We start from the raw sequence: 72,089 nt of genomic DNA, 5'->3' as shown, positions 1-72,089 counted from the left end.
TGTTGGAGGTACATGAGCCAACGGGAAGAGAGACTCTCTGAACATAGCTCCCTACCGTATATAAGGTAGTGGAAATTACCACAAAACTACCACATATAGCTCTCTGTCGTAAATAAGTCAGTGAGTTTGCCCATGGTGGCGCACCAACACTATCACTGGAAAATGTGGTTTCCCTAGAATGCAGGTCTGAGGTCTCTCTAGTGATCACACGAAAAATCTAAGCGAAGATAAGGGATTCTGGACATTGGGGCCACAAATAAAACAAGGGAATTATGCTCACCAAAATACCACCAACCACGTATACCAAATAAGCAGGTCTGGGTGCTGAAATAATGCATGTCCATTGTATTATTGTTGCACATGGCCAAATCTGAATACAAAGAGTGATTATTGCTAAGTTATTTTTCGGCGGTAATAAAATACCGTCAGGCCCCAAATCTCCACAAAATACCCTACATATTTATGGTGCGTTGCAGGCCGGGAAAGTGATCACAGAGTACCTACTGGGCATGGCAAGTGTGTCTCACACTGCCATTTGCACATTAAAGGGAACCCATTTTATAATAGCAGTGTGCCACTAAAAACGAATTTCAGAATGTCACAAAGGGAAACCACATTCTCAGATCTAGTGCAATATTTAGAGGCAAAGTTATTTGCACATGGGAATTGGTCTTCGAACAGTACCTTAGAATGGAGTAACCGCATTCAGGGTGAGGTGCAGAAAGAAAAACTAGACAATATTTTTGCAGAAGGCAGCATAATTCAGGTCTGCCTTACAAGATTATTGAATGCAGCCGATAAAAGTGCAGAGAAAGACTGTTTAATACGGCTATGCGGCAAAATATGGTTTATTTTAAACAAGTCCCTGCGAATGCAAGAGAATGATACTCAGCTAATTAACAGGTTAAAGACTGAATTAGATGGGGCAAGTAAAAATCAGGAAATGTTGAGAGCAGAATTGGATGTATGCCAAAAAGACATGCAATTAAAATGCAGAGACTTTGATACTCAGTTATCCAAAAGCAAGAAACAATTTGAAGATAGTGAGCAAGAATTGACACACTTAAAAGCCTTAGTGGATCACATTAGGCAGGATAAAGATGAGGTTGTTTCAGAAATGCAGATTTTACAAAAAGAACATTGCGAAAAAGAAGGTGATCTCCAGAGTGCAGAACAAGAAATGATTAAAATGATCCAAGAAAGAGACAAGAGAAATAAAGAGTTCAATGAATGCCAAATGCAAATGTGCGATATGCAGGAGGCAATTAATAAAATGAGTGATGAAAATAATTATTTGCATGATGAAGCCAACAGACTCCTTAAAAAGTGTAAGGACTTAGAACAGCAAATGTGCATTCCCAGGTCCCAGGAGAGGCGGCAGGGTACCACATTCAATGGAGTGGAGGTGAATTCTAGCTCTGCCCAAAGAGCTAGTGCCCCAGTGACAGGACCGGTGACTGAACTTGGTTGCAGTGCCCTTGGGGGATTTGATACTCCCATTGGGGGCAGCCACCAATCTCATACACCTGAAAACAGGATTGAATCACAAAATAGTGCAATTCCATGCATTTCAACAAGTAGCCCCATAAAAATAATGAAATCCATTAAAGCCCTGATCAAACCATTTAAAAAAGGAGGTGAATGCTGCATTGAGGATCACTTAGAAGCGGTGCATGACATTTTTAAAGCACTCCAGATACCTAAGGAACAATACAGACAATATTTTCATTTAACTTTAGATGCCCCGACGGCCAGCATCATAAGGGGATTAAATGAACAGCAGAATATGACATGGCTGGAGTTTGAAAAAGAAATTAGGCGTCATTTTTCTCCTTTTCAGTCATTGCAGGAGGCAAAGAAAGTCGCGTACACTATTACTGCTGGACCTAATACATCACCTCGCCAATTTTTACAAGACTTAAAAAGAGCATTCTCTCGCTTTGATGTATCTTTTGACTCAAATTCCAATGAGTTTAAAACCGCATACTTCTATGGGCTACAGAAAGACATCATATCCCAATTGGTCCGTGAATTTGACCGTGACAAGTCCCTTGAATGGATTGTACATCAAAGCACCAAGCTATATGAGGTACTCTATTGTCAGGGTAGAGAAAGTGATAAAATGAAAGATACTAGGCCTAAATCTAAAGAACCCTCAGCCACAGTAATGGAAATCAGGTCAGCCAAAATGTCCCTTGAGTCTGCTCAAAGCCAAGGTAAAAATAATGTGACACCTGAACAAAGGGGTAATCAACAAAGATCGCCATTTCCTATACCAATGTTCCAATCACATGATCCTAGTAATAGAGAGAGCTACATCAGCCCTAGATATTTAGGGGATAGACCCCGGGTAAGATACCGGTCTGATATGGCAGGTATGAACAATAACCAGAGACAAAATCAAGATCAAAGAAATGATGGTCCCTACCAGTCATTGGGGACACAGAGTAGGTTTGATCCCAACACCATGATATATGGTAATCAGGATAGGCCCCGATATGTGGATCGATTTACTGATAACGGAAATCAACATAGGGGCCAGTACCCACAATCTGAGAGACAGGACATGAGGCAAAACGTGAACTACAGTCCACGCCAGTACAATGATTCCCCACCAGGGGACTATAATCAAAGGATGGGTGCAACCCGCTCCCCTCCACAAATGAATCAAGAGTTCAGAAACCATCCCAACCGGTATCAATCACCTGAGAGGTATCAGAATAGATCCAATCAGGGGGAAAACAACCAATATCGACCTAGGCCACAGAAAGAGGATCCTAGAGAGGTGGAAAGGTTCCAATGCCTTGAGGCCCAAGTGAAAATGTTAGCTGAGCAAATAGGAAAGCTCTATACAGCGCAAAAACAACCTTCCAAAGAGGGGGCTGATGGCCATAGCAATGACCGGGGGGCTTCCGAAAAGTGACTAAGTACTCATGATAACTGCAGTGCCAAAATGACAGATTGCTCTGATATAATTTTGCATAACGACCCTGAGATGACTAATGGATTAAAAATGAAAGTACCAGTAAATGAAATTGTGATGGAAAGTGTAAATACTTCTAAAAAAGAGGTACGGTTTAACTTAGAGCTAAATAAAACAGTAAAGATTTGCACAAATGAAAAAGAAACATTAGGAATTCCAAAAGAACAAAGGGACAGATTTAAGAAAAATGACTCATGCATGGGGAATACCAGTGAACAGGGAGTAAGTGGGGATGCCATAGCTCCTTCCCTGGGCAAGCAAAACAATGACCAAACACAGACAGAAAAAGGAAATACTCACAAGGAGGGTACAAGTCAATCACCTGAAAAATTCTTTGAGCCACATATTTTTGAAGAGGCTGAAAGGGCTGGTATTACACTAAATGATCACAAATGCACATAATTAAGAAATGACAAATTGCTGAATGATGTTGTTACACATGTTCAGTTGGAAGGTTGTAATGTGGTCTCTGATGTTACCCAGATGGATGGGCGAACGGTGGCCACACTCCAAAAAACCTCTGAACATGGAGAAATGAATAAAATATCTCGCACAGAAATGGGTAAAAAGGAGGGAAAAATGTCTTTTCATTTACCAATGTGCTTAGCCAAAAGTGAAAAAGACCTGAGAAAGGGGAGCCCTGAAATCAGTAAGAATTCACATTTCTTATGTGTATTAGAGGAAGTTGAGGATAGATATTATGCACCCATCACTGTAGAAGAAAAATGCCACACCTTTGCTATGATTGACACTGGCGCACAGGCCACAATTATGTCCAAGGAGCTGGTAAAGAGTATCAATGAAGGGAGGCCTCCACAGAGTCAGATCACAGTGAAGGCAAATCAAGGCCCAGTGCATAACTTTAATGGGGAGGAGGTGCCCATCATAGGTGTAACTGAGGTTGACATAAAAATAGGAAAGCACAGAATGAAACAAGAGGTATTGATCACATCTATTTGTGAAATTCCATTTCTGATGGGGACAGATTGCCTGAAAAGATTGTCTCCTCTCATAGATGGGGTGAATGGAGTGCTGTGGTCCTTAACCAAAAAACCATTGAGGCCTAAGAAACTAAAATCACAAAACAGCAATATAAAAGAATGTCACACCGTTGCCAAAACAAATGATGCTGTGGAGGTATATCTCCAGAATAGCTGCATACCTAGTGTCACTGTTATATTAATGTGTCAAGACAAAGATCAGAGCGACAATGAAAAACTACCTGTACAAATATACTTGGACCCAAGGAAAGATTGGCAGACTGCTATAGATGAGCACACATTACGTTTTTACTTAAAAGAGAATACATGCAAACACAATATTGTTCCTAAAACAGATTCAGAAAAACACATTACCACTCTGGCAGAGATACACATAGAAGATGAGCAACCATGGGTTCACGTTGGTATAAATGATTATCTTAAAACAATAAAAGCCACTTTAGCGCTTGAACATGAAAGGAGTTTCATTAATGAGAAATTGTTGCAAAAAATTATGGAGAGGGAAGAAATCCCGAAATTTAGGATTAAAAATCAATATGTTTCTGGGTTGGACAGTCCAGACTTTGAAAACCGAATTACAGGCAGATGCATGCTTAAAATTAGCATTGGGCAGAAAACAATTTACCATAATGTATGGATAGTGAGTGGAGCACAAAATGAATTTTACATGGGCAATGACATCATGCACAGAATGTGTATGGTGTTAGATTTCCTTAATCAAAAAATATGGTCACGCCTAGGTGGGCCGGCGCCTGAATTTGAAGACAAAAGAAGGGCTTATCATTGTGCACAACTAGTTCCTTATGCAGTCGAATTACAGATGAGGAAAAATACTATTGTTCCTGCATTTACAAAACAGTTTGCAATAACACTGAAATGCAAAAATGGACAGCAGATGAAAGGCTCTGATGCATTTGTATGCCTGAATGAATCCATAAAACAGCAAGGCCTGGATTATGAATACATTCCATTGGTAGATATTGGTGAAGGATCTGTAAAAATCATGGTAAATAATAAAGGTTGTCAGGACATTCATTTAGAGGAAAACTCCCCATTAGGAATGGCCATACAAAAATCACATTATACGGCAGATTTAAATAACATGGTGATTGGGAAAATTCCTGAAAAATATGTAGATGCCAAGGGCGAGTTGCCAGAACACCTGGACTCTCAGCCCAAAGGAATATTTAAAATTCATTCTGTGTATCCTTATGATTCAAATGAGACAGTGTGCTGCCATCAAGAGGATTGCATAATATTTAATTTAAATGAAAATGAAACAGGAAATCAGCCCATTGAAGTGGAAGCTGATATGCCAAAATATTTGAAAGTGGCAACTCTACAAAAAGACACAGCCACACAGTTAGAGGAAAGCGCTGAGATTCCTTTACCAGAAGAGTTTCCAGAATTTTCCAGAATGGTAGAAGAGCAGATCTCCTTAGCGGATGCATGTGACAGCGATGAGGATCGACGCAATCTGAGGGAAATATTTATGGAGTTTAAGGATGTATTTGCAAAAGATGCTTATGATTGTGGTTTAACTGATTTACATGTGGCCACACTACCAGAAGGTTGTAGCAGAAATCCAGTGTTTGTACGCCAGTATAGACTACCGCTGGCATGTTTAGAATCATTGGCAGAGATTATTAAAAATTTGGAATCACGGGGAATAATTAGGCCCATTCATAGCACATCCAATACGCCTATTTTAGGTGTGTTAAAGCCAAATGGTCAATGGCGGCTGTGTGCAGACTTAAGAGAGTTAAATAAAAGAGTACCAGTATCTAGATGGCCACTACCATTCATTGATCAGGGCCTAGCTCAGATACATGGTTCAAATGTATTTACCACGTTAGATCTCACATCTGGATATTGGTGTGTGCCATTGGCAGAGGAGATACAACACCTATTTTCCTTTACATTTGACAGGACTCAATATGCCTGGCTTAGAGCTCCGTTCGGGTACATCAATAGTGGGAGTGAATTTGGCATATTTTTGAGAAAGGCCATGCCAGATGCAGCGGAAAGAGGAACAATAGTTTATGTGGATGATGTCTTGATAAAAAATGAAAACCTTAAAAGCCATTTTGATGAAATAAGACATGTGCTTGGCCAATTGCAGAAAGCAGGCGCCAAAGTATCTTTGCAAAAAGCACAATGGTGCAAGAAAAAAGTGAACTTTCTAGGGCATGAAGTGACTGAACATGGGCTAAATCCACAAAGGAAGAAAATAGAGGCCATACAAAGATTAAAAGATCCTAAAAATGTGAAAGGAGTAAAAAGTTTATTAGGGATGACAGGCTATAACAGAAAGTTCATTGAGAATTATGCAGAAATCACTCAACCATTGACTAAACTGCTTAAACTAAATACTCACTGGAGATGGGAAAGAGAGCAGTCTGATGCAGTGGCTAGATTGAAGGAATGTCTTGTAAAGGCACCATGTTTAGCATACCCCATAAAGGATAGGGATTTCTTTATAGAAATAGGCTTTTCTGAACATTGTATGTCAGCAGTGTTATCACAAAAACACGATTTGAATCACAAAACCATTGCATATGCAAGTAAGGCATTTTCCCAAGTTGAAATGAAATTTAATGAATGCGAAAAGGCCCTATTAACCACTGTGTGGGCGCTACAACATTTCCGCCCCATTGTTCAGGGAGAAAAGGTGATTATTGAAACAAATCATCAACCTTTGCAATTTTTAGAGAGTAAAAGAATTAGATCAGGCAATCTAGCGCAATCCAGAATCACTTCATGGACGCTGGCATTACAAGGTTTTCCCGTAGAAGTAAGATATGGACAAAATAAAAAGAGCCCAATTGCTCAAGGGTTAGCTGACTTACATGACTGTGCAGCTGAACAAATAACAAATGAAATGGATGTGGAAGCTAGTTTACACGGATTTGAACAATCACCACACAAAGCTTTTGATGAAAAAACATGCAAGGATTTGCCAACTGTATATGTGGATGGTTGTGCTTTTCACATTGAAAATGACAGTAATAAACAATTAGTGGCAGGAATAGGAAATGTCTGGTTGAAATGTGAAGGCGTTCCTAGTATAGGGATGAGGATTGGAGATAGGAGCAGTCAGGTGGCGGAATTGGCAGCCATCTATAAAGCAATTGCTACTGCAGTTGATAAAAAGTTCAGTGAAATTGTCCTGGTGACTGATTCTGACTATGCACGGAATAGCTTTGTGGAGTATTTGCCTGGTTGGAAAGCAAGAGGCATGGTTACATACAACAAAAAGCCACTTAAACATGGAAAAATGATACAAGCCATAGACAAATTGGTGTCAGAAAATAATTTAACAATATACTGGAGAAAAAATCGTGGGCATTTAAAAACACCAGGAGAGGATAAGGAGGGAAATGATAAGGCAGACCATCTGGCTAAGATTGGGGCTGTGATGGGAGAATTGCTACCTATTGATTATTTAATGGGTGAAATACAAATTGATGCAGTCACACGTTCTAAAGCACCAAAGGAGGTAGATCAACCGGTGGTGCAGTGGAGTCATGACACGCCAGACCAAGATTTGATTGAGGCACAAAAGAATGATCAAATTTTGGGAATCTATTATAATCATTTGATAGATCCTGAACAAAATCCTTTAACAGAAAATGATTGCATGGGAAAAGAAGAATTGAGGGTGTTATTAAAGAACAAAACACGAATTAGATTACAGGATGGGCTCATGATTAGAGAGTCCATAACAGGGCAAATACAGTGGGTAGTACCCCTTTCATTCAGAGGACTAATGCTACACCATGCACACGATGCCATAACTGCAGGCCATAGAGGTTCACAAAAGACATTAGAAATACTAAAAGATTATGCTTACTGGCCACATATGTCCCAAGATGTGGAATTATATACTAGAGGATGTCTAGTATGCGCCCAATTTAAACCTGCTTCACCAATGCATAGAGCACCATTGATGAAAAGAGGCCTAACTCTCCCATGGTCAGATTTGCAAATAGACTATGTAGGTCCTTTAAAAAGGTCGAGCAGGGGACACCGCTATATTTTGAGTGTGGTATGTTTGATGTCAAAGTGGATTGAGTGCATTCCCGCACCAGATTGTAGTGCGCAAACAGCAGCCACATTGCTGGTGAACCATGTGTTCTCAAGGTTTGGGTTGCCACAAAGAATTGAGTCAGACAGAGGAAGTCATTTCACAAGTACTCTAATGAGTAAGGTATGGCAAATACTAGGTGTGAAAAGGAAACTACATATCGCATATCGGGCGGCGTCTTCAGGTACAGTTGAAAGAAGCAATAGGTCTGTTGTGGATATTTTAAAGAAATTTGTGGCAGAAGCAGGTTCCAGCTGGGATTTGCGTTTACCATTGGTTTTGATGGCAATCAGGTCGACTCCTGCCAAAGCAACAGGTGTTAGCCCCCATGAGGTCTTAACAGGTAGGAAAATGGTGTTACCACAACACCTACTATACAGAACACATGAGCAAACTCTAGTGAGTGCATCCACAGTTCATGAATATATTGATGAACTGAGGAGGCATTTGCAACATGCATTTGCTTTTGTGCAGAGAAATCTGGAAAGAGCTGCTGACAGTGCTAAGTCATATTATGACAAAAAGACATCAGTAAAGGAATACAATGTAGGGGATCAGGTGTACAAGTTTCATTTTGGAAAAAGTAAACAGAAAAATTCTAAATTTCTGGCAGCCTGGCAGGGGCCATTTCGAATTATAGATAAAGTCTCTCCTGTAGTGTATAAAATTTTGAAAAATGAAGGTGAAACAGCAATAGAGCAGTTTGTCCATGTAAATCAAATCAAACCATGCCATCCCAGACATGAGATCAGGCAGCTTGAGCATGTGGAAACGGATAGAGTCCCTTGAGAAAATAAATGGGTGTAATCAGGAGGCAGTGACAAAGAAGTTAAAAAAAAAAAAGTTGATTGTTATGATGGCACATAAACACTGTAATATATGTAAAAATATATAATATAAATAAATAAATAAATAAATAAATGCACATATAACGGAAGCTCGTGGTTGGTGTGCAGAGAGAAAGTGTATTAAATATTGAATGCTGTTTTATATGTGTTTGTTTTCTTTTAACTTGTGTTTAATTTCAGAAAAAAGAAAAAAAAAACAAAGTATTTTTACCAAGCATGTTTTTATTTTTGGCAAAAGGATGAAGTTAGTATTGTGCTATGTACTTAATCTGTTTATTTTCTATTTTGATTTAGACAATTAACATTATTTGGTCGGAGGTTCCGGGATCAGAGGCCACGGGAGACGATGGAGTCCTGGAGTCCCCTGGATGAAGACCAAAAGATGCCTGCCTCCAGGTGGAGGTGAAGACAAAATAACCGGAATGCCAAAAGAGATGACTACTGTGGATTCAAGATTGCCAAGATGAAAGAGTACTCGAATGAACCGAATAACATCGCTGGTCGGGACATACCAAAAGAGACAAAGCAAAAGTTCCGGCATATGAAGTTCCACGTATTTATTATTTTATTTATTTATTTTAACTTGTTATATTACTTATTTGTTTTAGTTAGTTGTTTTATTTCATTGTTTTTAATTGACTTGGAAAATTTAAACTTAAAGTAATGCCACTTCCACTGAGAAGGCAAATGTGGAACATTTTATGAACTGATGGACTCAGATGAAATGTTGATTGCAAATTTTCATTGATGCACATGAATATTCATTTTGTTGGATTGCTATATTGTAAAAAAAAAATAGAACAAGTTGTTTTTAGGAATTGGCTTGGATTATAGCCAAGTTCTAAAAACAAAAGGAGGGTATATGTAAGGATATTTAGCAAACAGCACAGAGTACAGCGCTACTGCACAAGTAGCAACATTTTTTTGCAGCACCACCACCACAAGGGTGCGGTGCATTGCTATATGGGTTAGCAGATTAACAAGGAAAGACAGACTATTCAGTAAAAAACGATTTTAACATATAAGATGCAAATCTATTTTTACAGTTAAAAGCACACGTGTTCATTTAAAAATGCACACTATTTTTCACCTGAAATGCCTATATTGCTAGAGACACATTTGAAAATTAACAGCTAACCTATTAACCATTAACCTGACTAATAAAACCTTATTTTAATATAACCCACTAATAAAATGTGTTCTCTACTGCAGAATTAGGCATTTAAATGAGTGTGCAGATTTTTTTTTTCTTCTCTTCTCTGCCTGATTATCCGTGTTGTTGTGCACAGTAACGGCAGGAAGGAGGAAGTCAGATTTGCAACAATTGCAAATGTATAAGCGAAGCTATTGTTGAAGAGTAGGAGGATGAGAGATGATGGATTTCATTGGGACACGTCATAAAGAGGGCTGAGAGGAAAGTTTTAGTGGGCAGTAGCAGGGAAAAAGACAGGCAGACATCTTTCTGCACTACTGGGGAGAAGACCTGGCTGTGGGGTCTTGACTGAATGCTGATTCCTGTGTCCTGCTGCAGTCGACATTGGGGAGAGCTGAAAGAAAAACCTTTCCACTGGCTGAGGCAGTCCTATCTGAAAAAGCTGAGAATTCCAGGCAATGACCCCGGCTTGAGAAGGCAAGCGTTCCTTTTTGCTGGAGTTAAGCCAAGAGAGCCACATTCACAGAGAGAAGCCTCTGAACAGATAAGGTAATTACCTAACTGGGGGAGCTGTGTGTGTGCACGGAAATATGCAGTCAGTGTAGAAAAATGAAAGTCCCGTGCGTGTCTTAATCAAGTGCTAATGTTGCAATTTAAGTTCTGTTCTCCGCCACTATAATTGCAGTGTGTCATAGAAAATGCTTTTACTGTACCATTTTATTTATTTCTGTAAAGAATGAGATCATGTCTAAATGCAACTTTTATAATACAGAAAATATTTGAAAACAGACGGGTGGTTTATTTTCTATTTACCATTACAATGCCAATGATGTGGGGAGATTTTTAAACAGTGCAATGGTCATTTTAAGACAGATGTGTGTATGTCAGAATCAGTATGAATAATTGTGAGTAACTGTAGCATAACTTGTTGGAGGTACATGAGCCAACGGGAAGAGAGACTCTCTGAACATAGCTCCCTACCGTATATAAGGTAGTGGAAATTACCACAAAACTACCACATATAGCTCTCTGTCGTAAATAAGTCAGTGAGTTTGCCCATGGTGGCGCACCAACACTATCACTGGAAAATGTGGTTTCCCTAGAATGCAGGTCTGAGGTCTCTCTAGTGATCACACGAAAAATCTAAGCGAAGATAAGGGATTCTGGACATTGGGGCCACAAATAAAACAAGGGAATTATGCTCACCAAAATACCACCAACCACGTATACCAAATAAGCAGGTCTGGGTGCTGAAATAATGCATGTCCATTGTATTATTGTTGCACATGGCCAAATCTGAATACAAAGAGTGATTATTGCTAAGTTATTTTTCGGCGGTAATAAAATACCGTCAGGCCCCAAATCTCCACAAAATACCCTACAGTCCTACAGGGGCTCAAATGGAAATGGGGAAGGTCTGGGCCTGGGTTCCCTGAAGGAGGAATTACCGGGCCCTCCCAGCTCGGAATGGCCCGGTAACTCCCCATTCAGGGAACCCGGACCCAGTTTTGGAGGCAGCCATGCCCTTATTAAGGGCATGGCTGCCTCCAAAGTCATAATGAGGCACACAGTATTTTAAGTGACTGCAGGTGCTGAATGCAGCAAAACATGGCATTTGCTAGAATGGTTAAAAAAGATTATAGGGTAAGTGACAGAAACCCTGTACATATACATTTGTAAAGAGTTGAAAACATACTTACAAAACTATAAGCATACCTGTACTATTTCCTGTTAGATGCAGATGTTGTTGAATATGAAAATAGTAATCTTGGAGAGTTTTAAAGTAGTTTTTGATGCAGGTGCCTGTGAGTAACAGGAGACACGCACTTTGAGAGCTGAAGTGTTGAACTGAGATGACAGGTTTAAATGTAAAGTTTTCAGATGTGATTGGTGGATGGATGTGTGACTGTTTGAAATCAATGAATGTGGAGTGTAAGAAACATGACAACAGAAAGGTTAAAAGGGCTGTCCTGTGCTACAGTGTCTGTAGTCACCACGGTAGTCCACAGACACCGGACATGCCATCCAGGCCGTTTAAGGATGTCTGGCATGGTAATACAACTGCAGAGACCATGGACAGTCGTGGATGTCTGTGGACATCAGGGATCAGTCAATCAGGTTTCCTGAGTGTGTATCTAAGGATATATTTGGGGATTTTTTTGGGCAGCATGCAGTATACAGTATGGAAATGAAGCCATTTCAAAATGGGTGCCAGGCACAGTTTTACAGCAGGCAATATTTTTAAAAGCATGTAGTTTATTGGCAGTATGGAAATGCAGCCATGTCAAAATGAGTATCAGGCACAGTTTTTCAGCTTATTTTTTTAAAAAAAGCATTTAGCAAAACGTTTTAGAAACATGCCAGTCATTTTAAAGTGCAGAAGTGACAATTTGGATGTTTTCATGTGCGTAAAACTGCATTAGAAATACATAATTAACAAACCATATACTAACTTTAATACTAGTATAATAACTGCCTCACTCCCTCTAACATTGTAATGAGGTTCGCGAGCACAGTGAGATGCATTCCATTTTTTCATGAATAGCAGAAACAGGAAGGCAAATGGATACATATGCATGAACCTTTCATTGTTCTGGAACAGAGAGAGTTTTTTACAAAACATTCTTTCACTATGATTGGCAGGGATAGAGAGGTGGCACTGCAATTGCAGTTGATAGAAAGGGAGAGTTTTTTTAATGGGCAAAGTGAGATGAGGAGTTCAGAGCTGTTCGGGACTTGATTGCGAACAGTGACTTCCAGGGATGGGAGATCCGTGGCTGCAGTCTTGAAGATAAAAAGCGAGTGGTAGCGCTGCCTGACTTTAAAGCATTTCGAGGCAGTACAAGGCTGTGTTCCCATTGTGCGAGGGAGGTTTGCATAGATAAGGATCTGGTGACAAGTGCTTCAGAATTTGCTTATTTTGGTGAGTCAGTTAAAGATGAGGAACGTGGGCATGTATGAGATGTGAAAGACAGTGCAGGGATGTAATTTTAAAAATGAAAAATGTCATGTTTCTCTAAGCATGTTTGCACTGGCTAAAAAAATGATGCACAATGAGTTCATTTGCGATGTGTTTTTCTTAACATCTTTTTGATGTATTTATTCTAAAAAGAATTGAATACAAGGTTTTTATTTCTTACATGTTGCTGTATTCTTGTTTTCTTCACTGCGTTTTGTTCTAGGAGACAAGGTTTTGCTCGCTGTTGGTAAGCCTGATTGTGTATAACATAAAAATATTATAACAAAAAGCAAAGCTGGAACCATATTGGTTTTATTTTGTGCCTCCCGTGTTCACTGTGCTAGGGGAAAGAGTCAATGGGTAACTAGAATGTTATACCAATGTGGTAAAGAATTTTGCTTCCTCATTTACCCTATGGGGAGAGTAAATGAATACAAATAAGCAAGACAGAAGGGTGTGTGGGTGTGAATGAGACAATCTTTGCATGCAGAAAAGAAGGCAGTGCCAGATGAGACACGTAGGTTACTGGATGTAAATAGGCAGTAATACAAGCCACATACAATAGGTGGCATTCTGAATAAACTCACTGTGTTCCCTAAAAATGTGATAGGTCTGGGGGGTTGTCTACTGGCGACTAAGAGATAGTCTAATAGAGAGGAAAGTTTTGTTTTATGATGGGGCGGTAGTATAAAAAAGATATGCGCACCACTATACCACAAAAATAAGGTGATTCTGAAAATACCACAAAAGCAAGATAACACTACAAATTACCGCCAACAGAAGCTAACACTATATTATCACCAAAATAGGGTAATACTGAACTATCTCTAGTGGTAAAGCCAGTTTACAGCCAGTTTACCTCCAAAATATCACTGTAAGAAAATACCGCCAAATTCCAAATTTGCCCCAAAAAGACAAAACCTCCTTCAGGTGTACAGGAAGAGATTGTAGCAGGAGTTTTGTTTGGTGATTGCACTGAAGATGGCTATGGCTATGTGTTTGAGGAAGCAGAGTGTTTGGTTTCTCTGAGACTATTGGATCCATTGACTTAAGGTGTATTCTGAGCACTGTGGATTGTCTGAGAATCTTGGATTCTATGAATTTCAGCTTCATGGTATGGAGTTTGAGAAAAGAAGTGGGTGGAATTCCTACCCTTTTGTGAGAATATGGCTCACTTGAAGCATCCGGACATCATTTTAGTTCACTGTGGAGGCAACAATTTGTGCTATGTTATCGGAATATCATTACAGTTTGCAATGAAAGATACATTAGGAAAGTTGATGGAACTGTTTCCACATTCGAAAATTATTTTTCTCGGATAGCTTAAATACAAATGTGGATGCGTTCAAATTTATTTTGTCCACAAATTGAGAAAGCAATATTCAATTAAAACAAAGTTGTATGTGCCTTTTTGAGGGATGTTGGCATGACATCTTTTCATAATGAACATATCAAATAAGTATTCTTTAGAAGCGGTCTGTAGAATATTTGTTAGTTTAGTACATAAAATCAAATAATCAAAAACATGTATAAATGTCAAAAAGGGGTCTGTGATTTTTTTCTTTCAGTTCTATTTTTTAACTGAAAGATGGCTTTAAAGGAACCTTTTTTTGTGTTTTGAGATTTAGTATTTTTTGGGGATTTTTTTCATTTTTTTCAAGAGAGGTGAGGTTAGGTGGGGGAGGGAATGGAGGGAAGGGGCACCAACCACAGAAACGGAGGGGCAAGTGGACAAAGGAAGATGTTGGGCGTGTCTTAAATTTAAGGTAGGTGGCAATGTTTCTCGTGCTCCTTGACCGTGTCCTCGAAAGCACTTTTAAATTACTCCCCCCTGCAGATCCGTGCTTTGCAGTACAAACATAGTACTGTGACCCTTGAAAGGTAAGGGGTCAACAGTGTTCTGAATTGCTTGTGAGGCCATCGCTGGGATCCTCTCCCCGAGATGACTATTTTGTGTGGTGGCAGGAGCAGTCAAGGAAAATGGGTAGAGGGTGTCAACCTGATTCTCCCTGAGAAAGGAACAAACTTTCTCAGACCGCTCGAGTGGTTGGATCTGGTTTGGTGACACATGGAGGTAGTCCTGTAGGAGTAAAGCCCAGGTTTTCCATGACTGAGTATGTCCCCGAACTCAAGGCATCTGACCATGGCTGCTCGAGCCTTTGGTACACTCCCAACAGTGGTTAAAAACTGCCACACCCAGAAATCACATTGGGTTCTGGAATTAGGCATTTCCACTACCTCATCTTCTTCTTCCTCTTCATCCTCTTTTGCATCCTCACGCCTTTTGCTCTTTCCAGACCCTCCAAATGGTAATCGTGGTGGTGGTGGGGAGGAGGAACCGCCATAACATATGCCATTCGAGCACATAACAAGGGCTCTTAAAAAAGATTTGCAAAGCAGGTGCTCTCTCCTGCACTGCCAGATTGAGAATGAGGAAAATTAATGTGTGTGTCCCTTCAGAAGAACCGTTGCAGACCGCATGTCTTTCTGCAGACTACCAAGTCGAAAATAGATCTTGAAAAGTTGTATGAAGTTGCCAGATCAACTATAATTGTGTCTAGGGTCTCTGGAAGGGTAAGCTTTCAACTTGAAACACACTAGATTGGCCGGGAACTGAAATGTACAGACATGGCATGTTGTTCACGGACACCCCATTGCATGGATGGATACCCTGGTGTCTGCGGACTATTCAATGGGGTTTTTAAAAAAATGATGACAGACTAACATGCAAGATATATATAGTATAAATAATGAATTTATTTATGGAAGGGATGGGGTAGCAGAATGGGAAACATAAATGGGAGGGTTTGGAATGTCTATACAATGATGATCATGGGAGGGAGTGAAGTTTCAACAAAGCATCTTTCATTTATGTTTTGGGAATTTGATGGGGAGGATTGCTGGGGATATGGGGCACAGGTACAAGAAGGACAGTGATAATCACATTAGTCATTACTAAGTTCATCCAATTTTGCAGACAAGATCATGATTTTATTATGTACAGTTGGCATAGAGATTGTCTTTGTGATTCCTGGGAATGTCCACAATTAAATTGGGGTGTTGTTTCTTCGTGTAAAGTATGTACTATAAGAAAAGAAGAAATGACTTTATGTGTTTATATTAAAAGATGTATTGTTTACCATTTGAGATGTTATCTCACTCATTTCTTCTTTTGGACAGTTTTCTTCCAACCACACAAGTGTGTTTGCAATTTCTGTTAAAATTAAAAAAACATGGTGATATTTGCGTATAAGAAATGTTCGCATAATGAATATTAATAATTAATAGAGAAATAAATACAGCATACTTACTATTTGGTGATAGATTGTTGTGGAATGAGTCCCTGGTGTATGTGAGTCTGTATAAAGAGTTGTATTGAAGTGATAATATGAGGTGTACAGTTATGGTTTGTGTTTGGTGCATTCCATTATCATTATATTTTGTGATAAATGACAAAATAAGGTGTAAATTTTGAAGTGAAGGTTTGTAAAAAAAATGAATATTTGGGTGCAGTAAATATAATTATTGTTGTTTTATGTATATATGTTTGTTGGGTGATGGGTAGAACATTTGCTGTTCTCCCCTGTGCTTCTGGGCTTAGTGAATTGCACCTTCTGTCCGTGGACTATTCCACTGTCCGCGGATTCTACAGCTGCTACATTGGAGGTGAGTATAACATAAGGAACGTTTTGCAAATGAATGGTCCAATGGTAAAAATCTATGAAATTCAGGGAAAAGGCTTTGTTAAAGAGATGTCATGGGTAAATTGCAGTAATAAAAACCTATGAAAGAGATGAATAGTTGTTTTGTTTAGATGAGTTCATTTTTTAATGCATTAAGTTGTCCATAATAGCTCTCTTGTTCACCTCTGACATCTTGGTTTACAAATTTGGTAAACTGCATGCAAACCTATGCAAACTATAAATTTACAAAGGTTTACGAGTGTTTGAAACCTTTTCTGTAAACCTTTGGTTTACATTGCATTTACACATAAGTAAACTGTGTAGTTATGCAAGTCCTTTTGGACTTTATGTTCCAGCGATTTGTAAACCCTAAGTTTGCCATGGTTTACAAATCATGAATACTTTGTAAACCCAATGTACTTAATGTTTCATGCACAAATGAACATTTAATTTACCAAGAAAATGTATTTGTAAACCTTTGTAAAACCTAGTGTACATCTGAAATTCTCATTAGTAAACATTTGGTTTACCGAATTTACAAAGCGTGTAAACCTTTGCAAATAGTTTTCAGTTCCGTCTTTTACATTCACTTTTACTTTATTAAATAGTAAACCCCTTAAAACACAATGGGCCTCATTATAAGATTACCAGTCCAGTAACTACAGTACCAGTAAGCTTGCCGGTACCTTATTTCCTGAACCAGCAAACCACAAATTGTGCTTGCGGGTGCCTTTCTGCCCGCCAAGGCACCCGGAGATCAGCACCTGCGAGCACAGCATTTCGGATGCACCGTCATTAACAGTGCCGGTGCATCCAAGCTCCCCATTCCCATTCAGCCCAATGGGGCCGACTGGGAATGGGGAGCATCTTTTTTCCAGTGAACGCAAATGGGCAATTAACGGGTCCGGCAGGGCCGTAATGACCCGGTAAAAACCCATTTGCGGGCACCTGAAACAAAATAACACCGGCAGCAGCTGTGCCTGTAGTACATGTACGGCTACCACCAATGTCATAATGACCCCCAATGTTCCCAGGTTGTGTTTTAGGAGTTTAAAAAACACAACCTCATAAATACAGACCTGGAATCTACTGAAGTAGCTATTCTCCCCTATCTGCAGTGACTTAGAAAAGGCACATATGATTTGAAGAAAACAGCTTGATTGTGCATCACTGGCAGCTCACCTTAAAAAAGGCTATACAAATATTTAAAGCCTCTCAAATGTGTGATTGCATGCTAATATGACATTGGAGACATCAAAGATGTAAACCCATTTGAAAAAAATAAAATAAAGAATAACAGGGTTCGAAATTGCCAGGAGGTAGGAGCTATTTAGGTCCTGGTTATAGCCAAGGAGAGCCTGGTTACCTCGAAACCAAGTGGTGCAATACAAACACGGTTTTGTAATATTTACTGGGTAGGTTTGGGTATGTGTATAAAAGAGAATCATGGACAAACTTATTGGATAATGTATGAATGGACAAACATTTAGAATGTGTGTCTTACGCAAAGTTTACATTTGCTGTACTCTATGCACTAGCTACTGCCTAATTGGTGATGCCCGATACAAGGGGGCTGAAATTTGTTCCTGGTCAAGAAATCCGAATTTCAACCCCTGCAATAGTAACCAGCAATTTCTCTAGGACACTAGACTCTTGCTACACAACACCTAGATGTCTTATGAATTGTTGGTTATCCTCCGTTATGGCTCTTTCCTTGTCTTTTTTAATCTAAATTCACTGGTCGCTCAAATGTGATAAATGTCCTCAGTGTGCTAGAGTACCAAATATAATTTTCACAGGGCAAATTAATGTAAGCAACAGCTACAAATCATGTGTATAGTCATGTGAACTAATATGTGTGTGGGCATAAAGGTTAAAGAAACTGCTGTATGCTGACCATTAGGCATACATTGGCCACTGGCAAATCTAATTAGAAAAACACTGTTGAAGCCAGATGAGGTCCTACAACACATAGAAGATCTATAGGTGAAGCTTATGTATGCTATACTGGAAACACACAATAAAAGAATTTTGAAATACAAAGTCCTCTATTTAAACAAGTCCAACATATGCTTCTCCTAGCCAGTGTAAGTACTGGTGTGCACCTCAGCCCCGCTTCGATGCAGAGCACCAGCTCTCACCTCCCAGAGGTTTCATCAAAATCACAATTCTAATCCCAGACAGTATCCAACATTATTTCACATCCTTTGATTGAAGTAGGGAAATCTGACTAAAATGCAAGCAATGTACAAGGCACACTGGTTCAAAACAGAATAATGGCAATTACAATGTCTGTGACTCGTCAAGTAGTTGTACAAATTAAGCCTTCCAGGTATTGGGGCATGTTGAATGCGGTCATTAGAAATATAGAAACAAACCTATGGGCAGTTAGATGCATCTGCTCTGCCAATTCCCTACTGCAGCAACAATATAATCATTTTAGCTTCTACACCAGTCACTGATTACTTGACAGAGTTCATAAAATAGTAATATTAACCACTTACAAAAGCAAAATTGCTAAACATTCCATCTCAAGTCTTGTATTCAATAGTTTTTCGGAAGAATATTTCCTGTTGGAAAGCAACATCATTTGTGGCATAAAATGCATTTGAGATATTGATTTGGTCAAGATCAGAGTTTTGTCAAGTTGGGGACTTAGAAATAAAGTCTGCTAATTCTCCAGTCTATTGGGGCATGTCACTTACTCCTTCAGAACCAGGTGTCCACAACAATGTGTTCCCCATACCCACTTTGTAAAGTTTGGACTCCCCATTATGAAGGTCTTACTTCTTTGTGCCCTCATCATGGACCTACGGTTCCCTTAGCCACTTGTGAAGCTCTGCATCCCCCTTGTGAAGGTGGGTATGAAATTAGTATGGTGTGAATGACCACATAAACATGCATAACTAAATTCTAAAAAAGAAAAACGAGGACCATTAGCTAATTGTGATTTACTGCTTATAATGAAAAGGAAGGAAGAAAGAGAGAGGGAGGAAGAGAAAAAGGGAGAAAGAAAAAGGCAGAGATAAAGACAACCATTACCACAGAGTGACAGACCGCTTATAGCGAGCGCCTCCTCCATGGCAGATTGCAAGTAGGCTAACCATTAGCAATGAGTGGCAGACCGCTTGGAGCGAGCGCCTCCAAGTGCCTCTGATTCCGAGAAAGGAAGAGGATGGCCATTAGAATAGTGTGAGTCTGCTTAGAGACAGATATTTACTTGGGATCCAAGGGAGTGGGGTGGGGAGGGGAGACAGAGAATCCCAAGCCGGATGTGAGAGAGAATTGCATAAGGAGGGCACAAACAAGACCAAGCTTTAAATGCTAGTCTAAAAATGTTCACAATTTGAGACAGTGGTGCAGTTTACATCACTAAGCCTAAATGCCTATGCAATGTCAGACATTAAGCAGCCTTCTATTACAATAGCCGTTTATTACTGCTTTGCATGCGTGGGAAATCCAAAAACATCTAATCCTTAAACCAAATTACCCTTAGCTCCTTCATTTCAAGTTAAACATTCTTCAGTGAAAGATGTGTATATTGTGCTTTTAATCAACTATCAATAAATTCATACCCAAATTCGAACAGCCTTCCCAAAATAAAGAGGATTTATTTATTACCAAGCCTGGTTAGCATTACAATCCATCACCAACATAGGTATGTGTGGTGCTGCTGTTCCCTCAGACCTAATCAGATTTCCAGAAACCCAACTCATGCTTGTAAAAAGCAGCAGGCCAAAACCCTGGCATGCAACTATATTTTATCCATTTCCAAGTACCCATTCGTACACTAGCAGTTGTCTAGCTCTCTTATCGGGAAGCTGGAACGGCATAGAAATAACTCTTGGAACAAAGACTGGGTTAAAGGTTATCTGGATTTTAACTCAAGTTATCTAACTATCTTCTACCACCTAGTACACAAACATATCTGGCGAACTAGCAGCTAGTACATGGCATGCCACAAATGTAACTGAGATCCAAACTATTGTCCATTATATATGCCTCATTGTAATTTTGATTGGATGTTATGGTGTGATTGTTTTGTGGAAAGATTATTTTAAGCTATACACTATGTTTTATTATCAATATGCTGCATTTTACTTTTAAATGTCTTATATGTGTCACAATGCTCCTGAATACACAGTCCCATATTTTCACATAGATATATTTGAATAGCACTGGTTTGACAAGTGCTTGGTGTCAAGCTAACTGGGCTCTTTGAATGTACAAGCATGAAATACATAGCTCTTAGCAATCTCACTTGCTGCATTCCATTTGAGAACAAAAAGTGAATGAAATAGTCAGACTTGCACATTGTGCCACCATTTTTCAAATGGCACAAAGCTTTGCACTTTCCACAATGCAAAATACATATTTTACGTATGCATTTATTGCTTATTTATATAGTACCTATACATAAAATGGTGTTTCAAGGCACCACAAGACAAAAAAAAAAGTATGTTTGAGGCAGAGAGACGGCGAAGAATACAACAATAGCGGTCATACTAGGCCCTGTGTCATTTGGATCGTGGTGCAGTAACAAGGAGTGCAGGCGGAGGAGTGGGGAGGGAAGTACGGGGTAGAGTGGCAGCATACAAGTACAATGGAGGAGGAGGGGAATAGGAGGGCCCATTGGGCTAAGCAAGTGCCAAGGGGAGACCAGGTGGGCAAGTGCTAGGGGATGCAGAGAGGACCACGTGCTAAATGTGAGGAAGGGGGTGGACAAAGCTTCGTAGGGTTGCACACCCCATCAGGCTAGTGAGGGGAAGGGGTCCCCAGAAGGGCAAGTGCAGGTTAGGGGGACCAGGGTGATGCGGAAGACTGGGCGAGGATGGCCTGGTGCCCTGTAGGACTCAAAAAGGACCAGGCAGCCAGCCCATGAGGCAGAGAGAGAGGTTGGCGGTGGAGAGGAAAGGAAGAAGAGAAAAGGAGGGTCTTGAGAAGCTTCTGGAACTTAAGGAGATTTCTTTCAAGCCGGAGAGGGGCAGGGAGGCCATTCCACGGGGAGGTTCCTGCTGAAGAGAGAGATCTACTGCCGCTCTCTTCTTAGAAAAGCATCTGATCTGCAGAGAAATGGAGCTTGTAAACCAAAGGGCTCTAGCAGGGAGGTATTTAGGGAGAGAGATATGGATGTAGTATGGTCCCATGCCCCAGAAAGCTTTGTGGATGATGCAGAGGGTCTTGAACTTGCTCCTCACAGCCACGGGGAGCCAGTGGTGAGATTGTACGGTTAGTACTATTTTGTATTAGTTGAAGTTGGTAAGGGAGGATAGAGGTAGATTGAGGAAGAGTCTGTTGCAGTTGTCCAGTTTACAAGGACCAGAGCGCTGGAAACATTGAGTTTCTGAGAAAAGGTAAGAAAGGGAGAATGCTTCTGGAGGAGGTGCAGCTAAAAGAGGCCATCTTGGCAAGGTCCGCAATGTGATGAGAGAAAGCGAGAAGAGTTGAAGATGACACCAAGGTTTTTAGCCTCACAAGAGGGTTAGGGGAGGGGACCCATAGGGTGGCCGGAGAGTAGGAGGGAAAGCGGGAGCAGGGGTCACAATGAGAAATATCTCATTCTTACTGTCATCAAGGTAGAGATCATTAGCAGTGTACCATACCTGGATAGCAGTCAGACAATCGGCAATGAGGGAGGAAGAAGAGGTGGGTGTCATCGGCATAACACTGGAAGTGAGGAGAGAAGGTGATCAGGTGGGCCAGAGGAGCAAGGTAGATGTTGTAGAGCCAGCAGACCACTCCCTCCCCTTGTTCCTCTGGCAATCACTGTCTTCCACCAAGGATCTGAGCGTAACTCTTCACTCTGCCTGCGCTGCCACACCAGGCTCAGGCACCAACCACCAAGACTTCTTGGTCACTCTCTGACGCAGTACTCCCGATGTCCCTGCCGCTTACCAGGCCCCATGTTGTTCTGGCAACCAATCAAGCAGAGCCCCACAGAGGAAGGACATTGGGGGTTCTAGATTTGCCATTTCGCCTTGGATACCCGTCCCGATTATCAGGTGCACTATTTTTGGGCAGCTGTCGGAAGTGATAACTGTTGTTTTGGCTGGATTCTCGTGTCTCAGAGCAGAGCTGTGTAGCAAGCAGCCATCTTGTTTAATCTTAAATTATGATTGCTTTTTGCTGCTAATACTGGACTATCTGGTGCATATCCCCTCCCCCACCCTTGATACATTACATGTGACCTCTGCTCATATACAAATCTTCAACAGTTGCCAAGATAAACTCTGTACAAGGCTCCAGCCACACATTTTGCAGTTGGCCTCACACTATTTTGTTCCTGGTGCCACACCAAACTGCAGATTCATTGGCACAGCCTGACACAAATACCAAGCAAGCACCATTATTACCAATGATGGCAGCAAATCATTTGAATGTGGAAATAGAGACGTACACACACAGACTGCCTGATATCTAAAAATACATGACCAAATAATGGCACAGAAATGAACAAATAATGTACACACCACACATTCCAGATACAAAAACAGCCCTATGGCACCAATCTACTTCTCCTGCCACAGCATGGGTCAATGTGTGGATGGGCGACTGTGTTTATCAGTGCACAGAACAGTGGTAGAATTACATAGGGTTGTATTGATGGAAGACAAGGGATGCTAAGTTTAGTACCTAAAACCACGTTTCACTGTAATGCGCACACTACTTGCAAAGGGGAAAAGATACATTATTTTAAACATACCAAAGATGTCAGGGTTAACAGGAGAGTCCTTTGTTGGCTGGTCTTCTATCTAACCTATAGGAAACACAAATAAAGAAAAGCTTTTCACTGTGCAGCTGCATGGGACATTTGAAAGTAGTAATTTAAGTGAGGAAAGGTGTGAACAGGACATTTTACTTATCTGATGGGAGCGTGGATTTGCGACACTGCCATCTCTTTGATGGTCAATAGATGTATGGGATTTGGAAGCTGCGGAGGTAAAAATGAATACATTAGTTTGGTTTCCATGATATACTTAACACACATCCATCTTCTAACAAGACTAGTTGGTGGTGCCACACACAATGGTCTGCCATGAATCCTATTCCTTAAGGCCATTTTTCGCCAGACCATCAGCATATTCACCGCAGGCCTACACTGCTTACGGCCAATGCACAGCCACTTAAGGTCCTGTATGAAATTGATACCTGAATGTATTGCCCGTTACTGCCACTTCTACAACTCCTGGTCACTATCGGCACACACTTGGCTGCCAAGTCACTATGCTGTACTAAATGTCATTTGTATGTATTGCAGATCAATGGTGTACCGCACTGCCCATCTGCCGCCTTGTATTAATTAATACCTGGTTGTACTGCCATCCACTATCTCGTAATAACTGTTACTGTTGAATAAATTACCCTGTACTGCCACAGCTATAACTTGCCCACTGTCTGCATGCACTATGCTGCCCAGACACCATGCTGTACTAAATGCCATTTGGAAGTGTTGCATATCAACGGTGTACCTCGCTGCCCATCTGCTGCCTCATATTAATTAATACATGGTTGTACTGCCAACCGCTTTCTCGTAATAACTGTTATGGTTAAATAACTGTTGAATGTATTACCATGTACTGCCACAGCTATAATGTGTGCCCACTGTCGGCACGCACTACACTGCCCAGACATTATGCTGTACCAAATGCCATTTTTTTAATTGTATAAGCCATCACCCTGTACTAATTCAAGCACCGGGTCTGGTAGCACAATACCTGGCCAGATACCTTGGTGTGCTTATGTGTATGCCTACACCCTATGTCAGCCTAGCTCCCTAGCCTCCTAGCATCCACTCTGAGTCACCACACTCTGATCCTAGCCTTTACTGGCAAGAACACACACCCATAGCACCCATCCACTTTCTAATATGCAACTCAGACTGCCCTATAAAGACGTCCTCCATGCCTTTTCTGCCCTCCATCCTCACTGCCCCACACGCCATGCCGACGCAGGCGATGTCAGCCAGTCATACACACCCGCCATGCACTAGTCCTGCAAAGCCGCATGTCCAACCAAAACCCTACCCATACTCTCCTCCCAACCCAAGTCTACCCACCTGAGAAACCTACTCCTAGGCGCCCAGTCTGGGGCTAGGACATCCCTAGCTCAAGCCAAGGAAGGAACTTCAAGATCCTTCCCTCCACCTATACGCAAGCAAAAACCTCCACAAAGCACAGATGAAGATACCTCTGCATCTTACCCTGTCCACACTGAAACCTCCCCCACTGCCTCCACCCAGCTCAACTGCGCTCTTATTCATGCACATTTACTCCCAGCACATGCCTCCGAAATTAGAGACCTGCTCACTGACCTGGAACTTGATCTTCTCACCATCACTGAAACCTGGCTGCATGAAGCCTCTGGCCCTGCCATAGGTCTAGCCCTCCCACCAGGATACACCATCTTTCGCAAGGGCAGAACAGGCAACAAACGAGGGGGAGTGGCCCTCATCACTAAAGACTCCCTAGCCATTCGACAAGTAAACTCCTTCTCAGATGACAACACTGATGCCCTGTCTGTCATTCTCACGCAATAACACCATTTCCCTCCACGTTATCCATCGCCCCCCTGGCCCACTATTAGACTTCCAAAATAACCTTCTTCACCAGCGAGGAGACAACATAAAACATAACACCAAAGCCATCTTCATGGGTGACTTCAACCTCAGCTTCAAAGACCCAAAAGCCAAGCAAAGTCCTTGCTAAGGCCCTCCACGAATTGGGCTTCCTCCAGAGAATCAACGACCCAACACATAAGAGGTTGCATATTATATTGGATAGCTGACCACAACTGCAACATAGATATTAGCTCCAACACACCCCGCCCTTGCACTGACTACCACCCCTTACACTTCCACAAATCCCTACTAAAGACACCATCAAACCTTACACCTTCACACCCCCAGCACTGGCCAGATCCTCCAGGCTCTTCACCAAAGAAAGGCTCCTTCCACTCAAGAGGCATCGGCTCTGAAGCCCCCGTTCTCCAATGATCTCTACAACTCCATCAAAACGGCAGTAGACACCATTGCCCCTCTTCAGAAACAAAAAGCCAAGTCCAAGAAACACGTCAACTAATGGTTCACCCAAGAGTTACTAGATCTAAGATCCCTCAAGTTATCTGGGCTTACCAAAAAGCAAACTTGCTCCACAGATTCGATGCTACAAGCCTACAAAACGGCAATCACCATAGCTAAATCCTCCTCCTACAATACGAGGGTTTCCAATGCTAAATCTTAGTCGAAAGAATTTTTTGCGATCTTCAAAGAACTGCCAGCCACACCCACCAATACACAGGAAACCGTGAAGGAGGTTACCTGGTGCAAGAATATTCAAACGGCCATGCTCAATAAAATAAACACCCTCAAGAAAATAAATCAACTCCCAATTCCTTGCACTGCCAAAAACAGACGCTCCTCCTGCCTCTGTCCCTAGACAACACAACAAAGACAGACAGGCTTTTTCCTTCCGGGAAGCAACTGAGACTGAAATCCTAGACATTATGAAACACATCAAGCCTTCAGCATGCATGGGCGATATCTGCCCTGCGGCCCTTATCAGAGACTGTGCAGACTCATTAGCTCAATTTCTCACAGCATTAATTAATGCTTCATTTTCATCAGACATCACCCCCCCAGAGTCTTGGGTTTGACAGCTACTGAAAAAACCCTCCCTTGACCCTAACTCCCCGAATAACTACAGACCCATAACCACTGTTCCTTTTCTGCTTAAGATACTAGGCAAAGCTGTCTACTTGCAGATCCAACAATTCCTGTAAAGCAATAACATACTAGGCAAGAGGCAATCAGGTTTCTGTCCATGCCATGGGACGGAGACTACCCTACCCGACCTGAAAAACAAAATAGGAGATACTATGGACAAAGGGAAGCCGGCGCTGCTCCTGTATCTGTCTGCAACTTTTGATCTGGTTGATCACAAGACCCTCTGCAGACACCTCCTGGATGCTGCCCATTTCTCCCAGGAAGCCACAGCATGGATAACCTCTTTCCTCAAAGGAAGACTTATGAGAGTGTTCTCTGACCAGACCAGTGCTACCCCCACTCCCAATCACTGTGGAGTTCCTCAGGGTTCTTGTACATCACCCACACTGTAAAACATCTTCACCCTACCACTCTTCAATGACCTAGACGATCACGGCATAACATATACCAATTATGCCAATGATACTCAAGCTCTCCTCCCACTCAGGTGCTTATGAACAGAACTCAGCCACTCTGAATGACATATATGATCTTATCCAGGCCTGGATGGCAGCTAATGGCTTATGTCTAAACTGGGGAAAAACAGAACTTCTCCTAGTAGGCCTCAAAGACATTCTGAACAAACTAGACAGTAAATACAGCTCCTTCAACATTGAAAACCCGCAATCACAGCCTCAGCAGCAGTCAAAACACTTGAGTTTGACTTGACTCCACCCTCTCCATGAATAGGCAAGTCAGCGCCATATCGTCATCAGCCGAACTTACCACCAAGATCATAAACGCTGTCAAACCCTACCTCTCCTCCAAAAACTGCCTTAACATAGCCAGAGCTACGATAGGAGCCGAGCCAATCTGGATTACTGTAATGCCCTGCTTCTAGGTACTTCATCCAAAAACCTTGAACTGCACATGACACAAAATAACGCCCTTAGAACTGCTCCAAGCATCCCAAAAAGGGAACACATCTCCCAAGCGGGAAGGGAAGCCCACTGGCTCCCAGTCAGAGAGCAGATACTCTTCAATGTCCATCATGCACACGTGCCTTTCGCACTCGGCTCCCCCTTACCTATAAGAAAGAATTCACTGTAGCACGTCAAACAGGCCCAAGCGGACTCAACACACCCACCAGCTTTCAATCCCAACCTTTAAATTTTAAAAGAACCAAAGCAGGTGGTGCAAGCTTTCCTTCCTGGCTTCAAAGAATTGGAACGCGCTACCGCTATCACTTAGGAAGGAGACCTCTCCCACAGCGTTTCGCAGAGCACTCAAAACCAAGCTTTTCCCAACTTACACAAGAACTGACATCATCCCCTGCAACACGGGAACATATACTTGGTGTACTTTGTCCTCTGTAAATATGTCTTCTGTAAATTTAAATATCTGTCTGTAGATCTGCAAATGACAAAAGGTATGTACCACTACTTGACTGTCCCATGTGCGTTTAAGCAAAGCCTTCTGTAACAGCACCATGATGCCTCTAGGCCGCTAGGTGCTTTATAAATTTAAATAAACAATACATATTAAGATGACTTACAGATCTAGAGTTCACGTTAAGAGTCATATTTGAGTGCACCGTTATCATACAAATAACATAATCAACAGTGGAAGGTAAAAGGGAAAAAAAATGAGGAGAAGAAAAAAGACAACACCCAAACGGGGCATGAACAACCAGAGAACCTGGTAACGATTACAAACCACTAGTCGAAAACAGAGCCGTGCCAAGAGCACAGTTGTAATGTAGGAAACTTGAAACAACCCAACTGCAACCCCCCACCCATCATAGCTTCAAACAGCAGCCATTCATGTATAAAGAAGATTGGCAATTAGCATTTTCGGACCCACAATGCCACCTTCAAGTGCATACCCTAGTCAAATATATCAACACAAAACTGCTCAACTAGTATAAACACCCTAGGGTTATGATTAGTGAGCGGAACGTATGATAGAGGCTACTACATTGAGCCTATACAACCAGGACAATATACAGTATCATTTCACTAAGCCCGAGAAAGAATGCGCTGTTTTATCCTGGTACGTTTAATACCCCACATCACTCCTTAGACTCCTTCATTACAAGGTCTCCTTCATAAATAAATGAGCATTCCCGACCTAACGATATGATAGTTTATTTATATAGCGCCTATACACAATCTGTTTCAAAGCGCATCAAGGCAAGGGAGGGAACAAGGGAAAATCCAAAGACATTCTTACAGGCCATGAACAGTACAGCGCCCAAGCACATCATTGGCAAAACAGTGGCCATATATTGCTACTACCCAATAGTTGGGCATACATGATGCATAAAATGTCTTATTGGACAGATTTAGCAGTTCACCCATCATAGTGCTTGCAGCGCTTTTCCACATGTTTCTTGATGTCAACCCGCTGTTCCCCCATTCATCCATATAGGAGTATGTATAAAAATTGAGTACGGTCGGATTTGTGAACCAATATAGCAATAAGTAATGAAATCTGCATACTTGTTATGTACTGCTTCAGAGTGACAAATTCACCGTGTTTGCATGCTCATTGGAATATTTGTTTGAAGGTGTGCGGCTTCTGAAACCTGACAGTACTGCTGTTATGATCCTAAATTGCTCTCCCAGATGAGTTATTCAGGTAACCCTACTTGCTTTAAACGTGCAAACACAACACAGTGGGTACTAAAATGTATCAAATCACCCCTGACATCATAATCCAGGAATAACATTTTAACATAACTACTCCCATGAAAGTAACCGGACAATATAGGCACATACCCTGAATACCACATATCAGTATACACCAACAGAGTACCTGTTGAAGACACTTCTGAATCGTGAGTATAACAAGTATAACATCTAAAGTGTGTACACACAAGAGTGGGTAGGGGGGTTACCAAATGCGAGTCATGTGTTTCTGGGAATTTGGTGACTAGGCTTCAGCATGGATTTATTTCTCCTAAGAAGCCACACCATGCCCATTTTAGAAAGTTTCAAATGCATTGCAATTAGGTGTACACTTTTTGCTTACCAAGAAGCAGGGTAACTTCTCATAGGTGATTGAAAGTCGCATGAACAACAAATAATGCTAACAATTTTATGCAACCGATTGAGGGCAGTTAAAGTCCATTGTCACAACCATGTTAGATTTTTCTTTTAAACCCGCAAACGTATTACTTCTTGGTATCCGTTTGTTACAGCACTTTATAGCAGGGCCCACAGCTCTCCCAGTCCACAAGCCTCATATCGACCCTCGCAAGAGTACCAAATAATGCAAGCATTTTTGTGCAACCAATTGAAGTCAGCTAAAGACCACTGTCACAGCTACGTTATATTTTCTTATACATTCGTAACAGTAATGAACATTTATTGGTAGTCATTTGTTACAGCATTTTATAGCAGGGCCCAGAGCTCTCCCAGCCCATAAACCTATTCCGTAATGTCTATTTTAGGGATGCACAATCGTATATACAAGAACCCTTAACCCATGGTAGCACTAACATTATCTCTTCAAACAGCTTTGGAGGCAGAGTTTAAAATGGGTTTATTCCGCAATAAGAATTCTGGTGTTCATAGCGTTCTATGTTCGCACTGTTTGTTACTCTCACACATTGTACTGTGAAATTTACCCGATACGGTGTCATTATATTTCCTTCAGATTATGGCATCATAGCTACAGAAAACCATTCCTACTTTACCAACAGAAACAACGAAACACGTGCATCAGACAAATAAACCTCCACACAATACAGAACAAAGCGAGCACCAACTTAGAAAGAAATCGCCATCATCATATCCAGAGCTTTAACCTCGGCCCAACACTAAAGTTTACTTCCAAGGCAGCTACGCGCCCATATTGCAGTCGCGTTCTTCTTCCTTATGACCACAAGCATGTTTAAGCTGCGTCCTTCAATGACACATCATCACGCACCCAGGTCCGTTACTCAAACAGATACCCTGATAGCATAACAACGTCATTGCTCACAGCACATAGGCGAAACAAAACGTAGTTTGGAAGAGAATAAATACAGCATTAATGTAATTTTAAAAGTAAGTTTTAAAACATCAGATGCATGCACGCGCTAAACGGCATTAACGGATGCAATTATCTTATTAACAGTAATTAAATGCAAGCAAACATTAACTTTGAATTTAAACATAAAAATAATGAGTAGAGCCGTGGTTCAAGCCCTCATGGCCTCCAAGCTGCAGTGAAGCATGTTTTAACCCAATCAAGACTGGGCTGATGTATCCGTGGTCTTCTGTCTGGCAGGAAAAGTTTTAAAGTTGCTGGCTTTAACAGTGACACTCTAACATACATGCCAACATTCTGATAGACCTATGAGGGAGATTTTGTGTAGGAAATCGGGAGACGTTATTTACCCCGTAGGAATACATTGGCACTGGAATTATTTTAGGCGGGAGAACGTGAAAAATATCTATATTTTTCAATGAAATGTTGGGAGTCTCCCGCCTAAATCGGGAGGGTTGGCATGTATGCTCTGATCCCACGTTCCTCAGCCAGGTGTTTTGCTTCCCGAAAACCTTCCTCTTGGCCGCCACTTCTTTTGGGAAGTCAGGGAAAATATGTATTTGGTCACCCTGCCAGAATATAGTCTCTAAACACATTGCATTGCATAAAACATCCTCCTTCACGCTTTGACAAAGGAGATCATTATCTGTACCTGACTGATTTGCATATGGCTGGACCCCTTTTGTAATGGCGCAAACGGGTTAACAAACAGTGGTGTGGAAGGTTGCCCAGAACAATGCCAGTGGTTCAGAATCATTTCAAATCTTCCACCCATCACTGTTGTGCTTACACATGGCCTCTCAGTCTCCATCTTGCCTGCCCTGAATACTACATACAGGTCTCTGTTGTCCAAGCCGCAGTCAGGTAGATAGCCCTGTAGTATGTGGAGTACCAGATCAATTAAGTTGGAGTTTAGCTTTTTAGGAACACCAATCAGACGAATGTTGTTATTTCTTGCCTGAATTTCCAAGTTAATATTCCTTATTTGGCGCCTGTTCATGTCATCTTTCAATTCTTTGTAGGCCCTATACCTACCCAAAGCTTCTCTCTCCAACCCAGTGATTCTCCCCTACACTCCTACCATACAAATCTCCCAATTGTTCACTTTTCCAGTTAGATCAGAAAGAGCTGTCTTGACATCCACAATATCACTGGCCACTTTTATCTGGACTTTAAAGATATCAGAGCTACTTGGAATTTCTTCATTGGATTCTTCATTAATTTGTTTAGGCTTCTTTGAAGAAGGTTTTTCAGGGGTTTCAATCCTCTTTTTGCCAAACATCTTAGCTGTAAAATAGTGTAGTCAATGGTCAGCAGGGTGGTGGACAGGAACTGCTCTCTCAAGCTGCTGCTGCCACTGGGAGGCAGTGAAGAGATTTCAGTCCTGGAGAGATACGATCCCTGGGCTTGAGGCCAAGGTCAAGTCTTGCAGTCCTATTTTGGATGAGTTGCAGAGGGCGGAGAGTAGAGGCAGGCAGATTAAGAAAGAGGTTGTTGCAGTAGTCCAGACTATGGAGAACCAGAGCTCTGGAGACAGTGAGCTTCTGGGGGAAGGAGAGGAATGGAAGAATACATCTGGGGAGGAGCAGCTGGTAGTGTGACTCCTTAGAGACTTCAGATATGTGAGGAGAGAAGGAGAGTGTGGAGTCGAAGATGACCCTGAGGTTTTTAGCCTCAGGAACAGGAAGAGGTGTCAGAAGCTCCCTTTTTCTCCTTGCTGGTATTCTTCCGGGATGAGGCTTCTTTCTTTTTCACTGACTGTGACTTGTACAAGCCGGAACGCGAGTCCTTGGGTTCCAGCGTGGAAGCCGGCTGCCAAGCCGGTAGCGTTTGAATATCCAGGAACAATGTCAATTAATCTAGGAAGGAGGATATCGGAAGGTAAGGAATAGAAAGGGGGTGTTCCAGGAGCAAAGGGAAGATAGAAAGCACGAAGCACAGAGAGCGAACTCGAACAACGTCTAGTAACTCGTAGGGGTATGGTTGAGACGTGCGGAGCCGCAGGGGCGTGCCAGTTTTCTAGGAAGCTGGCAAGTGCACGCAAAGTCTAGACCGCAACAGTTCTGACTCAGCGGCCATTTTGGATGGGTTGCAGAGTTAACGCCGCGGTGCATCATGGACCATGAAGTCCAGAAGGGTCCAAACCGGCCATTCATGACAAGTGGGCCAAGAGAGGCCGGCCAGAGAGTGACAGGAAAGGAGGGAGCAGGTGTGCCAATGAGGAGGCTCTCAGTCTTACTGGCATTAAGGCAGAGATCATTGGCAGCACACCACACCTGGTTAGCAGACAATGAGAGAGGGTGAAGAGGTGGCTGAAGGGAGCCTGAAAATGAGTGTCATCCGTACAGCACGGAAAGTTGGGACATAGAGCGGCGGCAATGGACTGATCGGACGGATTAATGGATGAGTGTAGATTCATGTATTTATGGATGGATGGATACTGTGAGAAACCAGAAGGTGTCACTGGGAAGAAGAAGAGGCAACTAGGAGCAATAATTATTACCCGTAGGAATAACATGGGTAAAGTAAGGGAAAACTACTTTAGAGAAAACCACTGTCCCACTAATAGAGTCAGACAGGGTCAGGCATTTAATAGTAACCATTCACGCCTGACTCCACTTGACTGTTTTTTTCCACTATAAAAGGAGTGGTCTTACACCACTGGATGAGCGAGCTGGGGATGCAGTCCAGACCGGAGGAGCCCAGGATCAGAGAAAAGCAGGAGCTGCAGGCTGGAGGCGGACAGCGTGCAGAGAGGATTAAGGGCTGCAGTGTGGTGAGGGATCTATGCCTCCAGGGAGCCGGAGAAACTCAGCCTGCACTCTGCCAGCCAGGTTCAGGAGAGTGCTCGTTCCCTTGGAGGCTGTGCCAACCCCAAGGGTATCTGAGGGGCCGGTGGTTAGACCCTGACCTTAACCCCGCGTATATCCTGGAGGGACCTCCTCTCAATGTGATTATGCCCGGTGAGTTTGGTGAAGAATGCGAGAGAAACTCGGGAGTGTGCATTTGGATGAGAGCAGAGTGGTAGAAATGCGCAAACAGTTAAAGCGGCACAGAGTTTAAAGGAAAGAAAAATGCTTAAAATTTGAAAGTGCAGATGAAAGCAAGAGCAAAGCAGAAAGTGCAAAACTGACAGAACAGAGCAGAAAGTAAAGCAAAAGGCAGATCGGAGCAGAAAGCGAGCAAAAGACTGATCAGAGCGGAAAGTGAGTGAAAGTGAAGAAAAGCCACTGTGAAAATGTGCACAAAGAAATGAGTGACCCATAATAAAAAAGAGGGTGGAAGGCAGCATGAGAAGAGTAAAGGAAAAGTTCCAGGGGCACCATAAAAGGAAGGCAACAGTGCAAGTTTGCACAAGGGTGCGAGTAGCCCGTCACAGTAAAAGGGGTGCAAGGTAGCACGAGAAGAGCGATAAAAAGGAAGGCGACAGTGCAACTGTGCACAGAGAGGAAAGAAAAAGTAAAGCAGTGCAGGAGGCACCAGAGGAAGACAGAATTAGAAGAAAGAAATGTACAGAGGGATCATGGGTCAGAGTAGTCACGCCGGGGTAGGAACCTATAACCTGGCGTTTTCAAAAGTCTCTGCCTTCAACACATAAGTGAATGATATGTGTAAAGAACTGTATGGAAAAGGCAAGGTTCATCCTGGCAACTTGAAATGAGCTATTGAACTTGTGTTTGAAGCTGAAAAGGGGCCTGAACTTGGGGAAGGGATCCCTGAGAGGCCTATTGAAGAAAGCAAAGTACATCCCAATAAAACTGGCTTTGTGTTGCAAGTTGCAAGGGGCCTGAGCCTGGGGAAGGGAACCCTGAGAAGCCTATCGCAGAAAGCAAAGTGCATTTTGATAAAAAATTGAACTGTGATATATTTTGTTTTGTATTGAAAGCTGGAAGAGGCCTTAGCTTGGGTGAAGGGAACCAAGAAGCCTACCAAAGAAATCAAAGGGCATCCTGTTAAAAACTGTTTTTGTGTTTGAAAGCTAGAAGTGCCTGAACTTGGGGAAGGGAACCATAAGAGGCCAAACCAAGGTGGAGACTTATTGATTGTCTTTTCAAGATTGAAAGGAGTGAAGCATGGGTAAGGGAACCCTGGAGAAGCTTCAAAAGGAACTGTGGTACTTTTCTTTTGAGGTGTTTGGAACTTCAATATGTTGAAGCTTGTGCAAGGGAACTCCAAGGAACTCAGAGACACTGAAGGTATTTCAAATCACAGCAAGGGCCCTGTGGAGAAGGTCTTACGAACATCACTGTTGAACTCATTTTTGTGGCATTGACCAAAATGCACCTGTTTAGAAGACCACCTGAAACCAACCTTGGTTTCCCACTTTTTGTTATATAACTAATTTCGTTTTTTAAGAAGATGTCCTATCACATTTTTGTGAAAAGTGATGGCAAGCATAGGTTTAGACACAGACTTTAATTTTGGACTATTGGACTGTGATGGCCTTTGGAATCATCAGTTAAGGGAACCATCCCTTTAGAGTTAAGGCTAATCGAACAATACACCAACCCAGGAACCTTAGTAAATAAAGGTTTTAAAGTGACCAACGTTGAGTCTGTGTCTCTCTTGATACCATGCCTGTGTCACAATACATCAAATTCAGAAGAAGGAGAGCAGACAAAGTGCAACATTATAGGGTTAGGGGACATGGCAAAGTACAGTGGGCATTGCGTAGATACATAAGGAGAGAGGAAGGATAGGTGAAGAGGTGTTAGAACTGTTACTTTTCTGAGAGTAGAAGGGCTTTAAGGTTTAAATAGTGGTAGAGAAGGAATTGAGCGGGAGAGGAAGACCATTCCTGAGTAGGAGAGTGAGAAGAGAGAGGGATCAGAAATGAGAAGGAGCACAGGGGGCTTGAGAGGTGTCCAGAAGGTGGGCTGAGGATGATCTTAGAGGGCAAGGGGGAGACTAGGGAGTGAGGTGGGCAATTGGTAAGGAGGGGCATGGACATATATCATTTTGAAGATGATGAGAAGAAGTCTGTATGTATGGTTCACCAACCAATTTAGTGGCAGGCCAAGGAGGTAGAAGTAAATCAAGGAAGGTTCAAAAGTATGCGGACTGCAACATTTTGGAAATTGTCCAGTGGATGGATCGTATATTTGGTATATTTGGTAAGTAAGTAGAGAACTTTGGTTTTCGTGGAGCTGAGCATGAGTGACTGAGATGCCATCCAATATTGTATGGTGGTGAGACAATGAGAGATGTTGTCTCCCAGTTTGTCAGATAGGGAGGGAAAATCAAAGAATATCTGGGTGTCATCAGCAAAATGCTGATACGTGAAGCCATAGGAGATGAGGGCACAGAGAGCAGAGGTATATACGGTGAACAGAAGAGGACCTAGGACTGACCCGTGGGAAATCTCAACAGCGAAAGGGGTGGGTGTAGCGGAAAGGTTGTTCCAGGACACTTGGAAGTGTCTTGGGGCAAGGTAGGAGGATATCCAATCAAGGGCTTTATCTTTTGTGCCAAGGAAAGACAGTGTTGCTAGGAGGTCAGAATTTTCAACAGTAGAAAAGGCGGCGGAGAGGTCAAGAAGAATGATAGACTACAGGTTGTCATGCCGAGTGGAGGAATTTATGTTGCTTACATTGCGAAGGGCTGTTTCAGTAGAGTGAAGGGGTCTGAAGCCATATTGCAGTGGGTCCAGAAGGTTGTGTGTACCCAGAAATTTGGAGAATCGGTTATATTCTTTCCAGGATTTTGGAGTAATGAGGTAGAAGGGAGACAGGATGAAAATGGACAGGATTGTTAGGGTCAAGGCTGGATTTTAGAATTAGGGATGACACTAGCCGATTTGTGGATGAAGGGAAAATGGCCATGTGAAGGGAGGCATTGAAGAGGGACATATGGTACAGGAAAACAGTGAGTACTATAAGTTTCACTAGTTGAGGGGAGAGAGGGTCAGTGAGGGAACAAGAAGGGTTGGCTGCATGGAGAAGTGCATACATTTCTTCAGTGTCAGTGGGGTTGAAGGTGAACATGGTGGTGAGAGTGGAGGATAGGGTGAGAATGTAGTGGGCAGGATGGGGGATAGGAGGTCAGTTTTGAGGGTATCTCGAATGGTAAATATTTTAGAAGCAAAATAGACAGTGAGATCATTAACAGAGCGAGTGGAAGAGCTGGAGGAGGAGTTACTGGGAGAGATAATAGAGTTTTGATATTTTTGGAGGCATCTAGGTTGTTAGGATTGAGAGGAAATTGGAGAATGGTAGAATTCACATTTGGTAGTGTCAAGAGCCAGGAAGTAGATAGAAAGAGCGGAGAGGTAGATTTGGAGATCACTGTTGAGCCTCAATTTTTGCCTGGTCAAAGCGTTTTTTGTTTTGCATTGCTGTTTTCAGCCTGCGTGTGAGAGGTGTGATCCATGGTCATGGCAGGGAGGGTTTAGGGCTGAAAGGGGATAGAGGGAAATTAGCGCAGCGAGGAGCCTGAAGAGTAGTGTTAAAGTTGGAGAAGGCTTCATCAGGGGTTGGGAAGGTGAGTTCAGCAAATGAGGAAAGCAATTGCTGTAGGTAAGAGAGGTAGATGGAGAGTTCAGAGGCAGGAAACTTGTACTTAGTAATAGTCATAGAGGAAGGCAGGAGGAAGGAGGCATCGGATGAGGGTGTCAGGATAGAGGCAAAGACTATTGAGTGGCCATATGCAGAGGGGGCAGTAGAGATTCTGCTGGCTGAGACTAGAGATTAGATGAGATGAGATGAGATGAGAATAAGATTGAGGGAGTTCGGTTAGCGTGGGTGGACAAGGAGTAGATGGAAGAGAAAGAGTGATGATGGAGAAGGGAGGACAAGTCAGTGGATGTGACCGTGCAGTGAGAGTAAAGGTTAAAGTCATCTAAGACAATGACATGCTGATCTGGAGAGAGTGAGTCGATTAGTGGGAGAGGTGGTCAAAGAATTGGCCTATCAGAGGTAAAGTACAGCGATAGTAGAGCTAGTGTATGAGTGAGAATGTGTTAGGGGTTTGGGGTGAAGCAGAGATAGGGACTATAGAATATGAAATTAGAGCCACCCCACCACACCTACCCATGAGGCGGGAGCGTGGCATAAGTTTTAGAGGGGGTAATTGAGGGCAGCAAGTGTAGCAGAATCAGACGGAGACATAGAGGTTTCGGTGTGGGCAATAATTTCAAGAGAGGGGGAACAAGTCCTTATCCCCAAGAGGGGTGTCTCTCCCTGTGAGGTCCCATTTACCACCACGGCTACCGGAATATTGTGTAGCGGGCTCACACTCCCTAGCCTCACAGAGAAGGACACCCCTCTGGGGAGAAGTGATCAGATCCTGGGAATCGTCACATCTCGTAACACCTCAGAATGCTGCAGCCCCATAAACACATAACCTTTGTATTCAGTACTTTTTTCCCATATCAATAGAATTCCTTCTATGTTTTGTAAGGCTTATGAGTACTGTGAAGTACATGAATGAGAGGTCTGCCACCAGACACTTTGGCATATTGTTAGCATGTGCATGATGTCACTCTTTGACAGTTGATTTAAGTTCAAACTAAAAAAAAGGACATTGTGTTCCAATAAAAATTACAGTTTGCCATTGTTGTCAGATTTGTAAACCATTGAATAACCTCAGTTTTGCAACTGTTTGCAAAGCTCCTTTGAATATTGCACAAACTAAGCATTTACTTAAGTTTGCTCAATATTTAAATGAGTGTGCACCTTGTTTGCCTATGTTTTACAAAAATGTAAACTGCATGTAATACCTTACATTTACAATGTTTGCTCTTTTGTAAACCTAACCAAAATTATGGTTTGAAAGGTTTACACATTTTTGTGAACCATCAAAACAAAAAGTATGCAACATTGTTGTAAACTTTGAAAATCTTGTGTTAATGGTTTACAGAACATTTGTAAACCTTTCAAACCATAGGTTGGGTATGGTTTACAAACAAACAAACTTTTGTAAACACAAGGTTTGGCATATAGTTTACATTGTTGTAAAATGTTTGCAAACGTAGTGTACACTCATTCTAATGTTGTGTAAACTGCAAGTAAACAATATGTTTGCAAAATGTTTACAATAGCTGTGTAAACTGTTGCAAAGTTGAGGTTCCACAATGGTTTACCAATCTGAGAACTTTGGTAAACTATTGTTTTCATGCTGGTACCAATATTATACGCATAACCCTTGTAGGGACTGTTTATCAAAATTAATTTCAGATATGATGTCATCAGTGATGTCATCATTGACATTTTTGATGTGATCTTTGATGTCCTGGATGTTAGTCTTAGCAGTGCACAGTGGTGGCGTAAGTTATGGTTGCTTAGCTTACCATAACTGGCACATCTCTGGGGGTTTCGGTTTTACTTGTAACGTCCCTTTAACAAAGTTTTTTCACTGAATACATATATACATATATTCATATTATTGCAAGAGAAAGACGTTTGCAAACACTTAAGCCCCAACCCATAGGCGGTAATTCATAGAATTTAGCACACAAGTGAAGCACGCGGCTGGCGCACACTGCACGCATGCGAATCTCTGCGCCAGCTGTGTGCGCTAAAATCCATTCCGCGCACAGCGTATTCATGGATTTCAGCTACCAAAACCTGCCGTGGCGCACAGTGGTGCAGCGACCCTGCAGCAGCGCCGGTTACGCCCCCAAGAATGCCCCTCACACAGGTAAAAGCCATCAAAATCCCCAATCCAGCGCAAAGGGCTGCGCTAACCCTGTACCAGCACGGCAAGTGGGGTAAGTGTATTACTGGGGGTCGCGGGAAGTTTCACACACGATTGGCCCTGTGCGAGCGGGGTACATGTATTTCAGGGGTGCGCGGGAAGTTTCACATGCAATTTCAGCAGGGTACGTGTATTACAGGGGTGCACGAGAAGTTTCATACGCGATTTCAGCAGGGTACGTGTATTTCAGGGGTGCGCGGGAAGTTTCACACGCGATTTCAGCAGGGTACGTGTATTTCAGGGGTGCGCGGGAAGTTTCACAAGCGATTTCAGCAGGATACGTGTATTTCAGGGGTGCGCAGGAAGTTTAACACGCGATTGGCCTGGGTACGTGTATTTCAGGGGTGCACATGAAGTGTTACACGCGATTTCAGCAGGGTACGTGTATTTCAGGGGTGCACGGGAAGTTTAAAACGTGATTGGCCTGGGTATGTGTATTTCAGGGGTGCACGTGCAGTGTTACACGCAATTTCAGCAGAGTACGTGTATTTCAGGGGTGCACGGGAAGTTTCACACGCGATGGGCCCTGTGCGAGTGGGGTACGTGTATAACGGGTTCGCGGGAAGTTTCACCCGCAATCTCAGCTGGGTATGTGTATAACTGAGGTTCGCGTGAAGTTTCACACGCGGTCGGAGCATGGTACGTGTATTACGGTGTTCGCAGGAAGTTTCACACGCGATTTCAGCAGGGTACGTGTATTTCGGGGGTGCCGGGGAGTCCTACACGTGATTTGGCAGTGTGGGTCCTCCCAGGTGTTCCCTGTACACCCTCCTCGGCCCCTGCAGACAGCCCACACCACAGGGGACTACCCTGCACCCCTGGTCATGTCCCGCAACCAGCCCACCCAACATGGGCATGCCCCCCAGCACAGCCACATGTCTCGTTGCACTACTGATCACCAACTCAAGTCCCCTTGCACCCCCACACCCCAGCAGTGCAGGGCACCTGCCAGCAGGATCACACTCATCTTCCACTCATGTCCCCATGCACCCACTCCCCCACACCCGCAGTGCAGTGCACCTGCCAGCAGGCCCCCACTCATGTCCCCTTGCACTCCCAGCAGTGCAGGGCACGTGCCAGCAGGCCCCCACTCATGTCCCCCTGTACCCCCAACCCCCAGCAGTGCAGGGCACCTGCCAGCAGGCCCCCACACATGTCCTCTTGCACCCCCAGCAGTGTGGGGCACCTGTCAGCAGGCCCCCACTCATGTCCCCTTGCACCCCCACCCCCCAGCAGTGTGGGGCACCTGCCAGCAGGCCCCCACTCATGTCCCACTCATGTCCCCTTGCACCCCCACCCCACAGCAGTGTGTGGCACCTGCCAGCAGGCCCCCACTCATGTCCCACTCATGTCTCCCTGCACCCCCACCCACCAGCAGTGCGGGGCACCTGCCAGCAGGCCCCCACTCATGTCCCACTCATGTCCCCCTGCACCCCCACCCCCCAGCAGTGCAGGGCACCTGCCAGCAGGCCCCCACTCATGTCCCCTTGCACCCCCACCCCCCAGCAGTGCAGGGCACCTGCCTGCAGGCCCCCACTCATGTCCCCCACAACATGTCATCATGATCCAAAATCATGGGCCTAATGGCCACCCAAATCCCACCCCACGCCACCCCAGTCGAAACACACAACCAAGTATTACATACACCCCCCATTGAAATCCCCATCACATGAAACATCCCAAATGGCATGTATGCACATCAATACATGTCCATCACACACACACAATGGGTGCAAGTGAATGAGAAAACATGCATCGTGACATGCAGGAAACCAAGGAAAGCATACCACACAAAGAAGTATCAAATAAAAATGTATTAGACACAAAAGCAAGGGAATGAAATTAAATCACACAATAATGTAAATAATAAATAAAAAGCTGCATGTCCAAAATATGAAAAAGAAGATGTGTAAAACCAGAATAAAAATCAATCCAAAAGCAAATGGGTCCAAAGAGTCTGTCCGTCAAATCAAATCCAAAGTGAAAAAAAAGAAAAATCCATTGATTCATGGTTAAAAAAAAATGGCAAATGAAGTGAAGTGGTAGTTCCATTGTGGAACTATATACAAAGTACAAATCCAGGGTCCATGAGCCCAACCATTGAAAGGAAACCTACAAAAACCCTACATAATGAACAACTATATACAAAAATGTGGGGCATTGTCCAAGCACCCCAAATGAAAAGAAAAACAAAAGTAAACCTAACACTATATAACTATATACAATGGCAGCGGGCTAGTCCAACGGCTCACTTTCTGATTTCCCGGGCAAGGGCATCATCGAACTCCTGCTCAATGTCCCAGAGGCGTTCCTCTTCCATGGCCCTGAGGGTTCGCAGGGACGATGACATCTGGACCGCCAGGTCCCTGCAAATGGCCTCGAGGCACTCGGCCCGCCTCAGGGCCCTATGCATGGAGTTCTCCGCCCTGACCATCGTGAGCCGTGCCTCTTCCGCCCGCTGCCGCTCCGCATATGTAGCATGGCCCAACCGCTGCCACACGGAAGACACTTCCCATCCTGGGTCCTCCTGCCCTCTGGCCGATGCCTGCCCCTCCGATGTTGAAGGCCCCGAGCCATCATGGCTCCCACCTTGTTGCTGCTGCTGCTGCTGTTCCTCTGCCTGTGCCCTGGCTCCTGCTGCCTGCACATCCTCCTCCGTCTGGGGTGCAGTTGTTGATGTGGCCACCCGTGCTGGACGTCTGACTCCCGACTGTGGCAGGGATGTGTCCTCAACCAGCCTGGCCGCAGGGTCAGAGGCAGCTCCACAGGGCACCCAGGTGACACATGGGTGGGAAGATGGCACAGAGGACGACTGGCGAATAGGGGGTTCAGTTGAGTAGGGGGTGGAACAAGGTCCAGAAAACAGAGGAATCCGGCCCTGGTGAGCTGTCCCAGTGGGTCAACGCGGTCAATGAGCCGTGCAGTCTCCCGATGAAAAGACTGCAGGTCAGCTCGCATGGCACTTTGACGCAACGCCAACCCACCCAGGACAGGCTCAACCCGGTGCCGGATAGCCACATCCGCAGGGAGAGGAAGGCCAGTTGGTGTAAGCTGATACCCTCCGTGAGAACGGATCTGGACGTAGGCATCCCTGCTGGTGCGGGATGATGCAGTGACAGGATCGGGGACAGGATTACACACAGGCACCTCCGCGGCGGCCTGTGCTGCCTCCTGTCCCTGCCCCTGCACTGCACCACTAGCACCAGTGGAATCCCCACCTCCAGACCCCGTCTCTGTCCCTTGCATGGCCTCCTTCTCCACCAAACCCCCCACCAACCTGGATGACTCCCTGCCATCTTCCTCCGTCGGGCCTGTGGGGTCTCAGCTGCCCCTTCTGCTGCAGAGGAGTCCAACTCCGACCTCCTCCTCTTGGACCTACCCTCAGCAGCTGCGGCCAGGGACACGGCACCGGACTCCTCACTCCCCGACAAGATCACAACCTGGGAGGGGAGCCAGCCTTGTGTCTCCGGCTGGCGGTGCGATCCCTGCCGCTTGGCTCTACAGCACCCTCTCTGCCCTCTTCATCAGTTGATGCTGGAGACAGGGAGAGATAGGAGACAGGCATCAGGGCACTGTACAATGGTCTGATACACACATGACAGTCCCACATGAGTGGCAGTGTCAAACTTCAGACATGGCATCACAATCCCCAACACACATGTCATTTGAAATCACACACATGAGCAATTCCACAGCCATATCCCAACGGCCAGCACCCTCCATACACATAGAACAGCATGAGCAGCCAAAGATGAGCCAGACATCACATGAAACACAGGGAGTGCACTAGACATGCACACACGCCACCACACTTACATGCATGTGTACACCTCCACCAACTGTCGCAGTGATGAGATCGGCATCCATGTCACATCTGGCAATCAGCCATCTACATATCAGTGTCACATGCATCCATGTTGCATCACTGTTGCACCCTTGTCACATACACACACATGCACATGTACACTGTGCAGATACATGCAGCTGGAACCAACATCCATGTGTGACACCACTACCATGCCGACTTACATACACATTCATTCAAACGTGTGCTCACACATATGCATTTGGCCTGCATGCATACCCACAAATACACCATCCATGTGTCTCACACATGAGAGGACTCACATGTGTTAGCCTCACAGCCCTATACATACACATCCATACATGGCCCTACAAAACCACATGTGCAACCTGCACACTGCTGGCAAACCACCACACGCACAGCTTCCAATGAGTATGCATGTACATTTACCGCTCGACTCCAGACGGGTCTGCCTCTCAAGGACCTGGACGTGGAGCGCTGGGCATATGCGTTCCAGGACCCTCATCTGGTGTTTCGACAGGTGGCCCCAGCGCCCTTTAGCTTCCGCTGCCTTCAAGAGGCACCGGGCCTTGTTGAGGGTCCTAGAGTTGAAGTCCTCCCAGCGCTTCTTGACATGTTGGAATTTGCGGACTGCCACCCCCTCCGCATTGGTGGCAGTCACAATGTCCGTCCAGATCCTGGTCCGTCCTTCCTTGTCGGCACGCAAACTTCCAAAGAGGGCATCAGACTGCCCCAGGACTTTCTCCACCAGGACACCAACTTCGGTGGCAGTGAAGCTGGTGGCCCTCTGCCTCTCTGGCTGGGGGTTGCCAGTGGTCTCAGATGGTGGTGTGCCCGACATGGCAATCCCAGAGGCAGGTGTGGGTGGGCAACTGGGTCCTGGGGCTGGGCTGTGGAGCGATGGTATCCCAGTCGGGAGTCTTCAGTTCCAGCAGGGATGGTCACAGCAACTGCACCCCTGGCTGATGTGCAGGCAGCAAATAGCTGGCCTTGGGCAGCAGGCAGGCAGGCAGGAGCAGATGGCAGGTGGGAGCATGCTTGGGGCTCTGGGGGGCAGGAAAATGGCCTTCAGGGCAGGGGCGTGGTCTTCCTTGTGTTTCTGCGTGGCCAGCTTGATACGGAGTGATTTGGCACGTGAAAATCTTGCACATCAGCGTGTAATTCGAGGAAAAACCCTTAGTGCGTGAGCACATCAGCGATTTCATTGGACCAAAGGCCCTTCGCGTGTAAGCGCTTCTGTGACAATGAGGCACGGGGGCGTGCACGGGCTCTTACCCCGTGATGTGGGCATAGTGGATTAGTGCACGCACAAAAAAAATGCACGTCCCCGTGTGAATGCGTGCAATCCGAGGAAAGGGCCTATGCGCGTAAGTGACATGACACGCATGGGCGTTTCCCTCAGCATGGGTTGAAGGTGAGTGGGTCCAGCAGTTCGCAGTACGTGCCTTTCGCGGAGACCAACTTGTGTTGCTGCTTCGCGTTGTTTCGCGTGCCATCACAACTTCACAGCTATCAAGGACGTATCTCTTATTTTGGCGGGGTATTGGCTACGTGTGTTTTTCTGCATCACGCTAGTCAGACGGTGAGTCACGCACGCTATTTTTCTCACTGCGAATGCCCCTGTGTATCGCACCGTTTTTGATGTCATAATAGCCTGCGTGTCCCACACGTATGTGATTTTCGTGTTACTGGGTGCCACCGCGTACTGCGGGAGGTTGATTCCACGCACGTAGGCTGCAGGGTTGCATGCACGGTTTTCCAGCAGTTTTGGGGTGCCTGAGCGTTACATGACCCGTCACTACATCACCGGGGTCACATACAGCCTTGCAGGTGCAGGGGGGCTGTTAACATCTTGCTTCCCACCCCCTTCACCCCAATGGCCCAGGTCAATTGTGGTGTACACCTCCCATTGGCACTACTCCATCTGTGCCGGCACTACTACATCTGTGCCATGGTTGGGAGGACACCAAAGGTGAGGGGCGCCTCAGCTGGGCGTACTCCTCGTGGCAGGCGTGGTCAGGGACGTGGCTGGGGTGACCAGGGAGTAGGGGGACTCCAGGGTGTCCAGGGCAGCCGCAGAGGGGGAAGAGGCAGGGGTGCACCACTTGAGCACAATGTCATGCCATGTGTTGGTGCAGTCATGCCACCACCCCCTGTGTTTCTGGGAGATGCAGCTTCTGCATCTGGCACTGGCGCCCGTGTGACCCGGCAGTCTGTTCCATCGACTGCCATGGGCCCAAGGGTAGTGGTAGCTGCAGGTGCAGCTGTGGACACCGCACCCAGGCTCAGGGTCTGCCAGCGCAGCCTGCGTTGGCACTGGAGGAGCCCTTGGAAGATTTCCAACAGGCCAGGAGGGAAACCATAGGGGCACGCAGGGCTGCCCTGACCAAGACATGTGTCCCTGGGGCAGTCATGTCATCTGCTGCCCCAAACAGCCGGGTGTTGGCAAGTGCAGGGGCAGATGCACCCAACAACACCCCGGTTGTGAGTCTGCCAACCAGGACAGTTGCGGTCAATTACCCTGCCACAGCGGATGTTGCTGTGCAGGGTCCATTAGAGGGCACCCAGCTGTCACTGGCAGAAGTCAGGCCTTTGGTCATCCCTCCACCTGCCACTCCCTTGGCTCAATCCACCTAACCCACTGGCCATACTGGTCAGGGCGGCATTAGCCTGCCAGGGTCTGAGCCACATTCCAAGAGGAGGAAGGTTGCACCTGCAGCACAGGCTGGGACCTCACACACAGCCACAACCTCCTGCACGTCGAGTAAGAAGCCTTTCTGCAACCAGGAACTGGACTTCCTCGTGGGCTACGTGTGGGGCCACAGCCGTGACATGCTAGTGGGTGCCAATAGTCAGACTACGGCTGCCCAACGTGATACCCACTGGAAGCATGTTGCAGAAAATGTCAGTGCATTCGGCCATGAGGTGCGCACGGCTCAAGAGTGCAAAAAGCATTGGAAAGACATCAAACGCAGCGCTAAGGCTAAGCGTGCCTCAAATTACAACTTGACTCTGGTAACTGGCGTTGGGCCTGCACTAGAGGAGGAAGTCCTCACTCTGCATGAGTCACTTGTTGCGGAGTTCGTACCATCTGAATCGGTCGAGGGAGTGGGAGAGATGCCGGACTTTGATGCCCAGTCCAGTGAGGGTTGATGCGTGTTTGTTGAGGACGTATGTGTTTTACTTGTGGGATGTGTTGTGCATGATTGCCACTTCATGTGAGGTGTACATGGTTCGGATGTGCAAGTAATGCAATGCTTCCATGCCATGTGTCGGTGCAGTCATGCCACCACCCCCTGTGTTTCTGGGAGATGCAGCTTCTGCATCTGGCACTGGCGCCCGTGTGACCCGGCAGTCTGTTCCATCGACTGCCCTGGGCCCAAGGGTAGTGGTAGCTGCAGGTGCAGCTGTGGACACCGCACCCAGGCTCAGGGTCTGCCAGCGCAGCCTGCGTTGGCACTGGAGGAGCCCTTGGAAGATTTCCAACAGGCCAGGAGGGAAACCATAGGGGCACGCAGGGCTGCCCTGACCAAGACATGTGTCCCTGGGGCAGTCATGTCATCTGCTGCCCCAAACAGCCGGGTGTTGGCAAGTGCAGGGGCAGATGCACTCAACAACACCCCGGTTGTGAGTCTGCCAACCAGGACAGTTGCGGTCAATTACCCTGCCACAGCGGATGTTGCTGTGCAGGGTCCATTAGAGGGCACCCAGCTGTCACTGGCAGAAGTCAGGCCTTTGGTCATCCCTCCACCTGCCACTCCCTTGGCTCAATCCACCTAACCCACTGGCCATACTGGTCAGGGCGGCATTAGCCTGCCAGGGTCTGAGCCACATTCCAAGAGGAGGAAGGTTGCACCTGCAGCACAGGCTGGGACCTCACACACAGCCACAACCTCCTGCACGTCGAGTAAGAAGCCTTTCTGCAACCAGGAACTGGACTTCCTCGTGGGCTACGTGTGGGGCCACAGCCGTGACATGCTAGTGGGTGCCAATAGTCAGACTACGGCTGCCCAACGTGATACCCACTGGAAGCATGTTGCAGAAAATGTCAGTGCATTCGGCCATGAGGTGCGCACGGCTCAAGAGTGCAAAAAGCATTGGAAAGACATCAAACGCAGCGCTAAGGCTAAGCGTGCCTCAAATTACAACTTGACTCTGGTAACTGGCGTTGGGCCTGCACTAGAGGAGGAAGTCCTCACTCTGCATGAGTCACTTGTTGCGGAGTTCGTACCATCTGAATCGGTCGAGGGAGTGGGAGAGATGCCGGACTTTGATGCCCAGTCCAGTGAGGGTTGATGCGTGTTTGTTGAGGACGTATGTGTTTTACTTGTGGGATGTGTTGTGCATGATTGCCACTTCATGTGAGGTGTACATGGTTCGGATGTGCAAGTAATGCAATGCTTCCATAATGCATGTCTGCTCTGCTGGATGGTGGACATGTGGAGCAGACGGGGACTGTCGGCATCAGCACTATTGCACCCTAATCACATGCTGGTTACCACTATGTCCCTCCGGTCCATGTCCCTGCTCACTGGCCCTTCTGCATGTAGTGTGGTGTGACCTTCCTCTCAGCCCAGGCACGATGTCAAAGCATGACTGATGTGCATGTGTCCTCTGCCTGCATGTGGGTACTCCATATAGGCATGCTCCCTTGCCCCTCCACCCCCTGCTCTGCACCCCAATTCCACCTTTGCACTGGTCTGCTTCAATATTGCCGTTGGGTACTTCCCTGTTAATGCGTCCTGTGTACATGCTAACTTCCCGCAACCAATCTGCCAGACATATGCTGTGTGGTACAGCCTTATTTCTTGATGCAGGGTATCTCACTTGTACTGTTCAGAGGTCAGATGCCCCACAGGGACATGAGTGCCCATTCATGCTCCATGTGCATTGCACGCATGCCCCTATGTGTCCTTGACTGGATGATCACTGTAATACAAGTCCTGGGTGACATACATTGCATGGCATTTCATCAGCCTTCCCATGTCTACTGTGGCTCAGTACTGCGTTGCACACATGTTTAGGGTCTGACAATCTGGGTTGGTCACAGGCCTCAGCCTGTTTAATGGCTAATGACTCTGTCCAACTGGTGTAGTGTCCTCTTCACACGTGAGTGGCCTCCAGACATTTCATCATGTGTCCTGCTTACTGTCCCATCATCATTTGCAGTGCTGTCACTTGACTCACATGAAGCTGTTGATGCTAGTCAACACTGCCTGTCAATGCACAGGTCTATGGTCAGCCTTTTGATAACATGCTAGGCATCCATGCTTTTGCACTTGGGTGGAGGGGTGCTTTGCTTGTAGATATGCTACCCATTGAATGAAGATTGCATGTGATGCCTGAAGTTGACCTTGCACTGCCTTCACATTTTCTGACACACACCATGAAGTACTTGTAAATGTAGGAAGTGAGTAACATACACATTGGCTGCACTGCATAGACCCACTTCAATGCAAACTGCCACCTTTCAACAGGTCTGATCACAGAAGCAATTCCAAGTTGACCCAGTGCAGCCAATGTGTATTTTGTTTGTCACATGTCTGCCTGATGTTGTCGGTGTGTGTGTGTCTGTGTTGTGTGCTTCTGACATGTGTAGTGACCTTTTTTCTCTCTATTTTTCAGATGCTGACGCAATGGAGCCGGAGGATGGTGTTGTCATGCCAGGCACAGGGTTGGTATCACTACATCAACCCGGCACAGGTGGGGGTCGTGGGGTGGCAGGCCACGAAAACCCCCAAGTGCTACAGGTCATCTTGTCTCTGGCTGCCTATGAGTCCAGCCCTGATGACGACTCTGACGACCATGTCTAGTTGGATGAGCATCAGGTCCATGTGTCAGGGTTGAGTGATTCTGATGTGGACACTCCTCTGTCTGCAACACCTGCACTGAGGGGTCAGACAGTCTTCGAAACTCTTCTCCAGCAGCAGGCGGCACAGTCCACGGCCCGCTCGCTCAGGCTGGGCATGGCGGCCTCAGACAGGGCACGCCAGGCTGAAATGTTGTCTCTGCGTCAAGCAATTGCTGGTCACGCAGAGGCACACATGGAGGCCCTGAGGGAGGAGTATGCTTCCCTCAGATCCACTCTGGGTGTCCTTCTGATGTCCCAGAGGGAGCGGTCAGAGGAGAGGTTTGCTCAGCTTGAGCGTACCATCTCGGCTGAGCTACAGGCTTGCCGGGAGGTGCAGCGGTTGTCCAGCCAGGCCTTGCAGGAGGAACTCCGTGTTACACGTGCTACCTTTCAAGAGGAAGCACATGTATCACGGGAGGTTCTGCATGCAGACCTACGTGTCATCGTCACACAGAACCAGGCTCACCCGTCCAGCAGACTTGCTGCCGAGGAGGGGCAAGCTACGGCTAGGCGTGGCCAGGCTACTGTGCCACGTCCTCCTTTCCAGGATGAGCCAGACTCAGACGACCATCTATCTCCCACATAGGTCGGGCTGTGCAGGTGTTGAGCCCATGGAGGTTTTTTCTTTGGCTCAGCATCATCGCATGTGGGTGTTGAGCAGCACCCTGTACCTCCCCCCCTCCTGGGTGCCCCCCCAGGTTGTATGTGGCCATTTTTGATTTTATTTTTCTTTTAGTTTAGTTAGTTAAGTTTCTGTTTGATAGTTTAATTAGGTAAAGTAGGTTTTTCGTAGTTAATGTAATTAGTTAATATAGTTTAAAATTGCTTGTCTATTGTGCTTTCATGTGACAGTGTGGTGCTTTGTGGCTTTTGAAAGCATCCACTGTCTGTTCCAGCTGGGTCCTTCAGGCGTGTCTTGTGTATGTGTTTGCTGCTTGGGGTCCTTGACTCACATATGCCACTCCTGCTTCCCTTATCAATGGGCTCGCAAGGATGGTTCGGTGTAACAGTTTATTACACAAGGGCTTTGGACTGTCATATCTGTGGCATGTCTGCTGCTGTGGAACTTGTGTTAACACCCCTAGTGGGGATGATTGAGGTGTTATTGACCACTGTTCTGCTTTTGCTAGATGGGGTGTTTCATGATTCATGTGTACATTCATTGCTATGCATTGTGTAGTATGTTTCTTATCTTTACTGTACATGTGCTTGTTGCAATTCATGCCTTAGATAGTGTGTTCCACACTTTAGCTGTGAAAGACGGACTGTGGTGTGATTTCTGATGTACGTCTCTGACATGGTCCAGTGATGTGATGCCTGAAGAGACACACACAGATGAATCTAATGCATTAATCATGTGTTTCATGCCCTTTCTGCAGGGGGATGAGCCTCCAGACCACCTTTGCTAGCAGACATGGGCCATTGGATGTCTGGAATCTGGAGACGTTTGGTGGTGCCCACATGCACATGTGTGCGCAAGCAGAGGCACAGGGATTGCAATCATACATACAAAAACTGCTGGCGTGTTTCAAGGGACTCCAGGCAAGGTGAGCAGCACAGGGGGGCCACAACACAGCAAACCATCCACCAGGCCAGTTGCACATGCATGCTTAGTAGCAGCACTGAGGGTGAGCTTGGACGAATATTGGTGTTGAAAAGCCACCATGGTCTATTGAGGCACTTGTATCACCCAAGTAGCGTTCCGAGACATGGAAAGAAGCAGCTGACAGGGACAGACGGCAAGGGACAGACTCGGGTGCAGTGCATTTCATTTCCATGTAGAATTTGAAACTTGCACTGCCTACTTTATTTGGGTCATGGTGGAACACAACTTGTTTGGAAGTCATACCTTGCTATATGCGTCTGTCTGCTTACCCAGAGAACATTGAATGTTATGTGATTCGTGACACATTGGTGTTCCATATGCCACACACCCACCGGCGCCTACCTTACTGCATTGACTGTGTATGAAACATCAAAGGGGTAATGTTATGTATGGGCATGAAGCATCCACACCAGATTGTCTGTTTGTAGAGTAGTTTGTTACTTTGGGGCATATTTGGTGGTGTGTTTGTGTGTTATGGGCACACACAGATTTTTAACTGTGGCTCTCTTTGCAGCATTGAGGTGCTCCTGTTACCGGACCTGAGAGTGCGCAGGCAGGAGGCCAGGACTCACCCCAGAGATATGTTTCTCTTTGACTTCCATTTCAGTGAATTGCTGCTATGTTTATGATGAACAAGTTTGGTATGATTGTGTATGCGTTCATGTGAGTACTACATTCTTGGCCATTCCCTACTTTCCTGTGTCAATCCTACTCCCCTCTCCTGCCCCTCATTCCGGTTATCCAGTATGCCAACGCTTGTCCCGACTCCATATACCTGACCCTCCTTCCCCACCAGGGTCTCAGAGGCCTGTGTGAGTTTGACCCTGCAGCCACCCAGACCACGGTGGGGGTGGTTGGTTCGTGCCACTCCTGCACCTGTACACGGGATCAGTGACAGTACACATCCATTTGTGGTGCTTCATTCTATGTTATGTACCACACATGGTACACATCCTGTTCTGACATTGTTTTATTATGCTACCTTGGTTGTTACGTCATTGTGGTAGTACTTGGCCTTTGTGAGGTACTGCTACTTTAAGCCATCTACTGGATGCTGTTCTGGTTAGTTTTTCTGCCTTCAGGCTTTTTGCTTGGCTTCTGTGTTGGCCTGCTTTGAGTTCTCTTGGATGTAGTGTTTTTGCAAATCAAGGTGGACTCTGAGGGTGCAGGCAACTTTTTACACACAAGGTGGGAGATGGTGACAAAGGGGAAGGGTGATCCTGTGGCCAGGTGAAATTCAAGGATGTAAGCTCCATAACGCCGGTGCAGTTGTTCCGTGGGTCATGGTGATTTGTGAGGGAGGGGTGGTGCTTGGTTGGTGATAGTTGCCTTGCCCTGCAGTGTGATGCGCACCCTGACATTGTAATTGTGGTATCCTATGTACATGATGTGTTCTGCTGATCAATACCTGTTCATGTGTTGTGTTTACCTTTCAGTTGTGAGGGGATAGTTGTGGTTTGACATGCTGGGGTGTACACATGGTGAATGTTCACATGTGATGTGTAGAGGAAACTGATGGTCACTTGATTGCACATGCATATGTTGAGTGCATGTCCCTACTGACCCACACACTCGCAATATAATGCACTACATGTACAAGCACCCTTCCATTTCCACGTGTACACTCTGTTTTCCTTCTGGTTCCCACTGTGTCCCTGCAGCACATGTCCTATGACCAATTGGGGATCCTGTACATGCCTAATTTGCTTTTTGATGTGGTTTGTCGCTTAGATGTGATGCTCATGGTGTGCATCACACGCAATGGCTGTTAACTGTGCTGTGCACTGAGCAGTGTGTTGCAGGAAGTGAACACGGCACACAGAAGCTGCAGTGTTGATTTTTCAATGCACAATGTACATGTAGACAGACATTCATTGTTATGTTACAACTTCGACTTTTGGAATGCATTTGGGTATAACTTCTTTTGGGCGGGAGGTTGTTGGTCAGTCATTTCATCTGATTCCATGTCAGGCATCATTGTCTGATGCCAATTTACATTTTTCACATGGCAATGTGTACCTTATTGGTACTGTGTTGGTGTATGGCTATTGCTTGCCATGTCATGTTGTGGTTTGGGAGGGATTGAGTGACATACCAGTGATAGTCATGGCCTTTTTTGCAGGTGTGTGTGATTCACACCTTGCATGTGTGCCTTTTGGTCACACAGGATTGCTTGTGTTTAAAGGATAGTTCCGGGACTTTTTTTTTATTGTCCCTACGGGTCGGCCATGTGTTTGTAAGCATAAATCGGTAGATCGTAGGAAACTTTCCTATGGACCTTACCCGACTTTTCGCCCATTATCGCACTCGAAATCAGCCTCCATTTTGTGATAATCCTATCATTCCGCAGCATCGACCTGGCTCACCTGCCTTTGCGGCACTAAATCAAATCCCCCGCCCCTGAGCCTGACATCAGCAGACGCGTACTGCCCATTTCAAGCACGTCTCGTGTCAACAATCGCTGCGCCTCAGCTATTGACGTGTTGCCATGGAAATGGCAGGACGCCTCTTTCCCCAATAAGTATAAACAGACCGTTTCACAACATACAGCAGCAGATTTTCGATTCCATTCCTCTCTCTGTGTTACTTTGAGTATTCTGTGACTCGTTTCAGTGCTCTGGTCAGCTACCTTCGCCGCTTGTAGCCCGTGTGAACACCTGTACCATCTCTGTAAATTATTTTACTATCTTTACCGGACAATGGCCACAATAATGCCGTATATGTACGAGCCCGAGTACACCGAGGAGGAACTACTGGAAAGGCAAGCACGCGAAAACGATGGGGATTCGGACGGCAGTTGGGAGGACCAGTCAACGGATGAAGAGCCTGGACCATGTCGCATGGACGGCGTCTCCACCTGGTGCACGTGCAATCGGTGCGAGCTAATGGCAACTGAGGTGGAGAACTGCTGCTGCCGTGAAAATTCCGGGTGCTTGGCCTACATTTCGGAAAGCGAGCAAAGTCAGCAGGAAGGCGAGCAAAGTCCGCAATGCATCACCGAGCTGCCAGAGTTCAGGGAAGCCTGCCTCTCACGGACAGTGTTGAGGATGATGATGGTGCTTATGCACGAACTTCGTGGCACTGTTCGTCCGCGTAATCCGAGTAACGAGTAAGTATACTCTGTTTGTGATGTCAGTGATGCCACCACTATTTCATGGTCGTCTCCCACATATAAAATTACATTTACATATCATTCGAACGCATGTAAATTGGTTCCATATAGTGCATTTTCTAGATATAATTTTTTTCTAAGAAAAATGACATGTGTTACCTGAATCGACATTGATAAGAAAGTTTGGTCAGTTTAATACAGTTTGCATCTTTTTTTTTCACAGGTGGTACAGGCTGGTGGCCTATCGTTGCTTCACTTGGTGGCTTCACGGGAGGCTCGGACACCGCGTTCGGAGAGTAATACCTGCCTGTGCGGTACTTGCCATTAGACAACATTTCCCCAGTGACAGTGGACAATACCGCGGATTTTCCCTCGATGTGCTGCAACCTCAACTTTACAATGTGTAATGTTTATTATTTATGTTTAATTAAAATCTAAAATAAAGCCCAACATATATTTTAACAATGGTTGTTTTGATTTTTTAAATGAATCTAGTGTATATTCTCCTGGGAGGGTGAGGTATTTATAAACTCACCCCCCTGCCTTCCATGTAGTAGATCCTGCAGCCATCCTCTTACATTCAGTTAGATGGCCTCTCCTTGGTGAGGCCCTGCGGCAAACGGGTCTTGTCTGCACGACCACCGCCCCGATCCACCCCCCGCCCTATCAAAGGCAGTTCGCACCGGGGTACTTGCGCTGCTGGCAAGTGGAGCTGTCAGGGAGCGATAAAGGCCAAGAGGTGCCAAAGACCATGTACACTTCAAAGTGGTCTATAGAGCATGGGTTTGTTGTTCCCATGTCTACCTCCAGACCCCGTGTCTCCTGCCAAGCATCCCCCCTCACGCTGGACGGCCCCCTGCAATCCACATAAGTGTGTCTCCATTCACGAGTCTTCCTGTGTCTTGTCTGCACGACCACCGCCCCGATCCACCCCCCGCCCTATCAAAGGCAGTTCGCACCGGGGTACTTGCGCTGCTGGCAAGTGGAGCTGTCAGGGAGCGATAAAGGCCAAGAGGTGCCAAAGACCATGTACACTTCAAAGTGGTCTATAGAGCATGGGTTTGTTGTTCCCATGTCTACCTCCAGACCCCGTGTCTCCTGCCAAGCATCCCCCCTCACGCTGGACGGCCCCCTGCAATCCACATAAGTGTGTCTCCATTCACGAGTCTTCCTGTGTCTTGTCTGCACGACCACCGCCCGATCCACCCCCCGCCCTATCAAAGGCAGTTTGCACCGGGGTACTTGCGCTGCTGGCAAGTGGAGCTGTCAGGGAGCGATAAAGGCCAAGAGGTGCCAAAGACCATGTACACTTCAAAGTGGTCTATAGAGCATGGGTTGTTGTTCCCATGTCTACCTCCAGACCCCGTGTCTCCTGCCAAGCATCCCCCCTCACGCTGGACGGCCCCCTGCAGACCGCATAATGCCACGACATATACACGTCATTCATTCACAAACACACCCCTGTTTCGAATTCTTTATAACCCACTTCATACTTCTAATGAGAACTTCTTTGCGCTTTGCTAGTCAACCCGTGAAGGTGCTGGTTATCTGCTCTTCGTCTCTGTGAACTTCTGTGACCACTTTGAGCAAACTCGTCAGTTTGCAACCTGTGAACTGCTCCCTGTTCTACGACAAGAAACTACTCTGATCCCTGCATCTAACTGTTTGTTCGTCAAGGTAAGTCCATGTACCATAATCATTTTGCATCCAATTTTTTAATTTATATCTATTTGCTAGTAGTCATCAAATTGCATCCATGTTTTCTTTTCGTTCACGACAGTACATGCAAGGAACTAGTCACATGTTCTGAGTTTAGTCAAATTACTTTTTCTATTTTTTGAAAGTTATTGAAATACTTATCCGCATGTGAATAACGTGTATAGTTCCAAGAACCAAAACGGACCTTGCATTGAACCTTTTATGTGTCATTTAATGTTTTAACACATTGGTATTCATAGAGAATTGTTGATCTTTACTTTTCAGAACTTTCCATAATGCCTGCCTGTTCCATTGGCGGTTGCCCTTCGAAGACCCATAACAAATCTGAAGGTACTATAATGCATGTTTTCCCTAAGACAATAGATCAGATAAGAGAATGGGTCCGATATTGCGGATATCCAGCCTCTGAGATAAAAAGTAGAGTCCTAGAAGTCTTTGCGGACAAGAGGGGTGATCGATACCGCATCTGCAGCAGGCACTTTAGCCCAGACATGTACTCCACATCATTGCTAATAAAGAAGAAAACACTGCGAGCGAGGCGAAAATTGCTCTCAACCGCTATTCCCACTCTATTCGTCCACATCCCTCCACTGGTGAGTCAAGTTTACGTATTTATCTCTCGGCATTGCGGTAGTGTGTAGCATTAGCTAACAATAATTTCCCCATTTATGTATCCACTCAATATGAAGGCGGAAGATTCTCCATCCGTGTCGTTATTGCAGTCATCAGCCACTTCAAGCGCCTATCGGGTAATCTTACTTAGCTATTCTGACACTGACTTGTTTTAGGCATGTAAATCAATAGTTTTAATTGATCGTGTAATTATTTTACCTAATGGTACACCACAGTACTCGTCCTCTAGTCTTTGTTTTCAGTTATAATTATTGTTATCCAAAATAATGCAAGTACTGTCTTTCAGGGAGATGCTGAGGAGTCCAACGCATTGACGACAACCGTAGATGTCACTCAGATGCTCGAGGTACGTTTCCGGACAGTTCCATCGATGGAGATCATCAGATCTTGCATTCTTGTAGCGTGATTGTTACACACAATGTTTCTTTCGTTTTTAGCCATTGGTATGTCCTTCTGTCGTCGCCCTCCTATGTGTCTTCTTTTTTCAATATTGTGTTCATTACTAATGAAAGTCCTATGTTTCAGGGAGTCGATGGAGCATTAGTCCAAGAAGAAGGGGGAGCATGCAGTTACGGGTCGGCGCAACAGCTTGCAGAAGTGTGCACCGCAGTTACAGCGTCCCTTGATGTTCTTATGCATTTCGAGGTATGGATACTGACAGATCAATCATGCGAGATCAAATGACGTGATTACATCCGCTATACTTCCTTCTTTATTAACGCAAGTACTATGTTTCAGGGAGCTGACGGAGCTTCTTCAACAAGAACATCACCCCTAGTAGTTGATGCAGATCTCTGGGTGGTGACACTTCCAACGATGGAGCAAATCGAATCATATTTAGATATCCATTATTTATTTTAGACAACTGATCATTTGTGCAGGTCTATTTAGATGAGCCGTTGACGCCTGCAGAAAGTTTATGTTCTTTTAAACAAAATAGAAAACCATACTAATGCAATTACTGTGTTTCAGGGAGTTGCTGAAGCGTCATCTTCAATAATATCATCAATGGAAGTCTATGCGGAGCCCGAGGTATGGATCTTGACAGTTCAATCTAACTAGATCAACAATGCGTGAACTATTGTCGTTTGAATGTTCTACACAATGCGTTCATTCGTGTTTTGCTATTGAGATGTACGTATGGGTATTGGTCCCCAAGTACATTTTGTGTTTTCAATATTATTATACATACTAATGAAAGTTCTATGTTTCAGGGAGTCGATGGAGCCTCAGTGAGTGATGGATGTGCTTATCATGAAAATATAGTCGTTGCAGCGCGAGAGGAAGTGGAGACATGCACACACGAGTCGGAGCAACAGCGTCCAGATGTTGAAGTTCGAGGAAAGAAAGTTTCAAAGAAAAGAAAGCAAAAGAAGGTTAGTGTCCTGTTCACTATATTATGTTGTCTTTCACTGTCAATAGTTCAATACTGTAAGTTGTGTGTAAACTGAACATCCCTTTTCTAATCTGTCCTCTAGTTGCGAGTGGGTGTAAGAACTAGATCTACACAGACAGTGAAGCGAACGAGAGATGTTGCTTGTCAAACCTTTTGGCAGGGACTTGAGACTGGAGATGCATCGTGCCAATGGGAAGAATATGAAGTGATTGACAACGGAGCTATACCACCACCAGCCATTGATAGTGAATGTCCTCCTGGTAGTTTGGATGCAGTCGGAGATCAATTCACAGAATCCACACCCGCAAAAAATAAGAGCGCGCGAAAGTTGAAGACATTGTTTTTTTCTCCCATCTCCGGACAAGGAACAGATGTTGCAATGGAAGAGAATGAAGTGGACGACAATGAAACACCATCAATATCACTCAGCATAGCGGAAGACGATATCAGAGATTGTACCTTTCATGCGAGTGACATGTCCTCAACGTTACAGGCCGAACCAGCTGGGATGCAGAGTGACAGTATAAGGAAAGAGGCCAAATTCATTGTATTCGATAGCTGTTTGATGGATATTATTATGATGATGAAATGTGGGCATTGGGTTGGTGGGGAAGTATGTGGGGAGCCATTGATTAATGTGACTCGTGCAATTCGAGGCACTAACCTTAAAATACATGCCACCTGTACACAATATCATCCGTTCGCATGGTCTGCACAACCCATGCTGGGGCAACTGCCAGCAGGCAATCTACTTTGTGCAGCGGCCGCACTTTTTAGTGGTTCAAGTTTTAAAAAGTTACAGTATTTCTTTCAGTTTGTGGGAATCCATTTCATTGCGAAAAATCAGTTCTACAAATACCAAACCGATTATCTATTTCCAGCCATCAGCGAAGCTTGGAGAATGGAAAAAATGTCAATGGAAAGTACATTCGCGGGCAAACGCTTCAGGCTAGCCGGTGATGGACAGTGCGACAGCCCAGGATTTTCAGCCAAGTACTGCACCTACCACTTTCAGGACATGGAAAGTAAGAAAATTGTGAGTTCGGTGGTCGTGCAGGTGTCACAAAGTACATCCTCAGTGGCCATGGAGAAAGTTGGCTTTGTAGCATCATTGCAAGAACTACAATCGCGGGGAATGGTGATCGACCTGATAGCCACGGACAGACACGTTTCAATTGCCAAGACAATGAGAGAAGAGTACAAAAATATAAATCACCAATTTGACGTATGGCATCTTGCAAAAACAATCAATAAAAAATTGTCGGCTGCAGGAAAAAAAAAAGATATGCAAGGTATTTCACAGTGGTCCAAGTCAATCAGCAACCATCTTTGGTGGAGCTCAAAAACATGTGAAGGGTCGTTGGAAATTCTACTGGAAAAATGGCGGTCAGTAATGTTGCACTGTAGCAACGTACATCGATGGTCGACAAATGAGCATTTCCACAAATGTGAACATGGCCATTTGTCCACAGAGGAGGCACGGAAGAAGAAGTGGTTGATTCCTTCATCACCCACTCACAAGGCCATTGAAAAGATTGTATTTGATAAAACTATAACAAGAGATTTGAGGGGACTCACGGAATTCTGCCACACAGGAGATTTGGAGGTGTTCCACAATATGTGCCTAAAGTACAGGCCCAAAAGATTGCATTTTGGCATGGAAGGCATGATAAATCGGACTCTTCTAGCGGTCTTGGCACATAACCATAATGTTGGCCGTCAACAAAGTAGGACGACCGGAACTTTAGGGATGCTTCGCTACAATAAGGCCTTCACTAAAAGAAGCAAACAATGGGTGATCAAACCAGTGTTTGAGGATATGCAATATGAGTTTATTGAGAGACTTATCGTAGATGTCCTCGATAGGCACATACATGGAGTGGTGAACGAACCTATGCAGGGGACAACTGCATTGCCACCCAACATTGCCTCTGTTCCATGTCCACCTAAAGCAGAGCTCATTGAGAAATACACATCACGGTTTAAATGATTGTAATTTGATTGTCTGTTCTCTCGAGTCTCCTCATGTTGCAGGCCCATTGCAATTAAACCAAACAGTAATATAAATCATTTTTACAAAAATTATAGAATGTTTCCGTATTACAAACACATGGCCGACCCATAGGGACAATAAAAAAAAAGGCACGCAGACAAGATGCCCTTACACTAACTGCAGCTAACTAGAAATGTGTGCTCGCTCAAAGTGAAGGTCAGCTGCTTTGATGTTTTGCTCGGGTGGCGGAACGGCCCACGACCCAATATAAGGTTCTATTGTGATTTGACCTTGACAGGCCGGGACCATCCTGAAAGACTAAGAAAAGATAATGAATAAAATTTCAGAAACGAAACGATGAGCCACGTTCATTAGAAGAAGTAACGTCGGCAAAGAAGGAGTGGTGTTTCGGGTCTGCCCTACACAGAGACACAATGGAAAATGCAAATATAATGTAAGTAACTTTTGATGAGTTTATACCGCAATTTCATTACTATACAGTGGCTTTAAAGACGGGTTCAGTTGTACTTGTTCGTTCTATGTGGCATATTGTTTTCTACCGCGCACTATCTTGAGGAGAAACATCTGCTTTTACTGAAGCACCTCAAAACCTTCCTCTTTGCTTCTGCTTTCTCTCTCCCTCTCCCCTGCTACAACTGGTCCACTGTCTGCGACCTCGGTCCTGGGCCCTTCCACTCTCCACCTGCACTGCCTCCCTGTCAACCCCTGCACTGGGGGACTGTCTCAGTATCCTACAGCCCCCCCTTCCCAGCACTTGTTCTGCACTTACCTTGCACTTGCCACCAGCTGGCCCTATTTATTTATTATTTTATGCTACTTACCTTGTACTCCACTCCCCCCCCCTCCATGCCTCGCCACGCCTTTAAACACTTGTGTACACCCAGTAGCGCTGTCCTCGCTATGAAATGAATAATTTTAATAAGGATCTGATGGTGAGACTAATTTCGTTTTTAGGTACATCATTCACTACTGTCTGTGTCAGGAGTACCAGACACCGGCGGACGGCTTCTACAGCCGCCAGTTGCTTCTCCGCGTGAACAACGTTACCACCCTGACCATTTTATGGGACGATCGGCAAGTACAAGTATGCCCTTACGCGGTACTAACGGTTAGATGCAACATACCTACTGTTGTGGTGGCCTAGTGCCTCGTTGTTGGAACAGCCATGCGATTATCAGTGCGACCGAAGAGCTTATTTTTATCGTAAACCAACACCCTGTGTACTGCACACGAACATCGCTTCCCTCAAGACGAACTAATTTGGATCGAGAGCAAAGAAAAATGCAAATCGCTGAATATTCTCTAAACATTTGATGTCCAATAAACGTACTTTGCCAAATGTACAATCTTGCCGTTTGCTTTTAAACCACGGTTTCACATTCCGAATTGTGGTGCTGTATTGTGAGATGCTCTAAGACCCTGTGTACAGCAAAGGACCATCGCGTTCCTCAATACGAACTTTTTGGAACATGAGCAAATAAAAATGCAAATCGCTGAATATTCTCTAAACATTTGATGTCAAATAAATGTACTTTACCACATTTACAATCTTGCGGTTTGATTTCAAAGTACAGTTTCATATTCCGAATTGTGGTGCGCTGTATTGTGAGCTGATCTGTGTTGATTTCCGGGGTCTGTGTGGAGTCGCGTAGAAGACGCCTGGGCGCGTTTGCCTACGCAGCTCAGTCACGTCACGGATAGAGGCGGGGAATATGAATGTTTTGATAAAGTCTGTTTCAGGGGCGGGGGATTTGATTTAGTGCCGCAAAGGCAGGTGAGCCAGGTCGATGCGGCGGAATGATAGGATTATCACAAAATGGAGGCTGATTTCGAGTGCGATAATGGGCGAAAAGTCGGGTAAGGTCCATAGGAAAGTTTCCTACGATCTACCGATTTATGCTTACAAACACATGGCCGACCCGTAGGGACAATAAAAAAAAAGTCCCGGAACTATCCTTTAAGTAGCTAGCGATGCACACAATGTGGCACTTCCATGGCAACAATCTCAGGGTGGTAAGGTTGTGACAGTTGACTGTCTCTTTGTCATCATCGATTGTCACCTGGTATGTGCCAGGCTCTGTGTGCACTCCGCAGGGGTGGGAGTTTAGGTGAAAAATGTGTCCACAAGCTGGGTCCGGGCATCCTCGCCACATGCCCTATCCCCACCCATGGGCAGCGCCTGTGCCTGTGGTTGGGGATGTGGGGGCACCACCATGTCCACCGGTATGACCTGCCGTGTTGCAACATTGTGCAGGACACATGCTGCCACAATGATCCTGCACACTAATGGGGGTGCATAGAGTAGCTGCCCACCAGAGCGGTTAAGGGAGCGGAAGCGTGACTTGAGCACTCCGAATGTGTGCTCCAGTATGGCCCTGGTTGCAGTATGGGCCGCGTTGTATCTTACCTGGGGTGGTGTGGTGGGGTTCCGGATTGGCGTCATCATGTGGTTGCTCAGAGGATAGGCACTGTCCCCTGGAGAGGTGATAATGGTTGTGATTATTGTGGTTTGTGTATTTTTGTGTGTGTGTGTGTGACATGCATGCATGTGCAAGGGCATTTGTACTCACCTAGGAGCCATGTGTCGCCATGCTGCCCAGCTTCCAGGGCCCGGCTCAGGGCAGACATTCTGTATATGATACTGTCATGGGTGGAGCCAGGGTAGTTTGCATAGACAGAGGTGATGATTCCCTTTGCATCGAATACCACCTGTACATTGATGGAATGCCAGTGCTTGCGGTTTCGGTAGATGTGCTCAGTGGCCCTAGGTGGACATAGGGCCACATTGGTGCAATCTATGGCACCAAGCACTTTGGGGAAGTGTGCCACCCTGTAAAAGTCCAGGACAACGGCCTGCCTTTCTGCGGGTGTTCTGTGCATGTATATGTGCCTGCGGACTGAGGGGCACGCTGTCATGATTGCCAATACCTGGTGTAGGCAGCGTGACTGCGTGGCCTGTGAGACCCCCCCACTATGGCAGGACATTGAGCCCCTTCTCCAAGGGGCTCAATGCTTGGGAGCAAAGGGTAGGGGATGTAAGGTCATCTTCCCACTCCCTGACCAGGTCTAGGATGATACGGGGTGGAAACCTATACCTGCCATAGACCTGGTCGTCAGGCATCCCAAAAAGGCTTGTCCGTGGTGAAAAAATGCGTGCCCTGGCTATTCTCCTCCTCCTGCGGTGTCCCACGATCACTGCTGCAACATTCATTGTAGCTGTATATACGTGTTTGTTGTTTGCGCGCACTTTTATACTGTGCGCGGGGACACTTCCGCCTGCCTTTGTGTGGCAGACGCATTCACGCATGTGTGCGTCTTTTGCCGTGCACGGGATTCTCGTATTCATATCCATGAAAACGGGTTGTTCGCTTGCGTGTGGGCGTTCCATGTAGTTCCCTGCAGTTCCCTGCAGTACTTCCCCAGTTACGCCTTCCTTTTCACACGTTATTCCCCATTCTGCGTGTTACGCCCACTGTTCCGCCTACTTTTGTTGTGTGTGCTGCGCTATGTGCGCTTTTGCTCTGCGCGTAGCGCACGCCGTTTGATGACGTGTTTGCCCGTGTGCGACATGCACCGATTTGGCGCACAACCAGTGGGAAACAAACGCAGCGCCTTCCTTGAATCGCACGCGTACACGTGCGCTTGCTTTCTCACGCTTGCGCCACCTTGTGCCTGCTTGAGCTGGGATTTTCGGCGCACATTTGTTCTATGAATTGGCCCCATAATGTCAACAGCAGAGCAAATGAAGTCATGCACAGGCCATGAGAAAGGAAGGGGAAGCAAGTTATGTTTCCAATGAGGAGTTGGAATATTGAACTGGCGATGAACAGTTCATAATGGTAGAAATGTTCAGAAGTCTTGCGTGTTGCAGCCCTAGAGGTTGATGGCATGGTGGTGTCATCCTCACCCAGGCCCATGAATGCAGGTGTCTTCTCTGTTTATGTGCCGTGTTCGGCGTTGCTGTCTGGATCCGTGCCTGTGGGCGATGGAGAAGTGGGGCATCAGTCATGGGAGTACTTACATCCCGCATGCATCGTTGTTGGGTCAATTTGGCTAATGTGCATCGTTGTGTGCATGTTTGAGGGGCACAAATGGTGCTTGCAGGATTGGGGGGAATTGTATTGGCATCCTTCTGGTACTGGCATGATGTCTGTTGTGTGGCCTACAGGGGTGACGTGGCTTCTGTGCTATAGTCATGGCTCAGGGGCTGAGTGCCATGTGTTGTTTGGTTGTGTAACACGTGTGTGTTTGGTAGTGGAGAGGTGTGCAGCATGTAATTTAATTGGACGGTGGTGATGCCAGTATCTCAACAGGGTTGTGTGTGTGTGTGCATGCATGCATGTGTTGTTTGTGTGTGCAATTGTGTGGGCATTTTGTTTGTGGCTTTGGCATTGCTTGTGTGTTATCAAGGCCAAGATGTGGTGTTTGGTTTAGGGATGTGTTTAGGTAGGGCTGATGGGCCATTTATTTCCTCCGACTTACTTCCCATTTGGAGTTCAACTGTGTACTTGGGAAATCATGTGTGTGTGTTGATTGCTGTATAGCGCAAAGGGTCACTCACCATTCTCGTCTGATGATGGGACTCCCGTCTGCATGGCCAACCCCTTCAATTGACTCCATATCCATGAAGGAGCTGTAAATCTCCTCCCACCTTGCCAACTTCATGGGTGAGGCAGGTCTGCCACCTGTGGCATGCACCTGGCTGCGGTTGGCAGACAGGATGTTTCTCACTCACAGCCGCATGTCATCCCATTTCTACCTACAGTCCTTCACGCTGCGTGGTATTGTCCCCACATCAGAAACCTTCCTGGCCCCCTCCTCCCATATGTTTTGCTTCCTGATTTGTGCTGCACGGTACAGGTCAGCGCAAAACACTACGTCAGAATGCTCGACGAGTATTTCTGCAAGTATATTCAGTTCATCATCACTGAACCTGGGTTTTTGCAGGTGAAGGGTACCATTTCAGGTTGCCTTGGACATGATCTGGCTGGCAGGGTAGTGTGTTCTCTGCAACAGGTCCTGTCTGCAATGGATGGCAATGGATTGTGTTTTAAAAGGTGGCTGCCAGCACATTTCCCGTTCCGGCGCGATGACGTTACTTCCGGTGGCTGTAATACCGGTATCCTTATTAGCTATGCCAGTGTGAACGATGCCGTTTTTAGCGGATTCTAACATGCCGGTGTAGGTCTCTCTGCATTCAATGATGCCGCTATCGGGGGTGGTATGGACCTTACAGGCATGGCGGTGCTGCCATTAACGGTATGCCGGTACGCGCATGCACATGGACTCGTGATCTCCTGTTCATTACGGGCGCAGGGCAACACACACACACGCTAGTACCGGCATGCCAGTAATTGCTGCTTCTTACCGCCACACTTGTAATTAGGCCCAATGTCATTTTCAGAGTGATGTTTACATGTTCCAATTAATCTGCAGATTTTATAGCTTCATAATGTTAAGAGTTTTTCTGTATAGTAAGTTGGCATTGTCTGAGAGGGAGGCATGTTTCTAGGATATTGTGCAGTTAAAGGGGCTATATATTTTGTTTTTGTGGAACATTCATATAGGTTTAAAAATGGACAGAAATAGTAAATATTCTGAAGAAATAGGTGATTTTTACTTAACAACAGTGATGTTGTAGAAAATGGGGAATATTTTTAGAAGCATTAACCAAGCTCATGTTTTTAGTTTGAGGATGGTGATTTGGGAAGGTTAACTGGATGAATGATTTGTGGAGAGTGATTTTTAGTGGGGAGTAGATCATTTCTTTTCAGGAAAAGACATTTAATACAGCATCTAAAGAGACACATTGATTTTTTTTTTAAACCTTCAAATTGACCTCATCAGGGAATGGCAGAGTTTGAAACATTGTCAGAATAAAAAAAGTATATTTTTGGGACCAATTGTCATGTAAAAACACAACGGCTCTTTTAAGAGGCACCCATAGAAATGCTGAAATATTATGCAAATTTACAATGTTTTTTGTTTCCTTTTTTTGTATAGCTGTGGTTATGGACAAGCCAATGAACCATTGTGCCCTGTCAGGGACTTTTATAGCCATGGGTATCAGCAACCCAATGGTAAATTGTGTATAGAATTTCTGTTCAATTTCTGCAAGGAGACTTTAACATCCACTTGGATGCTACCAGCCCTTCTTCAGGACTCTTTTGCAACCTCTGTGATACTCGCTCTCTCATCTTCCCTCTGACCCGACTCACTCTGCAGGGCACACCATGGGTGTTCTGATCTCCTCATAACTCCCCTTCTCTAACCCTCTCACCATTCCTCTCTCCTGGAGTGATCATGTTCACCTTTCTTCCTGCCTCTCTTCCCCAAAGGTCAAGCTGAATCTAGCACTGCCACCTACCTTCTCGGTCATTTAGTCCATAAATGTTTGTCAGTTGAGTCTTTCGCTGCTACTTTCTCTCCTCCTCCTGCACCTTTGGCTGACTCAGAACCTGACATAACCCTCTCTAACCTTCACCTATCTATCTCTAACACTCTGGATGTCCTTGCCCCTGTTATGAGGATCCGCTTGAAGCCCATATCCAAGTGCAACTCTTGGTACAATTTCAACCTTGCCGCCCTTAAACACAAGTGTAGGGTGGCGGAGAGGAAGTAGAGGGCGCCAGGCACACCCCCTGACAGACTGGCCTGCCACCGACTCCAAGGCAGTACAGACTCCCTGTCCTCTCAAAGAAGAGAGCCTACACCCAAGCCTGCATCAATGCAGCATCTAACAAGTCGCCCAAATTTTTCAAAATATGCAAGGTGTTGCTACAGTCTCTACCTTTCATGTTCCCTCCCAGTCCCTATGCACGGCGTTGGCCTCTCATTTCACTACTAAAACTCAGGACATCCTGTCTACCCTCTCTTCCTCTATCAGCCCCTTCTTCCTCCTCTACCACTCCTGACCTGTCTGATACAATCTCTCCTCCTCCTTTCTCCTCCTTTCCCCTGTTCACCCCTGACAATGCTTCTAGACAAGTTTGATCTATGAAATGTCTCATCAAAGAAATGTTCTCCACTGCCCATCCAGAACCAGCAAGGACCACATCAACACCCTTTCTCCAGCCTTGGCTGCTTTCTGTAAATACTCCTTTTCCACTGGAACTTTCCCCTCAGCCCCTAAGCACTATCTTGTGCACCCCTTGTAAAGAAGCACTTGGCCGATCCTTCCTCTCCGGCTAACAATCGCCGATCTCCATCAGTCCTTTCCTGGGTAAACAGTTGGAAAAGTTGGTCATCTCCCAGCCTAATCTACATACGGAATCGGTTGGTTGCATCCATCACCACCAGTCGGGCTTCAGGGCTCCAGAAGAATGGAAATGGCTCTCTTGAATACCCGTGAAGACTTGCTCTCCAATCTTAACTCTAATATCCCTTCTATCCTATCCTAATTCTCCTTGATCTATCCTCTGCTTTTGACACGGTCAGCCATATCTTCCTGCTCAATCGCCTCCGCAACAACCTTGGTATTACTGATCAGGCCCAGGCCTGGTTGACGTCCTTTCTCACGACAGATCCTCTCAGGTCAAACTCGGGTATTTCTTCTCTGCTATCCCTCTCTCTACTTGTGGTGTTCCACAGGGGTCTAACCTCTCTCCATGTCTTTTCAACAACTACCTAGCACCTCTTGCCCACTACATCGCTTCTTTCTGCTCCAATGTCAATGTTATGTGGATGATACTCAGCTCTCTTTCAGGCTCCCCTCAACCACCTCTTCTTCTTCTCTCATAACAGACTGTCTGGCCGAAATTCATGAATGGTGTGCAGCCAATTATCTCTGCCCAATGCTGGTAAGACTGAGATCCTCCTCAATGGGACACCCGCTCCCTCCTTTCCTCTCTCTCTCGGGCTGCCCACACTTGGCCCTCTTCCTGCTCCTTCCTGTGAGGCTAAGAACCTTTGTGTCATCTTTGACTCTACCCTCTCCTTCTCTCCTCATATCTCTGATGTCTCCAAGAAGTCAAACTATCAGCTGCACCTCCTCAGAGCTATTCTTCCTTCTCCTACTTTCCCCCAGAAGCTCACTATCTCCGGAGCTCTGGTTCTATCTAGGCTGGACTATTACAACAGCCTCTTTCTAAATCTTCCTGCCTCTACTCTTAGACCTTTACAACTTATCCAGAACAGGACTGCGAGACTTGTCCTTGGCTGCAAGCCCAGGTATTGTATCTCTACAGCTCTAAAATCTCTTCACTGGCTCCCTGTGGCTGCAGGGATCAAGTTCAAGACCCTCTGCATTTTCCACAAGCATTTTTGGGACCTGGGACCACTCTACCTCCAACTTTGTCTTCCAAAATATGTATCTTCTCGATCTCTCTGCTCATCTAACTCCAACTCTCTCTGGGTCAGGCACTTCTCCAAACAGAGAGTTGGGGGCAGATCTATCTCCTTTGCTGAGCCCTCCCCCTGGAACCGCCCCCTGCCTCTCTCAAACTTGAGCAGAACCACCTCCGGTTCTGGAAGCAAATGAAGACCTGTCATTTTGCTTCCACTTTCTCTCTTCGTCTACCCTGCTGATGCACCTGACTTCTCTGTGCACTAGTCACCTGGTCACGCTCTGAACTTTGGCCCAGCCTCCAGCATGGTCAGTTGCCCTCACACTGTCTCCGATCTCCCCAGCACTTAAGGGTCTGTACCTGCAACACTACAGTCCCTTCTCTTTCCACTTATGAACCATCCGCTGGCTTCACTTTTGTGTTAACTTCACATCCACCCTCCCCTACCCTCCCCCCTGGCACTTCTTCCCTTCCCTCTTCCTACACTTGCATGATCTGAATGACACAAGGCCTAGTAAGATCGTTATTTTGTCCTCCCGCTCCTTGTCTAAAAACACTTGTGTACAGGCACATTACAAATTCCACATCATATCAAATCATATCATTAGCCGTGTATATATTTTGTGCAGTAATATTATTTTATGCATGTTACACCACAGATTTTACATGTCTTTCTGATTCAATGTCCTCACGTTAAGCCATGTGTAATTAAACTTTGAAACCGTTGCAATATTTGTTTTTGAATGTACGAAATAAATGTATGCGTAAAAAGAAATTGTTAGATGTTATTTCATTATAATTCTTTATATATGTAAAATGTAGTTTTTATAAGGACTGTTTTGGTAGACATTGGTTATATTAATTTAGGACATTTGGAATACTGCTTTGATGTTATGAAGGACACCTCATTTCCGTCATCAGTTATGTGTACCACGTCATGTCTATACGCATTAATTATGTAGAAATGTATGTTTTTGTTTGATATCCATAATTATTTTGGTCTCTCATGAAAGCTGAAACTACCTTATTAACATTTCTTTGTGATTTTTCAATTTTTTAGAATTAAATCTGGTGGTCCACTTCCATTTCTGTCTCTGAGTCAGATTGAAAAATATAAAGATGGTGTGAGGAAAAGGTTTCATTAGTTTTAGCAAGTCTTGTTTCATCCTTAAAGCAAGAGACACATCTCTTACATTAGGCAACCCATTGACTCCACAATCAATCAGTATGATGTCTGGCTGCCCTGTACTTCACAGACTGAACAATTTAGGACATACTTGGAACCAATGCATTCCCAGCATTCAAAACCATGCAATTGTAAAATCACTCAAACCCAGGTCCATGTTAATATTTAGTTTCTCACAAAGCAAAACAGCCAACTGTCTCCAATCAGCTACACAGTTTGAAAACCACACATGAGGAAAATGACTCTTAGTTTGAATTTCTAGTGATAGTAATAGTAGTGAATGAATGATGTGTGTGTGTTGGTGTTTGCAATTGGTTGGTGTAATGTTGGAAGTGAGTACTTGTCTGTGATTGGTTGCAGTGAAAATGTGTCACCCATTTTAGTAGCTTTCATACTATATAGTCCTCTTTTTTTACTATTGATTTTGAAACATATAAAAGCCACCATTGTGTCCACTTTTCTCATTTTGATAGCAGTGCACATGTTGAGTGTGGGGCTAATGTGAAAGTAAGTGTCAGTAAATATTTACATATTTAAAGGTTTGTTTGCAGCGTTTTGTGTGTCAGCTATATTTAACATTTCTATCAAATGACATATATTGCCACTAGTTCCCACCTACCCAGGTTAAGTGACAGTTAATTATTGATGTATTTATTTTACTTTCAGTGATATGCTGCTGAAAAATAAATGTTTAAATCAACAATATTTATATGCAACTATTTCCCATATTGTACAGGTATCTGAGGGTAAAGGTTTATTTGCTTATATTTTTCTTAAAGTGTCATGCACCTCCATCATAAAGTACTTCAGCTGTCTGTAGTTTTCTCTGAGATGGGATAATTGATGCTGGCTGGTGTAGTTTCGTGAAAGTCCACCCAAGTTACAGTTTTATTCTTGCATATTCTTGTGGCTGCTTCTCTTCAGCATCTTCCTTCTATAATTCTTCAACTGTGGGATCATTTTGTTTTAGGCAGTCCATGTAGTTGTCCATTGCAGAATGAGAGTAAAAAACCCTGTCTGTCATTGCACTTGTTAGAATGAGCAATGGAAGAATATTACATGAGGACGGAATGTGGGGATTTCTGCATTTGCTTTCTGATTAAGTCTTTATTGTTTCTGTGGTGGGCAATTCCTAATAGAGTGTCAAGTACCTGAAGTGCTCATTAGGTACAGAACCTGTAATACAATGTAATTTTTTAGTGATGTTTAAATTTCCCAATTATACTGAAGATGATATTTTCTCATCTTAATTACCTAGTTTATAGCTAATTAGCATATTTAAATATTACATGAACACCCTTATAACAGTTGAATTAAGCACCGTTTCTAACCTAATGTTTGTTTTAAATCAACTAAGAATACAAAAGGTCATGAAGACTGGCTACGAAGAACTGTCTGCAGGAAAAAATGTCATTTGTGTTTGGAGATGTTCTACAATTAACACCAGTGAAAGACCAATGCATATCAAATAAAGTAGGTTTCAGAGAATGCTGTACCACCCTCAGCAACATAGGCAATGCTAAAGTATGGCACCACTGTTGCTGAAAGAAGCAGTTGAATACATGTTTTAATATTGAAATCCAACATATTATTAAAGAGCATAAAAATGGGTGTATTTACACAACATGTAAAATCATCTTTAAAAAGTAGATTGTTAAGTTAACTGTGGAGAGACAAAACAGGAGGGCTCGTCTAATGCAACACTTAAGAGAACAAAATCACAATGCATGTCCTTAATTGTACCCTGTGAAAAATGTGTCAATATAATGACACAATGCTCATAAAGGTAATATTAGTCATATTCAACATCAGTTGCACAGAAAAACTAGAAGTGTGTGACATGACACTCCCTGTGTGTTGACAAGCCACATCAAGTCTTCATTTGTTACACAAATGTTTATGAAACACAGCTGGATTGGAAAATGTTTACTCTTTGTCTAAACTGCAGAGTAATACTAAGACTCAACCTTGACAGACAAAAAGCTTAACTTCATGGAGCCATTAAATATTTAGAATTTGCTAATGCAAAACTAGGTTGTAGTTAGTTAAGTGCTTAATCTGTTGGTGTTGTACATATTAACAAAGTAACATACTATTTAATTTGTGTGCACATTTCTACCTATTTTCAGATATTTTCGATACAAGATTTTTTCCCTCCAACGGGAAGTTTTTTCCCTCTACATAACTATTATGTGTACAACCTTAATTGGTTGAGTACTAGCAATACATTCAGTATTCAAATAGAACTATTATTATTTTTTTTTTAATTATACTGGTCTTATTTATTTTCTATTATGAAATGTATTACAATGTATTTTACAGATCTCAACAGAGAAGATGAGACATTCATAAAGAAATAAGATGTTCATGTGTCTGTATTGTTCTGCCATGTTCTCTTATATTGTACATATCTCAAATTACAACATGTGAGTACTAAATACATGCATATACACATTTGTAATATTTTCTTTTACATATCCACGGCCACATGCATGGTGATGTGTTTGGTCTAATCTCACACGCGTTTACTAGCAGCAACAACTGGTGTGTGTACCTGCAACTACATTCTGCCCAACTACTGCCTTTGTGCTAGCCGCGGCTGTATGAAAATGGTTGAAAAAACATTTGGAGTCATAGGTGTTTTAGATAGTTCTGTAAAGTTCTATTTGTTTATATATTGAGATGTATTGGCCATGTGCAGCAAAAATCTTTGGATTAACAAGCCCCTGAAATTCAAGGAAAGAAATGTAGTTGTAGGGACGTTAAGGTGAGCAAATACATTGTAAGAAACACTTTAAAATTTAAGGACACATCTTTAGTTACAGTGACGTTAAGGTGATAACTTAATGCAACAAGACCCTTGAAATTCAGCTAAAGCCAACTTAACTGCGTACACCATGTTTCACAGCCTATGACCAGAATGATGACATTGGCAAAGCACACAGGTCCTGTTACATTGGTCAAAACATGATTAAAAATAAATACAATGTTACTGATGGAATTGTGGGCTCTTCCTTTGAGCTAGTGGAAAGTGTTCCATTGGAAAGGATATTGGGCAAATAACATTGGAAACAACTCGAAGTATTTGATTTTGCATTAGTAAAAAAAGCCACTTGGAATGTTTTAATTGTGGAACATTGGGCATTACCGTATGTACTTGCTAATTTTCGGTGAATATCCCCATTGTAACCTTTTTCAGAGCAACAGGATAATGCTTGGTTGATTGCAATAGTTGCTTCACATTTTGTTCCTTTTTTCCTAGCCAGCAGCACAATGCCTAGTGCTTTGTAGCTCAAAGTGATGCAATGACTGTAGAGT

Source organism: Ambystoma mexicanum, chromosome 12 (genome assembly GCF_040938575.1).
Source record: "Ambystoma mexicanum isolate Mex_15411 chromosome 12, UKY_AmexF1_1, whole genome shotgun sequence".
Taxonomy (NCBI): domain Eukaryota; kingdom Metazoa; phylum Chordata; class Amphibia; order Caudata; family Ambystomatidae; genus Ambystoma; species Ambystoma mexicanum.
The sequence above is the reverse complement of the archived record's forward strand: the minus strand, read 5'-3'. Positions refer to the sequence as shown.